Raw genomic sequence first — 72,089 nt, 5'->3', positions numbered from 1 at the left:
CTCTTTCCAGGATATTGGATATGACAAATATTCCTCAAACTGTGTCCTAGGAAATGTGCCCATGTCCGCAAGGATGTAAGCACGTGCGAATAATTTGAGTTTAGCATCCAACTCAGTCAAGCACTCTGTGACACTTCTATGTTCAATGAGGGCTTGCTCAGTTGCTATCTCATGCAAGGTTCTAGGAGTTTCCCTAGGCTTTAGCATAGCTGGGGGCTTTGGCCTAGATGAGCAAGATTGGTCACTGCTAGAATTGCTCTTGTTTTTGAGTTTTTCATGTTTCTCCTGAGGATTTGCTGCTATTGTGTCATGGTTCTCCTCGAATGTGACTGGTGTAGTTTTGTGAACCTATTGTGATAGTGTTGTATCTGCTCTTGATTGGTCAATGTAAGTTCTATTGTCGCTGGATTGAGTGTTGCAAGCAACTGCTGATGGTAATGGTTGCTTCAATTTTTTAGAACACACGGATGTGTCTAAGGTCCCACTACCATTAGGAGAGATCGAAATGGGTTCATTGGTGGATGGACTTGATATTTTATTCCTCGGCTCTTTAGTGCTCTTGGTCTCAATCTTCTTGGTGTCTACAACCATTTGCAACTCCTGTTGTTTTTGTTGTTTTCTCCTCTTTTTCTTAGGCAATTGAGGTGTGCCCTTTATAGATTCTCAGGTCCCTGAACTAGGTCAGTCGTTGATGTGCTTGGTTGGTTGGGTCTCAGCATTCTCTTTCTCTAGTGTGTCCTCATGGGACATAGCTATGGCCTACTAAACAACCTCACTAGGTTGTGAGGGTACAACTACCTCTCTTTGTGGAGAATCTAGATCTTTAGCCAATTCTCTTTCATTTAGCCCCTCATTCGATTGCATTGGTAGTTGCTCTTGGTCGGGCATTTGCTCTACACTCTTGCCCTTACCCATTGGAAAATGCCTCCATTGCTTCTTATCAGAGCGAGTGTTGTGTTTAGAGCTGTTTTTCTCTTGCTTTGAAGGTTCAGGTGACTCTAGTGTAGAACTAAGAGATGAATTAGGATTCCTCTCATGTAGGCTTGGATGAAGCCAACTAAAGAAGTCATGGTTGTATTGATGGGAATCATAGATATCTAGGATTGCAGGGTCTTGAGTGAGGCAGAAGACATATGCGCTAACATCAAGTACCATGCTCCCTACTTCTAGCCTGCTAGCCACATGTAGATCTTCTTCTAGAAGCAATTTATAATACGAGGGATGTTTTTGGATAGTGGGCAGAAAGCTGGACCTCATGGACCATTTCTTACACTCTTAATGAGGTCGAGGAAACATACATGGGATCATGTATAATTGTCCAAAGAGCTTTCCTTTGCTCAGTGATTGTCATTAGTTGGTGGCCAATTTTGGCTTCCAAACTTTGATTGGAGTACCATTTCTTCACAAAGTTGCCTTGTCCTTTCCCTTTTCATTTGATTGCTTCGAGATTTTCCTTGTTTATCTCACATTGAGCAATATAGAGTGAGGGTATCAAGTGCAATTCTCTAGCCATGACCTTTGGGGTGTCCTTTATGACTTCCTCAGCACAACTACATAGTTAGAGAAAACATGTTGTTGCTCCTCCCAAGTCAGGGGTTTGACTATGAGCTTTGTGTATTCTAGTGTTGGCCTTCCAATGTCCACATGGACGTATGCACATGTGATGACTATCAGCTTGTGATCAAGCTTCATCATGCAGTTCATCTCTGGTTCACTGGTCAGATGTGCCATCTCCTTGGCCAAATCTTGGAGAGATTTCTCCTCAAGCCTAGGATTTAGGTGCTTTGGAAGTGCTGGAGGTGTCAAGGATGTTGGTTTCAACACCTCTTCCACGAGTGAATTGCTAAGGACACATTTTGCAAGGGGTGTCATCTCACGACAAAAGGCTGTGATTATTGTGATTCCTAATTGGAAGTAGTAGCAACTAGTTCAATGGACTGGCTACTATTGGTAGACTATGATGTCAAGTCCTTATGTAGATCAAAAGTGGTGTGCCTTTTTTTGCCCTTTGCACATTCACTTGTACAGATCGAGCATCAGTTGAGCTAGTCAAGGTGGATTGCACCGGCATATCCTTAGGCTGAGAACTAAGGGTGGTGTCATGTCCCACATCTTGGACATTTGGAAGCTCAAATGGAGATAGAGATTGGGATTGAGCAGCTGCACTTGTTAATGACTATTGTTGTGCTTCCTGTGTCTGTTTAGGGAAAGAGGGTGCATTACATGAACTAAATGGTGATATAAATGAATGAAATAGTTAATAAAGTAATGTAGTTGAAAGAAAACATATCAAAATCCTTACTTGAGTAATGATGGCCAATGTATGTGTTATAAGTTATAAACTTAGCTAGACTTGTATATAGTATGTGAGAACTATTTCAGGATGTATTTTATGTATGGTTAATAATATCCCTATGAATCCTAGCCATCTATCTTTTCTTGAATTTGGAATCTTACTCTCAAGGTGCTCACTGTAAGAACATTAAAGTACCCCTTACGTTTTAATCAATAGAACAATAATTGATCTTAAAATTTGGTGTGATATTATCTTGAAATGTTAAAATGCTTATATTGATAGATAATCGAGTGATTGATATCTATATACACCTTAAGTATAGGACTATCTAGCCAATCTTTCTATATATACCACAAAACTTATAAACATTGAGGTAAATTTACCCTATTTCTTTTACATGAATGGTCCTAAAAATTTGATGCCACATGTTACTACTTCATTCAAGAAGGATGCAACCTATAATATTCAAGGTAGTGCATTCCTATTGTTGAACATGATGTATGCTACCTATCTATTTGACAATCTTGAAAATTTGATGTCATTTGATACTATTTCTTCATTTAAGAACCATGTGACCTATAATATTTAGGATAGTGTGTTCCAATAGTTGAACATGATGTATGCTACTTGTCTATCTCACAATGCTAAAAATATGATGCCATTTGATTTAGGAAAGTTGTGACTTGTAACATTCAGGATAGGGTGATCTTGTAGTTGATTATGATGTATTTATTATGTATTAGTGAAAGTCATGAAGATTACATGCCATCTATGGTTATTCTTTCATTCAAGAAACTTGTGATCTGCAATATTTAGGATAGTGGGGTTTTGTGGTCAATTATGATGTATGCTTCATGTATTTGTGGAAGTCCTAAAAATTATGTGTAGTCTAGGATTATTCCTTCATTCAAGAGGTTGCATGCTATAATATGAAGATTTCAAGCAAATTACTATTTTCAAATGGACTATATATCCTAGGAGAATCAATCTTAAAATGAAGCAAACATCCCAAAAGGATTTATGACTTACCCCATTGCAGTAAGTATGTTAGATTCAATTTGTAATTGAAATCCCAAACAAAACCCAAGGGGAAGAGTAACCCAAGGTTTTTCATTGATTTCCTTCTAGGGTAAACCAACTTTTGAATAAATGCTAAATGAGATTTTTGATTATGCATGCCATGATTTGTAGATGCATCAAGAAAGAATTAATGGTGATTGTAAGCTAGGATTTTGATTGAATCTAATCGAAAGTAGGTTAAAATTGAAGCAAGCATCCTAAAAGGATTTATGATTTACCCCATAGCAGTAAGTATGTTAGATTCAATTTGTGATTGAAATCCCAAACAAAACCCAAGGGGAAGAGTAACCCAAGGTTTTTCAAAGATTTCTTTCCAGGGTAAATCAACTTTTGAATAAATGCTAAATGAGATTTTTGATTATGCATGCCATGATTTGTAGATGCATCAAGAAAGAACTAATGGTGATTGTAAGCTAGGATTTTGATTGAATCTAATAAGAATTAGGTTAAATAAAAGGAAGGATGCACTTGTAAAATATTACACGGCGCAGCGAACAGAATCTGAGAAAGAGATAGAGAGTACACAACAGATAAGAGGAGAATCAGTAAAATTCTTTAACTCCAAACAACTGATACAAAGATGGCTCTGTCCACCCGTGCGCTTCCACTGTGTGAAGCTTAGATGGCGATCTAGACAGAAGATAGGTGAAGAGCTTAAGGCTAGCTGGAACAACAACTCTGACTGGGTGAAAGATCAGTGTAAGATGGCTGCGAAGGGGTTTAGCTTTTATAGCCCGTGAAGGTCGTTAGGTCGGCCTGCTGACCGACCTACCATATGAGCCTCCACTAGTCGGCCAGGGAATATTCCAGGGAATATTCCCTTTACCATCGGGCCGGGGGCGCTGCCCCCGGACCCCCGCCAGGGGGGCCGCTGGCCCCCCTGGGACCCCCCAGCCAGGGGCCGCTTCCGCGGCCCCCGGACCCCACAATAGGGGCCCCTTTTAACTCCCTTACCACGCAACTCAATGCAATGTGCCTCGAGTTGCTACCAGCTTAACCACTCCGTCTAACCCAAAGATTAGACCCACAACAGTCACCTTTTTGCCATCCGGTCACATAGACCTCATCTGATATACAAGTCAGGACTCAACCAATGTCCGGGCTCACATTTGGCTTCTCCTCATAATGGGGGCCTTACAACTTTGAGCACCATGGATCATTGGTAGTACCTAATCAGGGTGGGGCATTGATCATATCTAACACCCCCCCTCAATGTCCACCCATAGGTGAACTATCTCCTCGGCCCAATGCCGAGTCTCTGAAGATGAACTTGAAGCAGATCCTTCGTAAGTGCTTTGGTGAAGATATCTGCTCCATTCTCCTCTGTTGGACAGTAGACCAATTCCACTATCCCATCCTCCATCAAATCACGCACATAGTGATACTGGATCTCTATATGTTTGGTGCGTGCATGAAACACTGGATTTTTGGCAATGGCGATGCAACTCTGATTGTCACATCTCAGCACAGTTGGTTCTTCATCCTGCACTCCCATATGCCATAGAATCCTTCTCAACCATACGGCCTCACATGCAGCAAAACAAGCTGCCTTGTACTCTGCTTCGGTAGAAGACAATGCCACTGTTGGTTGCTTCTTACTAATCCAAGAGAAAATTCCTGAACCCAAAGAGAAACAATAACCAGAAACTGACTTCCTGGAATCAATGTCTCCTGCCCAATCTGAGTCACAGTTCCCCACAAGAGAAGTTCCGAAACTGTATGTGATACCATAGTCAAGAGTTTTCTTCAAGTATCTGAGCACCCGCATCCCAGCCTTCCAATGACTCTCATGAGGTTTGTTTGAGAACCTGCTCAAAACACCAACAGCAAAACTGATATCTGGTCTGGTGTTACACAAGTAGATTAGACTGCCGACCAACCTCCTATACCTCCCAATGTCTGCTAGTGCTGATGTATCCTCAACGGATAACTTTACATTCACCTCCATAGGTGTAGCTATCTCCTTGCACTCGGTCATGCCAAATGCCTTCAAGATCTCCCATGCATACTTCTTCTGAGAGATGAAGATCTTTCCTGGCTCTTGCCAGACTTCAATCCCCAAACAATAGTGCAGCAAGCCCAAGTCTGTCATTTCAAACTCAAAACTCAAAGCCTTTCGAGTTTGGTTGATCATATCTTCATAGTCACCTGTAATAAGAAGGTCGTCCACATATAGGACAATCACTACAGACTTTTTACCATCCCTGTAAACATACAAGTTAGCATCTGAGGCACATCTTTTGAAGTTTAGGTTTAAAAAGAACCTATCTATCCGCTGGTACCATGCTCTGGGGGCTTGTTTCAGCCCATACAATGCCTTCTTCAGTTTACACACTTTGTTCTCAGAATGGGGGGCCTCAAACCCTGGTGGCTGAGCCACGTACACCTCCTCCTTGAGGTCACCATTTAAGAACGCTGACTTAACATCCATTTGGTACACTGGCCACTTCTTGTGGGCAGCCACTGCAAGTACCGTGCGAATAGTGGTCATTCTGGCAGTTGGGGCAAATGACTCTTGAAAATCAAACCCTTCAACTTGTGAAAATCCTTGGGCAACCAGTCTAGCTTTGTACTTTTCTAAGGTACCATCAGCCTTGTACTTTACCTTCCAGATCCACTTGGTGCCAATAATCTTCCGCTTTGCTGGCCGATCCACTAGCTCCCAAGTGTCATTCTTCATTATGCTGTCATACTCCGCCTGCATAGCAGCCTTCCATGATGGATCTGCAAGTGCTTCTTCTAAGTCAGTTGGCTCCTTTACTTCTCTCATAATCTCAACCATCAAGGCCATGTTGACTATGTGAGCAGAAGCCCTCCTTTGCTCCTCTATTCTCTGAGACCTCCTTGGTCCGTCTGCCTTCTCCTCAACAGATGCAGGCATAGGATTATTGTGGTCATAGAGCTGCTTCACCCAGCGCGGCAATGGCTTTTCCGGTGGGGTGATGTCAGGTTGGTGAACTTTTTCCTCATCATCTGAAGATGATGCTTCCTCCTCCTTAAGGATAGGGATAGCTCTCGGGACAGGTTCATAGTGGACTACTTCTTCGCTTGATGATAAAGTGGAAGACCTTGCCTTCTCCTCCTCCACTGTATGCGGCTCCTCCTTGAACACCACATCACGGCTCGCGATGATCTTCTTTGCCTCTTGGTCATATAACTTGTAAGCCTTCTGCTCATCACTATAACCCAAGAAGATACATTTTCTGCTTTTTGGTTGTAACTTGTTTCTCTTCTCATCTGGAACATGTGCATAACATTCACATCCAAAAATTCTGAAATGTGAAACAGATGGTTTCTTACCAGTGTAAGCCTCATGAGGTGTTTTTCCCTTGAGAGCCTTTGTGTAGCTCCGATTTAGAATGTAGACTGCAGTATTAACAGCTTCAGCCCAAAAATGGTTAGGCAATCCCTTGCCCTTTAGCATGCATCTTGCCATCTCCACAATGGTACGATTCCTGCGTTCCACAACACCATTCTGCTGAGGTGTGTGAGGCGTCGTCAATTGACGCTTGATCCCTTTGCTCTTGCAAAAGCCTTCAAACTCCTTTGAGTTGAACTCACCACCACCATCTGTTCTAAATTTCTTCACACTTTTCCCTGTTTCATTCTCAACAAGTATTAGCCATTCTTTAAACTTACCAAAAGCTTGAGCCTTATCACGAAGGAAGTACACCCACATCTTCCTACTGTAGTCATCGACAATCAACATAAAATAAGAAGATCCCCCCAAGGCCTGTGTAGGCATCTTACCACACAAGTCAGCATGCACCAACTCTAGAGGAGCATGTGCTCTATTCTTGCTTTCTTGTGGAAATGCCTTTCTCTGTTGCTTGCCCATCATACAAGCTTCACATGGTTCCTTCAATTCAGTTATTGTAGGTAGGTGAGCAACCATACCTTGCTTTTGCATCTCCTTCAATACTGCAAATCCGATGTGTCCAAACCTTTCATGCCAAAGCTTACTTGTGCCCACTCCAGCGGTGGCTGTAAGAGCACTTAGCTCATACAGGTTGTTCCTTCTTTCTCCTTTTCCAACAATTGTGCCAGCACTATCAATAATTTCTGCACCTGTCTTCTTGAACCTCACTTCATGACCAAGATCAGTTATGGCAGCAACTGATAAGAGATTTCTCCTGATTTCGGGAACATACAACACATTTGAAAGCTTTTTGACTTCACCATTTGCAGCAACAAAAGAAATAGTACCTGTGCCCGCAGCAGGGCATTTAGCATCATTTCCAACCGTCACAGTGATGGATTCTTGTAGAGGCTGCATAGAACTGTATAGACCTTTCTTGTTGGTCATGTGACGGGAGGCCCCACTATCCAACACCCAAGAGTCAGTGGTAGATTCTTCTTGCGCCGAGGAGCACACTTCCTCAATGGTCGCCATGAATAATTCCAACTCTGCTTCAGCCGTATTGGCTGTCTCTTTCCCTTTAGTTTTAAGGGTACCATTCTCTTCATCTGCCTTCTTGACACGACAATCTGCAATCGCATGTCCTTTCTTCTTACAGTAGAAGCACTCTCCTTGAAACTTCTTCTTGCCGCCCTTTTTCTTTTTGTCACCATCATTTTTGGTGGAGGAAACACCTTTGCCTTTTGCATTGGCAGAGAATGCAGCATCTCCATTGTTGCTTCCTTCTCGGGCTTTCAGCCTCAACTCCTCCTCCATTAATAATGCACAAAACTCCTCAAAAGTCAAAGCTTGAGGTCTCACCTGAGTATTAAGGGCAGTTACTAGTCCATCAAACTTTTGTGGACAAATCCGAAGACACCTCCGAGCTAGCTCTTCGCTAGTCTTTTGTATCCCAGCGCCAGCCATCTGGTCGCGCAGATTCTTAATCCGAGTGATGAATGCTTCAACCGTCTCTCCTTCAGCAAACTTCTCCGCTGCTAGTTGATTCTCCAAGTTTTGAATCCTTGTTTGGTTTCGTGTTTCATATTGACTCCTTAGTACATTCCAAGCCTCTGACGCTTTGGTTGTATGCTGAATCAGAGTCAAAACACTGTCAGAACAGCTTGTAACTAAGGCACACAATGCATCTGCATTCCTTCGTTTCCAAGCTCGTAGAAGATCTGCATTCGGAGGAATCATCACACTAGGATTTGATGGGTCGGGGGTAGGCTGTGGTTCTGCGTCAGTCCCCAGCACAGTCTCCAGAAGCTCATAAGAATCAAGGATAGTAGTAATTTTGAACTTCCACAAGGTGTAGTTTGTACCATCTAACTTGCCTTCGCTGAAGGTTGGTGGACGAATCCTCAGTGTTTGAATAGCCGGTACAGCAGCACCACCTCCTGCACCGCTTCCTGATGCGCCAGAACTGCTTCCCGGAGTCGACATCGTTTCTCTTTGCTGTTGAAGCCTTTGCCTCTTGCACTCTCTCCGATCTCTAGAGCCCCCTGGGCTCTGATACCATGTAAAATATTACACGGTGCAGCGAACAGAATCTGAGAAAGAGATAGAGAGTACACAACAGATAAGAGGAGAATCAGTAAAATTCTTTAACTCCAAACAACTGATACAAAGATGGCTCTGTCCACCCGTGCGCTTCCACTGTGTGAAGCTTAGATGGCGATCTAGACAGAAGATAGGTGAAGAGCTTAAGGCTAGCTGGAACAACAACTCTGACTGGGTGAAAGATCAGTGTAAGATGGCTGCGAAGGGGTTTAGCTTTTATAGCCCGTGAAGGTCGTTAGGTCGGCCTGCTGACCGACCTACCATATGAGCCTCCACTAGTCGGCCAGGGAATATTCCAGGGAATATTCCCTTTACCATCGGGCCGGGGGCGCTGCCCCCGGACCCCCGCCAGGGGGGCCGCTGGCCCCCCTGGGACCCCCCAGCCAGGGGCCGCTTCCGCGGCCCCCGGACCCCACAATAGGGGCCCCTTTTAACTCCCTTACCACGCAACTCAATGCAATGTGCCTCGAGTTGCTACCAGCTTAACCACTCCGTCTAACCCAAAGATTAGACCCACAACAGTCACCTTTTTGCCATCCGGTCACATAGACCTCATCTGATATACAAGTCAGGACTCAACCAATGTCCGGGCTCACATTTGGCTTCTCCTCATAATGGGGGCCTTACAACTTTGAGCACCATGGATCATTGGTAGTACCTAATCAGGGTGGGGCATTGATCATATCTAACAGCACTAGGTTGGAAACACTGCTTTGAGAAGCTCGGACTGGCCTCATTGAGAGAGGTCACTCCATGGGAAACTAGCTAGGTAGGAGGAGCTAAGGGTGCCATGGGGGATTTGGCTAGTAAAGCCCTTATCACCTAGGAACTGCCTAACCCCTACATGACCCAAAATGGTCATTCTAGGACCTTGATACTAGTTGACAGGGCAGAACATTGGAGGATGCCAAAACCTTTGGGTTGATTATACTTCCATATGAGTGAAAGGGAACCTTTGGTTGATGATCCTTCCATATAGGTGGAAGGAAACCTTCAGGTTGATGATACTTTCATATGGGCATAAGATAACCTTAAGTTGATGGTACTTCCATATGGGCAGAAAGGAACCTTTGGGTTGATATTACTTCCATATGGACAGAAGGAAAATTGTAATAATATACCTTTGGGTTGATATTACTTCCATATGGACAGAAGGAAAATTGTAATAATATACCTTTAAAGTAATAAAAGGACTATTTACCAATGGTTTTTTTATCTTATTTTTGTGTTGTTCCCTAAGTTATGTGAACAAATCCTTTGCTATAAAAGACTAATTAAGGAAATTGATTTTAAGTGTCAAATATAACTATGGTAGGTAATTAGGTAACCATAAATGCCCATAAGTGAAGTGGGAGGGCGTGACTCCCAATGGGACCCTGGGTGACCCCGATAAGTTGGAAGATTCTTTTAATAATTATGCTAATTTGGAGGTTATATTGACCCAAATAGAAATTGAATAAGAACCTTGACTTCGTGTCGTTTTAAGGGACTAGAGTGAGACTATGCCTTATGGATAGAGGGGTCGACATGTTGTATTCCCTCTCATTTCTGACATGCTCTCTAAACCAAGTGCGACATGAGTTTGCTTCAATTTGGAAGATCTTGTGCCAAACATATACTTGAAGACTCGTGCTAGGGAGACTCTATGTGACCCCCAGTTTGATTTAGGAGCCCAAATTTAGGCCGATACTAATGGGTTGTGCTAGAACACTTCCATCATGATGTGGACTCAAGAGAACTTAAGTTATCAATCCCATGTCATTCCAAGGAGTTCTATGTGCATCACTTAGGATTGACTCTTAATGGACCACAAAAATCGTGCTCTAACAGGTGACTGATTATATATTCATTTATATAGAAAGTACATGTGATATATATGGTTTATATATAGTGAATCCCTCAAGAGTGCGACTAGGCTAGAGCACGTGTATTATATACTATGCACTCTGCATTGTGCACTAATGGATACACTAGTGCATGGTGCAATGTGCTAGGTGAATGGTTAGGTGTGTTGCAATAGTGGAGTGCATTGCAATAGCGGCCTTGCACCCTATAGTGCACTAATTTGGTTATTGTGTATGTGTGTTAAGGTGCACTAGTATACTAGGTTAGTGCACACATGCACATAGGTACATAAAGATGGAGTGCATTATGGTGTCTAGTGCATAGGATATGTGCATTAGAATGAGATACTTATGCATGGTGTTCTAAGTGCTAGGGACAATTGATACTTCCGACATCTCTCAAACACAAGTCAAAGTTTTTAAAGGTGTTTCCCAAGTAGAATGGATACACATGTCATCATTGAATACCTCAAGCCACTTCTGAAGCATGTCCTTAAGCATAGTACATATGAGCCTTTGGAAAGTTGTAAGTGCATTAGTTAGCCCAAACGGCATGACAATGCATGTAAAGGCCCCCCACTTAGCGGCAAAAGTAGTTTTGTGTTTGTCATCTGGGTGGACTTATACCTGATTGTACCTTGAAAATCCATCTAAGAAGTTGTAAGCATCCTTCCTTTTACAACTCACTCAATCATATGATCTATATAGGGCAAATGAAAATGGTCTCTCAAGATTGCAGCATTCAGTTCCTTATAATTATTTCATACTCAAATTTTTCCATACTTTTAATGATACCCAATTGGTATGCTCAATTTCATAGATGAATCCTGATTTTTGCAATTTCTCAATCTCTTCCCTATGTGTAACGGATGCCCAAGCAAGGACCATCATTGGTTCCATGAAGTTGTAGAAGATTCTAGAACATATTTGCATCATTGCTTATGTCATCACACATATGTATGCATGTCATGCCATGTGTCGATGTGCATATCATGCCATGGGGCATCCTCTTATGTCGACATGTGTCCCCCTCAAGCTCCCTAGGCGCTATAGTATAAAAAGGGGTCATATGCTACAAGCCCTTTAGTCTTGCCAACACCAGTTATGGGGCTCCTAGGAGGTAAGTCTTCCAATTCTTGTCTTGTTCTAATCTTGTCTTGTAATCAAGCCACACTCTTGTGAGCATTCTCTTGTAATCAAGTTCCAATTCAATTTCTCTTTCAAATTCTTCTCTTATAAGCTTTGAGAGAAATCTTCTCACTCTGGAAGAGCACTTGTTGTGCCCATAACAATTTAGCAAGACTGTCTTACCATAATCTTGCCTAGTTGTGATGGAGTTTGTGATGGAAGGTATTATTCTTTTGGAGAAATTTGATTGCACAAGGTCAAAATTTAGAGGTTTCCTCTAGTAGGTATGATTGTCTATATGTATGTAACTAGATCGTTATCCAAGTGTTGCTTCTTGGATTGGCCTTGTATGAACTCTTCTCCCAGGTACAGTTCTCTCATTGCAATATAATTTTGAGGCCTTTGTATAAAAGTTTTCTACCACATTTGGAGAAGTAGACATCATAAGAGTAGCTGAAACAAATATTAGAAATATATCCCAAGGGTCAAGGCCTGCCTTGGTATATGCATCAAAATTTCAACAACTCATATGCAATTTATTAGTCAATTCCATTAGGGATTGAAAGATGATGTTAAATATCTTTTAATCACTAAGCCAAAGGTGCGTACACTTAGTAAATTTATCTCTCAAGAAATTGAATGTGACAACTACCTATTTGAGAGAAGACAAGAAAGGAGCTCCCTTGAATTCAAGTAGGATGAATACTTTTGACAACCCAAACTAGCCAAGAAGACCAAGTACATGAGGTAGAGCCCATGCAAATTGATATGAATGGATTATGTATGCATTGTGTCCAGTCAAGACATATAGTAAAATATTATCCTAACAAAGGAAGGATGAGAAATCATGGTGTCACTACTCCATCACTATTGGAAAATATCTACATTCAGCCTCAATAGAGGCCATATGGCTGGACAAAGCTTTAAGAATCCCAAAAGAAGGTCTCTTCCTATTTGCAGATCCAATCTTTAGCTTTATGTTACCAATAAAGATTCACCTAGAGGAAAGACACATAGATAGTGTTAGACTTTGGAGCCACAACATGCTTCATGGACAAGGAATTTGTGGAGCAACATGGCATGCAAGTTCTAAGGAAAGTAAAGTTGATAGGTGTAGAAGTAATTGATAGTTGACCTTTTCCTTTGGGAGATGTGGATATGTGACTCAACTCATAAAAAGTTACCCTAATGAGTCTTGTATCAGATATAGCATTCAACATCATCCATTTCCCTAATAGTCTCGTTGTTATTAGGATACCCTAGCTAGAACTACATGACCTTGACATCAGTTGTAGGTCTAGAAAGGTTAAACCAAGGCCACAAAACCAAGCCTGGTATGAAATAATAAAAGGAAAAATTATTAACCAATAAAAATTGGGAAAAAGGTGTTCATGCATCAAGGAAAGAAGAACCCATCCTTTTTTATTTATGCAATTCCAATAGAGAAGCCAAAGGACAAAATGTTGGACATAATCCTGCCAACCCAATATGCAAAGTTCAAGGATGTGTTTAAAAAGAATAATTTGGATATGCTATCAAAACATTAAACACTAAACATATGATTGTGCAATATATTTACATGAAATATCTCAACCTCCTTTTGATTCCATCTATAAGCTATCTCAAGATGAGTTTGTAGAGCTTAGGAAATATATTGATGAGAATCTTGCCAAGTGATTCATACATCATTGGAGATATCTAGCAAGTGCTCCAATTCTATTCATTAAAAAAAAAGATGGATCCCTCTATATGTGTGTGAATTATAGAGGGCTCAATAAGATTACTATCAAGAATCCCTAACCTCATCCCTTGATCCCAAAACTCCTTGAACGATTTGGGAAAGCCAAAGTCTTCGCCAAGATAGATCTTTGTGGTGCTTACAATCTTGTTAAGATAAAGGAAGGTGATGAATGGAATATGGGTTTTTGCACAAGATGTGAGCATTTTGAATATGTTATTGTGCCATTTGGCCTCATGAATGCTTTGGCAATATATGATGAATGATATCTTTTGAGAATACTTGGATGAATTTATTGTGATATATTTGGATGACACCTTGATGTTTTCTAATAACCAAGAGCATGAGCATCACGTCGAAATAGTCTTAAATAAATTGTGGAAAGTAGGCTTATATGCGAAGTTGGAAAAGTATTATTTCCATTAAACTAAAGTTGAGTTTTTGGGGTCTACCATTTTGAGAAGGGAATTTCTATGGACATTAAGAAGGTACAAACTATTCTAGAATGAAAGACACATTTATCTATGCAAGATGTTCAATGCTTTTTGGGATTTATTAAATTTTATCAAATCTTTATGAAGAATTAGACTGATATTGCTACCCCTCTAATCAATCTAACTAGAAAGTAAAAGTTTGTATGGGATTAGAAGGCCAAATAAGCTTTTCAAAGATTAAAGCAAGCCTTCACCTCAACACCCATTCTCATCCATGTAGATCCATTGAAGCCTGCAGTCATCTCCTTTCATATCAACAAAGTTAACCTTAAATAATACTTCTATGATTATGGCTAGCTAATCAGTTAGCATTCCCAATAATTAAAATTTAAATCTATCATCTCTATAGTCAGGTTGAAGTGCATTAGTTTAATGGCAAGATTACCACAGGGTAGCAGTATGATGTGCTCTTGTGTCTACAATGCCTTGACACATGGTGTCTCTAAGGGTTTCCATGGGAAGCACTGTATGTTGCTCAACTCCTTCCCAGAATGTGTTGACCCCTAAAGCACTTAATGTAAAAGGTACACTAAGGAGAGATTTTGAAATAAGGTGAGATTGGTGCCTTCTTCCCACACTTTTAATCCTTGCAAGATCATTAGACTACCTTTATGTAAGGTTCAAGTGGAATGGCAACTTGGGTTGATGCAAGTGTTGCAATTTTGTAAAGTTCAATATTCTCATAAATGCATTGCAATCGACTTGTATTAGGAACAAGAGAAACCTCCTATTCCATAGATTGTGGACCAATTGGTGGTTGGCTTAGTTTTGTGATCTCATTTGATTGTTGTGTCCCTTCTTCTACAATTGATACATTCAGTATGTGAGACAAACTAGGGAGCATGTTGGCATATTCTTTGTGCAACTTCTACAATTGATACATTCAATATGTGAGACAAACTAGGGAGCATGTTGGCATATTCTTTGTGCAACTAATCTTACATTTCTTTTACCCATTCCTTGACTTTGTCAATGGCATCTATCTATTTTTCTAGGTTAGGATAGGTGTGGTCCTTGGTAATAGTCTCTTTTGTAGCTTGCAATGCTATCGTGGTACTTTCTATGCTAGAGATTAGATTATTTTGTGGAATTGAGGAGACACCTTTGCTCTTAAGTTTGAGATTAGCTCTCTTTCTCCTCTTCTTGGCACTATTCTTGCCAATAATTAATCCATTCATTATCATAGGGCCTTCAGTGTTGACTCTCCCTACTTTGTTTCATGCACAAGTGTTAGCATACATTGGAATAGGGGTACTACCTTTGTCATTAATCATCTCCACTACAAATAGGCTTAAGGGTATTGAAGGCACAATGGCCTTGCTATTGCTTGCCTTGCTTTGTGACAACTCATAATATATATACATGCTTCCACATTTCACACAACATTGGTCCATTTCATTTCCCTTAACTTGCTCTAACTTTTGTGGGCATCTCAAGGATACATGTCTTGGTAGACTACAAGTCCAACAAGCAATATGATCCCTAGTGGATGGCACTTCTTGCCCCTAGACTCATCCTACTATCATGATCAAAACACATATGTAATCCATGATGATTGGGTGCCCTTCTTCATCATAGGAGACAAAATAGGTCATATATTCATCCCTTTCAACTGGTTCTTCAATGAAATGGACAAGGGCATTGCTAGGAGGGTGTGTGATGATGGGCAATTTTGGTATTCTTGAAGGATTGATTTCTGCTCTTTGCACAACTACTTGGTGTTTTGGAGGGGTTGACAATGATACTTCTTAGCCAAGTGGAGTTTGTCTAGGATAATTAGCACCTCGATTATAGTGATGATAGGAAAAACTAGGACCAAGGAGCCTTTGTGAGGCTCTACAATATACAACTTCATGACCAAAATGTTTAGAATTTGTAAAAATATGCAGGATCTAGAGCATGGTAGATGTTGAAGCTATGGAGGCTGAAAGAGGAAGAAGAGACTCATGAAGACATTGACCCTAACAAAGACAAATTGTCACACAAGTGAATTAGGTTCCAAGATTGAGACTTGGACTCATAAACACAATCTTGTATATTGACAGTGACAAGATACTTTACTAGAAAGAAAAGAGTATTGTCATTGCATTAGAAAAAGAGTGCAAGTACAATGCTTTATAGGAATTGAGTGGTGGCACTTTCTCCTACTGTGCATATGGGATTCTGGTCTTGAGCCCTCACTGCTCCTTACAAAGGGACTGAAGTAGGTGTGATTGCAAACATCTCAACACCCCTCATCAATCACAACCAGAAGTACAAAGAGTGTAGAAACTTTAGTGAAAGCAACACCTGGAAAGTGTGGGCACACCATAAACATGGCAAAATACCATAAACATGGAAAAAAAATCTAAGTGTGGGTATCACAAACATGATGATCATCCAGAGGTTGTAACAAGGGCCTCACAAAGTGTACAAAGGCTTTAGTACAAGGCTTATTTGAGGATTTTATAAGTTTATGTTTGAAGCATTAGGGATAGGAAATACAAAGCTAAAAAATTATATCTGAATAGAAGGGCTGATGAGGTTTGTCCTTCTCCTAGTGGTCTTCTTCTTCGTCTTCTTCTTCTTCTTCTTCTTCTTCCTTTGCTCCATTTTCTTCTTCTTCTTTGACTGCAACTAGATAGGCATTTTGAGACCTCTTTCTGGCATGGTAGAACTTCTCGATGTGTTTGGTCCTTTTGCATAAGTAACATAAGAGCTAATCCCTCTTGCCTTTGTACCTATTCTCTAGAGGTGCTTGGTTCTTTCTTAGTTTTTAGGTTCTTTTCCTCCTCTAACAGTGATGCTTGGATATCAACAAGTTCAAGATTTGGCATGTTGATTAAAGTTGTTGATACATTATTATAATCACGAAGGAAAACTCTTAAGTAGATCGCTGATGCAAACATCTTCTTCCATTTTAATGTTGATTCCTACAAGTTGGGTTAGAAGTCCTTTCATGTAATTTAGATGTGTGGCAAGTGATGTGCTGGACTTTGTTTCGAGCCTAAAAAAATCAATCAACAGACCATACTTTGATGATTTAGACTATGCACCAAACAATGTGTCAAGTCTCTTCCATGTATCTTGTGAAGTCTCACAATTATCCACATGGTGGATATAGCTGTCGTCTAGCTCCGATTTGATAATGGCATGAGCCTTATCATCATTCTTTTGCCAAGTGATAGCAAGGTCCGCATCATGAGGCTTCTTTTCTTTTCTAGTGGTAATGGCCCAGAGGCCCTTCTTCATCAAGATGAGTTTGATGCGGGTCTACCAGGTATGAAACTTGACTCCTTTGAAGTGAGCAGTTGGAAAGTCTTTGCCCATGTTAGATGACTGGAGCAGCAGAAAATAACTCCATAATTCTCAAATTTTATCAGTGGAAGAGCAGGTTATAGTGTGTCAGACACAAGTAATGACGGTGTGAAAACACACTATGTACAGACTATGTTCGAGTTTATGTCAAACTAAAATCTTAGTTCGGGGTCATTGACCTTCCATCAATGAATCCAGGTTCTTCTCCTCCTTGATTTGATGCTGGGACAGTAGATTGGAGTGGCAATGGGTTGTTCCAGGTGGAAAAAGAGAGAAAATGATGAGATTTTTGAGCTTCAGGTAAAAAGGCCAGTTCTAAGATGATACAGACAAGCATCAGTAGCAGCGGGGGAACACTTCTCCAGAAGGAAGCTCGATAATATTTAGCATGTGGAGTGAGATATAAGAGCTTCAAGTTGACAAGGTGTAGTTGGCTATGGCTGCCATGGAAGATTAAGTGAAGGTAGAGTTGAGAGTTGAAGTCATGAACTCAAGTTGAGCTGTGAAACGATAAAGAAGGACTAATAGAGGTTGTGCCATGCCCGATTGGGCTCTAATACCATGTAAAAATATGCAAGATCTAGAGCATGGCAGATGCTGAAGCTATGGAGGTTGAAAGAGGAAGAACAGACTCATGAAGACATTGACCCTGACAAAGACAAATTGTCACACAAATGAATCAGGTTCCAAGATTGAGACTTGGACTCATAAACACAATCTTGTGTATTGACAGTGACAAGATACTTTACTGGAAAGAAAAGAGTACTATCATTGCATTAGAAAAAGAGTGCAAGTACAATGCTTTATAGGAATTGAGTGGTGGCACTTTCTCCTACTGTGCATATGGGATTCTGGTCTTGAGCCCTCACTGCTCCTTACAAAGGGACTGAAGTAGGTGTGATTGCAAATATCTCAACAAAAATTGTGCAGATTGAAAGATAAAGCCTGAGTAGAAGCACATAAGTAGAAGAAAGAGCAAAATAAGAGCTATGGAAGATGGAGCAAGAGAGCAAGAGAGAGACAGACATTGTATATGTGAACTCCAATAGTCACAATGTATGATCGACCTTCCCATATTCAATAGTCACTAAAAGAATAAAGTGACATTGATGGCATCCACTTGTAGCATATAGGCATGTGGATATAGTGTATAATGAGTAAATATGGATGGCTGGGTATAGTCGCATTTATCCCTAACAATCTCCAACTTAAAAAAATGTGCCTTAGTGTGAGGAGTGAAATGAAAAAGAGAAAAATAAGAGTACAATAAGATGAGGAAAGACGTCACCTTAACTTATGCCCATCATCTTCCTAAGGAAGGTAAATATTTTGTTGAGAGACTCTTAGTGAGTAGATTTGCAAGATTCTCATCAATCAAAATCTTTATAAGCTCAATAGGCTTGTCCTCTACCATCTCTATGATGAAGTGATAGTGCACCTCAATGTGCTTAGTCTTTGCATGGAAGACTAGATCATGTGCCGATCGAATGGCACTCATCAAATTTGAATGTAGTGTAGGATTCTTTGTCATACCAAGATCTATGAGTAGATTACCTAACCATAGGGCCTCCTTGTAAGCCTTAGTGGCTGCAATGTTGTTATACATTTGTAAGTCCAAGATAGAATGGAAAAGCTCAAGGGGTTGAAAATGGAAGACAACCCAAGGTGAGAAAAATGCCAAAAAGTCTCAATGTAAAAGGAAGCACATAATAATAAGTGCACCAAATATTCTAGCAAGGAAAGCATTGGTCACATTGTAATTCACTTTGTAAAAGAGCAACAATCTCTCTTCTATGAAATTTGTAAATGTAAACATGTATGGGTGAAGGAACCCAAAAAATAGAAAGGAATAAGGAAAGAGGATCTATGATAAAATGATCAGTCATGTAAAAAGAGATGGGCGCCCAAAGAGGAGGAGGGCATGTACAAAAGGTAAAAAGTGAATGAAGAAGATCATTATTGTGTGTGGCCAAAACTAGCTTTCTTCTTCTCTTGTTCTTCTTGTTCTTGCTTGCTTGAGCTTGTGCTTGAGAGAGGAATGTGAGGGAGTGAGTGTGTAAGGGTAAGGGACTGTGGTGGAGAAGCTCTCCATCTTCTCCTCTCTTCTTCTTCATTTCTTCTCTTCTCTTGTCTTAAGCGCAGCAATGGAGTATGTAGCTTGGAGCTTGAGGATCGAGCTTGATTAAGCTTGCACCTTAAATCATGAAGCTACTAGAGTGCTTGAGGGAGGAGCCAACTCAATCGAGCATGGAGGTAAGCTCAGTACACTTGTAGGTGTGAGAGAGTGTATAGCTATGTGAGAGGTAGCCATTGCACTTGGCTTAAAAGTCTTGAAATAATAAGCAGTCCATGGGTCTTGGTGGTTGAGCGAGAAGCTCCCACATTTTGATTCTGTTGTTAGGACCAATGGATTCAAGCTTTGAGTGCTTGTGTGCTTCAAATTGAGCAACAAAGTAGGAGTTCAACTCCAAAATGACACTTGGTTTTTTAGATAGGAAGCAAGGGAGTTAGAGGCTATTTGATCTCTTTTTTAGATTAGTTTAGGCTTAAAAGCTTTTTCTACATTGGTTAGAGTAGGAGTTGTGCATTTTCTATCAGATTTGGGACACTAAGATTTGGAAAATAAGAAAAAATAAGGAAAAGATAACTCTCTTGATAACAAGAAACAGGGAAATAGGGGAAGAAGAGAATTAGATTTTTCATGTCTAGGAAGGAAAACAAAAGATAATGGGAGAAAGAGAGAACATAAAAGGTGAAATAAGGGGGAGAGAGAGCTCATTTTCATTCAAGGAGATTGAGAGAGAGCTAATGAGTGAGAGACAGGGAGTGATAGGTCCACATGCTATTGCACCAATGATCCTTATCCTCAATGCTTCTTATTCTTCCAGGTATGTTCTAAATCATGGTTGTTGATTGTTGTATTGATCTAGACTCCTAGATGAATCAAATAGTGGCATAAAATCATTGAATAGAGCGTTTTTGCCATTCAATAGGTTTTTGGGCAGCACCGCTTGGACAATGATCGTAGGCCTCAGACGACCGAGTCGTTTGGACGACCATATCTGGGCTTTGAATGGCCACTCAAATGCTTCAGCGGGTGCCCCCCCTCATCCAAGTCAAATTATGACTACTTGGATGTTCGAACCCAGAACTCAGACAGTTGAGTTTGGGACTTAGACTAGTTGTCTAGAAGCCTATATGACTGGATTTTTAATCCTTCAGGGGCTTGTTAGGTTTGTTCCCAATATAATAATAGCTAGGATAGAACCCATAAATGAGACCATAGGGCTGTTTGCACTTAGAGAAAGGAGGAACCTCAACCTAGTAGTCCGTGGTGGGGGACTGAAGGATCCGACCTTTGGCCACTAAGTGATTTGAGATCCAAGCTGTCTCATGAGGTTGGACACTGACATAGACCACATGCCATCATTAACCATAGCAAACCCATTTTCAACTAATCTAGAGTAATCAAAACCCCTTCTAAAAGCATCAAGAGAAGAAAACTAATTGTCATAGTTGACTCCATCAAAGGTTCACACTCAACAATGTAGGCATGTAAGCACGTGTGAAAGTTGGAAGCCTAATTTTGCACAGTGCACATTGAGATGCACTGCTGGTGTATAAGTGTTGCACATTTGTAAATTGTTGGATTAATAAGAAACACACTAAGGAGAACTAACCTAAAAATGAACCCATCAATAGGAGTACAACCCTAGAATTGCACAAGGAAACTAGAAAACCAAGAACAAAAACATAGAGGGGACCGAATCATCACATTACTGAGAGAAGGAAAGGCTTGCCAAGATTAGGGAATATGTCTCTAGCTAGCTTAGTTAACCTCATAGATGCACTAGTGGGTTAGGAGGCAACTAGTATGGTAGGCATCAGCTCGGATGAGAATAGTCTGGACCTCAACTTTGACCTTAGAATAGCTAAGTACCTTGATGACATTCAACAACTTGTCACACAATATGAACAACAGACAAGGATAGTGCACCATGGAAGACCAATGGGAAAATGTCATAGATGACTTGCAAAAAGAGAGGAGACTACAGTGATGGCATTGTAGCACATTGCAAGTTGTTATAGCTAGGAGAAACAGGCTCAAAAAATGCATCATGAGAGAGAGCTCAAGGAGATTCATAGGATTGTAGCCATATCATGCAAGAATAGAACGGGAGGCGATGCTGATAGGGAGAGAGTCCTAGAAGCCGATCTTACAATAAGTGAGATACTCACCAAAATATTGCTAGATAATGCTAAGCAAAGTGGAGCGGCCCTGGCGACATCATTGCTGGCCGGGCGGGGAGTTACCCCAAATGCCATGAGCCAAATGAAAATACCCATAGTTGCAAAGAAACTTGATAAATACTACGCAAAGAATAATCCCTACATCTTTATCAAGCAGTTTGAGTAGGTATGTGAGGCTAATAACCTCACAAACCCCGCTTAGTGAGCACATGCATCCAATCTTTGCTTGAAAAGGGACGACGCCGGACTTGGTTTACCAATATATACAACATTGAACATAATAACTTTACCTAGTTGAAGGATCTCTTCATGAAGAGATTCTCAGAGGTAGGATAGTTCGATAACCTCATTGTTAAGCTTATGAATGTTAGCTAGAAAGACAAAGAGGACATATGAGACTACATTAACCATGTGAAAAGTCTCTATAAGAGGATACCTACACTTGAGCAACCCAACATCAAAGCTATCTCTACCATATTCATTAATGGGATCCACAATGAAGAACTCTATAAGGCCCTTGCAAGCAACTTGAATATGCAAAGGGACGTGCTTATGAGAGTCTTTGAGAAAGCTATATGGGTAGATGACTTTCTTAGGGAGTGAAGCTCTCAGACTGCTCAACAAAGTAGCAATTCAATTAGGAACATTGAGAGAGCTACAGCAACTAGTGAATGAGCAATCTCAACAAAGTAGCAATTCACATAGAAACATTGAGAGAGCTACAACAACCAATGAACAAGCAATCTCTAGTGAATAGGAAAAAGGGAAGAGTGTTGACTAGACCCCAACTATAACCGACCTAAAAGCGGAGTTGGCTAGACTACAAGAAGAGTCAATATGAAGACTAGTATGATTCTACATGTAGTGTGTGCCTGTGGAGGGAATTTCCTACCCTCTAAATGCCCTGATCCCAAATCAAGGCCTTGTGCCAATTGTGGAAGATTTGGGCATGATGCCATGCATTTTCAGTTACCAAGATGGTTGCTTTACCAATAGCCTTACACTTAGCCATACTATCTAGGAGTTAGATAACCATATTTCGGAAGGGGAGCCCCTTTGGCCCTCCCTGCACCCAATGATTCAAAACCACCTGCCCCCTGAGGATAGATATCAACCCTACACGAATCCCTAGACCTCCAGCACAAATTGTGACCCACCTACCAAGAGAAGCTCCAGTGAACTTTGTAGAGGAACCACTAGAGAAGTTGCCACTCTCTGCTTTCCATAAGATCCTTGAGAGGCTTCAAGTTGGCAACTGAGTTACCTGCAAGTTGTCTTGACAAGTACTCAAGGATTCTATGAAGTTCAAGTTTGTTTGCTGGGGCATGACAAGTGATTGATGTTGGTTGGTCCATGGGGTTTCCAGCCATCATGCACAAGTGTACTATGGGCAGGTTAGAAGTGATGGCACTCTTAGGGTTGCTAGTAGAGTCTACTTCTTGCATGTATTCATCCTCATCATCTGAGAATGGGAGATCAATGGTTATTAATATGTGTATCCAATCCCCCTCATCCTCAAGCCAAGGAATGTACCTTGTTAGAGGCCCATAATAGCTTCTAGTTTTTGAGTCACCCTCGACAAGGTAGATATGGCATCTAAGTCCATTGGTAAGGTTTTTCAAGTGTCCATCTCTATTGAGACTACTTTTGATCTATTGCCAAAGAATATCAGGCCATTACCCAAGTCCTCTATTACTCTGGTGTTTCTCATCCAAGGCCTACCTAGCATGATATCATAATCAACTCCCTTCATGACTATGAATTTCACTAAGAATTGGATTCCGATATCTTTAGTGGCCAGTTCACAGGACTTCGAAGGGTCTAACCTTCATCCCATTTGCTAGAGTGACATTGAACCTTGCAGTCTCCACTAGTGGGTTTCCCCTACTTGCAGGAGTGAGTGACTAAGTACACTAACTACTGCTCTTGTGTCCACTATCTCCTTCCGTAAAGTGTCTCCTAAGGCAATGATAGGCAAGAATATGTGCATCTCAGTGCCCTCCCAAAAGGCATTTACTTATGGGGACTTAGACATGGGATTCAACATTAGGCTTGGTATGTGTGTCATGGCATCATGGTTAAGAAAATCTTGTGGCTTATGGTCATTACTGTGTTCTACCCATCACTTCAATTATTGCCAAAGTACGAAGTTTTGTCTAAGCAATTCTCCCAATGACAATGTCACAAGATTTGTTATGAGTGCGGCTAGCAAGTTGCCATCCCTATTTTCCTCCTCAACTTCGTGGGATCCTTTCCAATGTTCTTGAACATTTTTTGTATTCTTGGCCCTCTCATTCTACCCATGCAATTGTCCATGTGGTGCCATGGTCTCTCCTTCCCTCAGATATGTGGGAGAGACTGGTGGGCTCATGGTCGAGAGTTCATTAATCTCTTCCTCAACTATAGGTTCAATATCTTGAAGGTGAGCATCCACATCTTTTATCCACTCCTTGACCTTATCTTCAAACTCCACTTGCTGGTTGGGGTCAGGCTACTCTCACCCAACAACCTTAGCGCTTCCCTTCTCTCTCATCTTGGGAGAGTGGATATTTCTACTTTAGCATCCATGACCTATTTTCCCTTGGTGAATGTGGTCTCACTCTTGGTCTTGAGTGTTATTTTTTCCTAGGTTCTCTTTTTCCTCCGTTGTCGACTCTTCTTTCCTATGCAGGATGCATCCAGGTTGCTAGGCCTAGGTAGTGAGGTATCAGCTTGCTTTGTTTGAGATAGTGTCATGACATTTAGGGGAAAAGGTGTAGCAGCATTATTGTGTGACTTGACACAAAAAATTTTGAGTGGTAGATGATACGATTGCCAAGCTAATGGAGGGCTTTTGCCTAGGGCAATCGGCAAACACATGTTTGACTCTGCATTCATGCCACCTCAACTCATCCTTCTATTTATTTACTTGCTCATTTTTAGAACAACGAGATAGATATGCCCTGAATCGCCACATGTCCAACATGTTACGGGTTCCTAGATCTGAGCTCCTCCTATGTCTCTACCTCTTTCTCTACCTAAGTCCAGGAAGCAGAAAAAAGGTTATAGGATAGTGATGTTAGTAGAGGAAAAATAGAAAGAGCAAGAAAGTGAACCTATCAAAAGAACCAGGGTTAACGAGGTCAACTTGATAGGGGAGGAGGACAAGCCTTGACCTATGTACATAGTGGACAACCTAACTAAGGAGGAGGAGCATGATCACATAAATCTCCTAAGGGAATTTGACTGTGTTTGCATGGTCCTTAGATGAGCTGAAGAAAATAGATCTGAGTATTGTGACAACAACATCCCCATGATCCCTGATGCAGCACAAGTCAAGCAATGACAATATGCAATAAATCCTAAGCCTATACACATCGTAAAGGAGGAGATTCATAATTTATTAAAGGTCAGATTCATTAATGAGATAGAGCATATGGACAGGGTGTCACCCATAGTCATAGTCATGAAAAAGAATGGGAAGATACGAGTATGTGTAAACTATAAGAAGGTTAACGTGGCCACAAAGGGAGAAAATTACTTGCCACCATTACACAAAGCACATACTAGAGAGGGTGGCAAGAAAATAAGCCTACGGATTTCTGGATGGCCTCTCAGGCTATAACCAAGTGCAAGTCCATTTGGATGACATGCAAAAGATGACATTCCCACCCGAATGGGGGGTATTTGCCTACATAGTCAAGAAATTTGGACTGACTAATGCCCTCGCTACCTTCCAACAGCTCATGTGTACCATTTTCAAGGACATGCTTAGGCATCGATTGGAAGTATTTGTTGATGACCTATGCATCCACACCAACTAGGAAGAGCACTTGTAAAAGCTATGAATAGTCTTTGAATAGTATCGACAATACAGTCTCTTGATGAACTCCTTAAAATGCCAATTTTGGATGAAGCATGGGTGCATCTTAGGGCACATTGTATCAAGGAATGGGATTGCCACTAACTTTTCCATTTGATACAATGGGATTACCACTAACTTTTCCAAAGTCAAGGTGATTATAGATCTTCCCCCTCCGACGACCAACTTTAGGGGAGTTCAATGTTTCTTAGGCCACACAAGATACTACCAGTTTGCACTAAACTATGTGTTTGATTTCTAGGCCCTTGTACAAGCTATTAATAGTCTTCAAGTGGACCAGAGAATGTCAATGGGCCTATGAAAGACTTATGTAGGCTCTAACTTCAGCTCCTATCTTGAGAATGTTGAGATATCGAGCTCCACTCGTGATATACCAGGGTGACCGTTGTGCATTTATGTCACCGACTTGTTAGTTGCAGATGCGGTTGGTACACCACTGATGAATAATAGCTAGATGACAGCTATCCGTATCTACTCTAGTTCATGGTTCAATTAGTATGCCACCTTAGTTAGTTGAGTTTGGTTTGAGACCCATATATAGGGTTCTTCTATTTCTTTGTATGAGAGTTCTTTTTGGCTTACACAACTAAGAAAAGGAAAACTGTTTTTTAGCCTCCATCTTTGTGTGTATTCCCCCATTGTGCAAGCAAGAAAGCTACAAGTGAGACTCCTTCCTTCTCTCCCACAATCTTGACATGGTATCAGAGCCTTGTTCGTGGTAAGGAGCTCAAGAAAGCAAACCAAGTTCGCGGTGTTCTAGTAAGAGGATCAGTGTTGCTTTCATTTTTCTCTTTTGGGAGCAAGTCTCTGCAGCAGGTAGCACAGCCGAAAAGTGCAAGACTGCATTGTCTCAGATTGAGACGCCCTTCGCAGTGTAGCAAGAGGGCAGTATATGATGTGGGAGAGGGCTTTATCCCTTGGTTGCTTTGTTTTTTTGATTTGAGGCCATTTCAGGGCCTGTTTTGGAGGCGGAAGTTTTCCGCACACACTCAGGAAACGGCCCTATTTTTGCTGTGCGACCACTGTTCTACAGGTCGGTGAAAAGTTACCACAGAAATTGCATCGTATGCTTGTGTGCAAAGACATTGGGAGTTACACAATCATCCTTGTTGCCTGTTGATGCAAAATCATCACTAGGAAGTGACTGTGTGGTCAAATACCACTTTCGTCAGTTTTGCAGATTTGCCCTTGTGAGGCTGAAGCTGTGGTTTTTTGCAGTGACAAAATTTTTTTGCAGTGTTCTGTAATGGCGTCTGACTCTCTATCACAGATTGTCATTGAAAAGCTTGACAAGAACAACTTCCAAGCATGGAAGTTTAGGATGACAAATTTCCTTATGGGAAAAGGATATTGGGAATTTGTTGCAGGAAATGAAGAAGAACCAGTTCTTCCTGATGTTCCTAATCAACAGCAAATGCAGGCATTTAAAGGATGGCATGAGAGAGCCAGAAAAGTGATGTACTGGCTATCTATCAGTATTTCAGACTCTATGATTGTGCATATTCAGGATGCAAGTACGCCAAAGGAGGCATGGGATACTTTGTCAAAAATGTATAGCACAAATATGCAAGCGAGGAAAATGAAGCTCAAGCAAGAGTTGCACAATGTGCAAAGAGAAAGTATGAGCATCAATGACTACCACATGAAGGTGAAGAAGATTGCAGATGCACTTGCTTCCATTGGGTCGACAGTGTAAGATGATGATTTAGTTTCTGTGACCTTGAATGGTCTAAGAAAGGATTATGCACATTTCCGAACATCCATTTCCGTCCATGAAAGATTTTCTAATTTTGAGGAGTTGATTGCTCTTCTAATTTCTGAGGAGCAGAGAAATGGTGGTGCATCTTCTTCAGGAGGAACTTCAAAAGAAACTGTCTTCTACTCAAATGCTGGAAAAGGTAGAGGCAGAGGTAGACGAGGCCGATCTAGAGGCCGTGGTAGAAATCAGAATATGTAGCAAACTCAAGAAAACCAGTCCTATGGAGGAGGACGTGGTAACTCTAGAGGCAGGGGGAGCCAAAGAGGTCGTGGTGGATGGCAAAGAGGCCAAAATGCAAACGGTAATGTTGAATGCTATTACTGTGGTAAAATGGGTCATATGGCTAAAGACTGCTATAAAAAGCAGAATGACATCATGAATGGAAAATTGCAACAAGGGAATTATGCATCTTCTAGTAGACAGGGTGATGACAGAAATGAGCATTTGTTTATGGTGCAGCACATGAACAATTCTATGACAAGTGTAGAAGAAAGCAACAAAGTGTAGTATGTTGACTCAGGTGCATCAAACCACATGACAGGTCATACAAAATGGATGCAAGATGCAATGAAAATGGAAAAACTAGGATTTGTGGAGACTGGTGATGATACTGCACATCATATTGTGTAGATTGAAAAAATTCATTTGTCTATGCAGGATGGGAAAAAGAAATACATGTCAGATGTATTTCATGTCCCGAATATCACCAATAATCTGGTTTCTGTTGGTCAAATGGTTGAGCAGGGCTTGCAGGTCAGATTTAATCCCCATGGATGCTTTGTTGAGGATATGAAAAATAAAGGTCGCTTGATAGCAAAAGGAAAGAAGAAGGACAGAATGTTTACGTTGGATGCAGACATGCCTGAATTGAGTGCAGCAATGTTTGCACATGGGACCGGTGTAGTTGCAGATATTGATATCTGGCATAAACGCATTGGTCATGTTAATGTACATCGACTTAAATCAATGTAGGCCCAAAATATTGTTGCAGGATTGCCTAAATTCAAGGTTGCAGAAATGCATAAGGTATGTGAAGCCTGTCAATTTGGAAAACAGGTAAGCAAACCATTTCCTGGACATGTTCAAGAGAGTAAGAAGCCATTGGAATTAATCCACTCTGATGTGTGGACTACTAAAGCTACATCTATTGGAGGCTGTCATTATTTTGTCACTTTTATTGATGACTATAGCAGAAAAATGTGGGTATATTTTATGAAAAAGAAAAGTGAAGTGTTTGGGCATTTCAAAACTCTTAAAGCTATGGTTGAAAAAGAAATAGGCATGCAAATAAAATGCCTAAGGTCAGATGGAGAGGGAGAGTACCTCTCAAATGAGTTTGCAAGGTTCCTGCAAGAGCATGGCATAAAGCAGCAATATTCATGCAGTCATACCCCACAACAAAATGGAATTGCAGAAAGGAAAAATAGGCATATTAGAGAGGTATCTCGCGCCATGCTCAACGAAAAAGACCTGCCAGATTTTTACTGGGCTGAAGCAGTTGCTACAGCAGTCTACATAATGAACAGGACTCCCACTGCAGTAATACATGGCATGAATCCAGAGGAGAGGTATACTGGTAAGAAACCAGATATTTCTCATTTGAAAATTTTTTGTTGCATTGCCTATGTTCATGTGCCATATGAGTTGAGATCCAAGTTGGATCCAAAAGCTGAGAAGTGCATCTTTATTGGTTACTCTCTGCAGAGCAGAAAGGGTATAGATGCTATAACCCCTCTAGTCGTAAGTTTACAGTGAGCAGAGATGTTATTTTTTATGAGATGAGTAGCTGGTATAAACCAGTAAATGTGATTGATGATGTAGATGCACAAAATGGTAATGTTGCACAGAATTCACAGCAGCAGTTCACAAGATATTAGTGGACCTGGAGGGTCCTCTAGCATTGGTTTACATTCTTCGCCATGGACAGGCAGATTGAGATCAGGAGAATCTCCTCAAAGCAATCCAGATAGTGGTATGCAGGTATCACGAAAAGGAAAAGAGAAGGTAGATCAGCCCATGTTTAATGTGAATGCAGGTCACTCTTATGTGGATGGTGAATCCAGTGGCTCAGAACAGAGCATTGATGATGAGTTGGGTATTCCTTCTATTGTTACACCTGGAGTAAGGAAGACCAAGGATGTTTTGAGAGCACCTAGAAGTGAGCCTACTTTGCGTAGGTCTACCAGAGCTAGGTATCATGTGGATAGGCTGAAATATGATGGATTTACAGCCATTCACTATGCCTATATAGTCAAAGTGATACAGGAATCAGAACCCACTTCTTTTGAGCAAGCCATGGGAAAAGAAAAATGGGAGAAAGCCATGGATGAAGAAATGGATGCCTTGGAAGCAAATGCTACATGGGAGTTGGTACCTTTGCCTAAAAATAAGAATGCAATTGGTTGTAAGTGGGTTTATAAGGTGAAGCACAATGCAGATGGTTCTGTGAACAGATACAAGGCAAGATTAGTAGTCAAGGGGTATGCACAAACATATGGCATTGATTATGAAGAAACATTTAGTCTGGTTGCAAGGATGGCAACCGTAAGAGCAGTCATTGCTATGGCTGCATCAAAGGGATGGTCTTTACATCAGATGGATGTAAATAATGCCTTCTTGCATGGTGATTTGCAAGAAGAGGTCTATATGGAGCAGCCACCAGGTTATGTACATAATGTTCATCTTGAGTTTGTTTGCATGTTGAAGAAAGCCTTATATGGATTGAAACAAGCACCTAGAGTATGGTCTGATAAGATAGGACAGTATCTTGTCACTATTGGCTTTCAAATTTCCAAGGCAGATTTCTCACTTTATGTGAGAAAAACAGAGAAAGGTATTATGCTGCTTGTCATTTATGTTGATGATTTGATTATCATAGGTGATAGTGATGAAGATATCCTTCATGTGAAAATGCTATTGAAGCAGAAGTTTGAGATGAAGGATTTGGGAGAGCTGTGTTATTTCTTGGGCATTGAGGTGATAAGATCACTGAGTGGGATATGGCTCTTGCAGAGGTAGTATGGATTGGACATGCTGTCCAAATATGGGATGACAGGCTGTAAGCCTATTTCAGTTCCTTTGGAGCAGAATGTGAAGCTGACCGTAGATGCAGGTGAGCTTCTGGAAGACCCTACTATGTACAGGCACATAGTAGGAAGTTTGATTTATATGACTATTACCAGGCCAGATTTGAGCTATGATGTTGGATTGGTAAGTCAGTTTATGCAGGCTCCAAGGAAACCGCATTTGGATGCAGCTAGACGCATACTTAGGTATGTGAAGTCCACATTGCAGTATGGACTATTTTATGAGACTGGGGTTCAGATACAGTTGCATGGATACACTGATGTTGATTAGGCTGGTAGTATTTTTGATAGACGATCTACCAGTGGATATGTGTTCTCTTTTGGGAGTGCTGCAGTCACTTGGAGCAGCAAGAAACAACCTACAGTTGCCTTGTCGAGCAAAGAGGCTGAGTATAGGGGTGCAGCAATGGCTGCATGTGAGGTAGCTTGGTTGCATAAGATACTTTATTATATGCATCAGTCTCTACAGATGGGCCAATTGTCATTTATTGTGACAACATGAGCAGTATACACTTGGCAAATAACCTAGTCTATCATGCTAGAACAAAGCACATTGAGGTGCATTATCACTATGTGCGGGAGAGGGTTTTACTAGGTCTTATTGATCTAGTTTATGTCAGCACAGAGAATCAGGTAGCTGACATATTCACGAAGGCATTGGGTGCAGAGAAGCTGCGCAAGTTCAGAGATCTGCTTGGTGTGCAGGAATTGAGATTGAGCTCGAGGGGGAGTGTTGAGATATCGAGCTCCACTCATGATATACCAGGGTGACCGTTGTGCATTTATGTCACCGACTTGTTAGTTGCAAATGAGGTTGGTACACCGCTTATGAATAATACCTAGATGACAGCTATCCGTATCTACTCTAGTTTGTGGTTCAGTTAGTATGCCACCTTAGTTAGTTGAGTTTGGTTTGAGACCCATATATAGGGTTCTTCTATTTCTTTGTATGAGAGTTCTTTTTGGCTTACACAACTAAGAAGAGGAAAACTGTTTTTCAGCCTCCACCTTTGTGTGTATTCCCCCATTGTGCAAGCAAGAAAGCTACAAGTGAGACTCCTTCCTTCTCTCCCACAATCTTGACAGAGAACCCTAGATCGGTCCATTACCTCCACGTTCACATTGATGCATCAAAATATGCCATGGGAGTAGTGTTGTGCCAACTTGGTGAACATAACCTAGACTATCCAGTGAGTTTTGCTAGTAGATAGTTCACTGAAACAGAAATGAACTACTTCACAATGGAGAGAGAAGGGTTAGCCATGGTGTTTGACATAAAGAAGTTCAAACACTATCTTCTAGAGTGACACCCTTCACCTTCTTTGTGGATTGTCAAGCATTGCTTTATCTTGTGAATAAACCTTGTGCAACAGGATACATTGCTCGATGGTTACTTTTGCTCTTGGAATTTGACTCTCTGTGGTCATACATAAGGGCAAACAACATTATATGGTAGATCATATGTCCTCCATACCCATAGGAGAGGCTGCTAGATGGGAAATCAATGATGACAACCTACTAGATGCACACATTTTTAAAATGTCCAATGAACGGGAATTGTTTAGAGCAAATCTCACACCACATATTGGGCACATGGCATAGTCTACATACTTGAGAATGGGCTACTAGAATGACAAATAGATAAAGCTAGATTAAAAAGACTAATCTTGAAGATCCAACCTTATTAATTGATTGTAGGTCAATTGTATTGTGTAGGATAGGATGGACTTTTAAGAAGATGTGTCTACAAACACAAAATGTATGATGTACTCAAAGAACTAGGTGACAAAATAGCTGGAGGGCACTTCAATGGGAGACACTACCACACACAAGGTGCTCTAGTCCCAATTATAGTGGCCAATGCTATTCCACGATGTAGCTAAGTTTGTAAAGCATTGTGATGAGTGCCAATGGACTAAAGTCCCTACTCATAAGGACAAAATGGATTTGACCCTAGTGATCATGTGCCAACCATTCGAGAAGTGGGGAATTGATTTCATTAGCCCGATTCATCCTGCAGCTCAATGCTCCCAAGCTAAATACATTATTGTTGCCACAGACTATCTCACCAAGTGGGAAAAAGCATAAGCAACTCGCAAAAATAATGCAAGGACCATGACCAAGTTTCTTTGGGAGCAAGTAATCTCACGGTTAGGTTGCCCCATAGAGTTGGTTAGTGACCAAGGCACACACTTCATCAACAAAGTGATCGCTTCCTTGCTATCCATCTTCTTAATAATCATCCGCAAGATAATGATTAAGCCGAATCTACAAAACAAGATCTTGGTGGGTATTATAATAAAAGTCGTCTTTGCTTCGCACAGTGATTAGGACAACAAGCTTATGGCAGCTTTATGGGCATATAAATTTGACCTACAAAATAGCTATAGGACATGCTCCATTCAGGTTGATGTATGGAACTAAAGCTATTATGTGAGTGGAATTCTTTTTTCCCAGCTTGAGAGAATAGCAAACCAAGAGTGATGGAAGGGCCAAGAAAAATGGACAAATTAGTTATTGGAGCTGGAATGCCTATCTGAGTACCGTCTCATTGCAACTCATCATCTAATCTATGAAAAGGCATGCTGCAAGAGTTGCTTTGAAAAATATGTCAAGTGACGAGACTTTGGGTAAGGAGATTTAGTATTGCTATGCTCTGTCAAAGGACACAAGCAGAAAATGAATTTTAGGGGATTGGGACCCTTCAAGGTTCACAATGTCAATAGAACGGGGAATGTGGAACTTGAAACCCTAGAAGGACAAGATATAGGTTTCTTCAATGGAAGTTGTATCACATCCACTTCATGAACCTCCAATGATAGAATCATTGTTGATTGTGAGGGTTGCAACCATCATAGAACTCCAAGATGTAGATGAGCAAGCAGTCGCACTAGCCTATCTATGGATCACCATAACCTCCCAAAAGGTATACACCCTTGATGCACTAATTAATGAGGGAGCCAATGCCAATATCTTATCGCATGAACACTAAACCAACTCCAATTGCAACCTACTAATGCAAAACTAAGCCCATTTGGGGGGCAATCCACTCCACCCTTGGGGAAATGAAAACTAATGGTTTCTATCAAGGAGGCTGAGAGTCTACCTGTCATTTTCTATGTGCTACCCAACAAGCAAACTGTTGGCAAGGAATCACTACTAGGACAAGCATTCAAAAAAAAAGTTCATTGTAATGTAGACTACGACTTGCAATGCATCCACCTTTCCATCGGGAACATTAGAATTGTAACAGCTTTCAACAAGGGCATTGCACTTGCTCCAAAGCATGTAGTGCCACCGGTTGCTAAAGTTAAGGTCCATCCTAGGGAAGGGGATAGTACATCCCAATGTGCTCCCATGGTACCTTCCCAACCGCATCAAGGAACCATGGTCCACCAACCACTCAAGTGGGTCCCTAAGCATAGACCACATGTTCACAAATGTCAATCATTGGGAATGCATAGTTTCCATGTCTCATGCTCTAGGCCTAAACAGTGGAGTTGGAGCTCCTATAGTGCACATGTGACTAAGTAGCTATGGGTTCCAAAAAGCCATGTTGCAAGCCCAAGGATACTATGAGGGTAAAACCTTATTGTGTTTGCCTAAACTCGTGAATGCTAAGTCTAATCCTCAATCTCAAGCCCTGAAAATCTTCAACAATATCAACCAAAATAGGGACAAAGAAGAACTAAAAGGGAGGGTGATCAAACCTTGAATACTCAAATAGTCTTTCAACCCAAAGTTCAACCAAGAGTCTATGAGCAACCAAGCAAGCCCTTGCCTAAGGACTCTAAGATGATCACCACTGTGCAAAACCCAACAAAAAGCACCAATTGAATTGCAAACCTCACAATCCAAGCCTACCACACCCTGCATCAACTTGTCATGTTCTAAAGCCAAGCCACCAGCACACCTTAAGCCACCACAGCCATATTGATCCATTCTTGAAATGGCATCCAATATGGCCACAGACACAAGGGATGTCTTGGCTACATGCGTCTGATGACTAGATTCAACTTTCACATAGTTTGCTAGAAGTTATGAATGTTTAGACCTAGGCCTACTTGACAAACCCATAACAACCAAGATACGTTCCTTGCTGAGGTCTTGGGAAGAATATAAATATATTTTTATTAAGACTTCCACCAATGCAAACGAGATGATTGGCAATGAAATTTTGTAAGAAAGGGCTATAAGTCTATGCTTGATCACATCCTATCAAAAAAATAAAATTTCCATACCACTATAGGAGCTTTTTGAACTCCAATGACTCGTTGAATCTGAGTTCAATTTCTTATGCAAGTGGTATAATTTTCATCTTTCATGGGCTCAGAGGGTTACCAAATCATGACCAATGGGGAGAAATGATGTGCCATCAAGACTTTTGAGTATAACTCGATCTATGTGGCCCCCACCTCATTTAGACTATTGGCCATAACTAGGAATTCACCATTAGAAGACAATATCATGCTTCATCTATACTTGATAAGATTTTAACAAAGGAAAAACTCCACATTGCAAGTCGGCTCAACTCAGGTGACCTCTTGACTGATATATTGACTTACATCATGCAAGTAGGCATTTTCCCATAGGATATGGACTATTATATGACACTTGAGTATAACCCCAAGTTTTACGACTGATTCTTGAGAAAGTGAGGCACACCACAGGCGCAAAAATACCCATACACCTTGATTACCACAATCCTAGGAAGGATTTTCATCCTTTCTAGGCGAAAGGGGAGTAATGGATGAAAACTCAAAATAGAATTTTTTCTGCCCTCTAAAGAAAACTAATTGTGGGATATTGTGTGGCGATAAGAACCTAAATGGCAGGACAATAGGATAAAGAAAACATCATCCCCTTCTCAGAGGAGGAACATATAAGATATGGATTAGCTTGAAAGGGAAGTGGAACCCAGGAGGAAGAAGCTTGGCAGTGAGAGCTATGGCAGATGGAGAGCAAGAGCGAAGAGATAGAGAGACTCAAAAGTGGAAACTCCAACAACCACAATGTGTGGCTGGGCCTTCCTTTATTCAAACTGTCATTAAAAGAATAAAGAATAAGTGACTGTGACCGGGCGCCTGCCACCTACAGTGTGTAGTGGCGGTATTGTCAGTGTAGTAATACACAGGCGGCTAGACGGAGGCGCCTTTACCCCCAACAACCTCCCACTTAAAGGCGAATCTGCCCCAGTGAGAGAGAGAAAAAAGAAAAGATAGTACAACATGTACACATGTACAACAGGATGAGGAAAAAGACATCATCTCATCCAATGCCCATCAATCTCCTGAGGAAGGCAAAGCGCTCAGTAGTGAGGCTCTTCATGAGCAAGTCTGCAGGATTCTGTTCAGTCGGAATCTTGACAAGGTCAAAAGACCTGTCCTCAACAACCTCACAAATGAAGTGATACCTCACCTCAATATGTTTTGTCTTCGCATGGAAGACCGGATTCTTGGCCAATTGAATGGCACTCATAGAATCCGAATGCAGTGTAGGCATAGCATCCGTCATACCAAGGTCTGCAATCAAATAGCCTCCTTGCAAGCCTCTATGGCTACAATATACTCGGCCTCTGTAGTAGAAAGGGCCATACACTTATGCGCCCAGGACATCCAAGAGATAGCCCCTCTAGCATAAGTGAACACATAGCCAGAAGTGCACTTCCTACTATCTGCATGTCCTGCATAATTAGAGTCAGTGTACCCCACGATTCCTATATCTTGGCTACCATAACAAATACACATATCTGCTATGCCCTTCAGGTACCTCATGATACCCTTCACGGCATTCCAATGTTTCTTGCCAAGTGTAGCCATATAACGTGTCACAACCCCAACTACAAAAGCAATATCTGGACAGGTGGCTATCATGGCACATGTAAGACTGCCCATGATTGATGCATAGGGAATCTTGGCCATCTCGGCCCTCTGCTCATTTGTGTGTGGACAATTGTGGACAATCGTCCTATGAAACCTTTACATGAGAAGGTAATGGATAGCCAATAGGCTTAACATCCTGCATGCAGAAGTGCTCAAGGACTTTATGAATGTACTCCCTCTGTGACAGATAGAGTAGTCCCTAAAATCGATCGCGCATAATGCGCATACCAAGTATATGAGAGGCCTGACCCAGATCTTTCATCTCAAAGCTCTTCTTGAGCTGAGCCTTAAGAGCATCTAGCTCCTCATGAGCTATCCTTGCTAAAAGCATGTCATCCACATAGAGTACCAAAATCAGTAAATAATCGTCACGGACATTCTTCGTGTACAAGCATGGATCCATAGCATTGCGGCTATAGCCCTATGACTGCATGAATGCATCAAACTTATGGTACCATTCCCCATGTGCCTACTTCAAGCCATATAGACTCTTCTTTAGCTTGCACACTAGGTGTTCCCTACTAGGGTCTGCAAAGCCCTTAGGCTGCTCCATGTAAATCTCATCATGCAAGTCCCCATGTAAAAAAGCCATCTTGACATCCATCTGATACAAGTCCAGGTCAAGCTGTGCAACCAAGGCCAAGAGTAAGTGTAGGGTGGTCATCTTGACCACAGGAGAAAAGACTTCATCAAAGTCAACACCATGCTCTTGGTTAAAACCCTTAGCAACCAATCGAGCCGTGTATGCCAGCTTGGGGTGTCCAGGGGTACTTTTCAGCTTGTACACCCACTTGCATAGCAAAGCCTTCTTACCTTGAGGCAAGGAAACCAAATCCCAACTTTGATTCTTGTGCAATGAGTCAAGCTCAGACTACATAGCCCTCTCCCAAGAGTGACAATCACCCCTGTCCATAGCCTCATCATAAGTGAGAGGCTCTTCTACATCTGTGACCAGTGCATAATCCATAGAGGGTGCAAAACAGTCACGAGGTCGTCTATCTCTTGTAGAATGCCTCAATCCAGGCTTTGCTGCCTGACCAACATCCTGTCTAACATCAGCATGTCTATTATCTCGGCCATGAGCATCAGGTGATGCTGCACGCTGTCTAGCTAGCCGTGGAGCGGGCTGAATGGAAGTAGGTGGCTCCTCCTGAAAGATAACTCTACGTACCTCAATCACTTTCTCAGGCTGCATATGCATTTTGTCCTCATGAAAGATGACATTATGGCTGCAGATCACTTTCCACGCCTGTGGATCCCATAGATGGTAACCCATCTCTCTTGCATCTCCATAGCCAATGAAAATGCATTTGACACTATTAGGATCTAGCTTATTGCGTTTGTCTTTGGGCACATGGTAGAATGGCTCACATCCAAAGACACACAAATGATCATAAGAGGGGGGCTTGCCTGCCCATATGTCCTCTGCAACCTGAAAGTCAATGCCACTACTAGGCGACCTGTTAATGAGATGCACTGCAGTAGACTGCCTCAGCCCAAAAGTGCTACGGTAAGCCAGCTTGGCTAAGCATGCTACGGACCCTTTCCTTAATGGTCCTATTCATGCATTCAGCCATACCATTCTAGGGAGGAGTATAAGGGGCGGTCAACTGACACTTAATGCCCCGATCATCACAAAACTGCTCAAAAGCACATGATACATACTCATCCCCATTATCTAACCGTAGGCATTTGAGCCTTTTTCCAGACTAGTTCTCTGCCAATGCAAGCCAATGCTGAAATGTGCCTACGACATCGGATTTTCTCTTTATGGTATAAACCCAAAGCTTACATGAGTAATCATCTATGAAAGTAACAAAGTACTTTGCCACACCAAGTGACTCATAGGGCATGGGTTCACATACATCTGAGTGCACAAGAGCCAAGGGCTCACCCATGAGTTTCTTACTAGACTTTTTATGCATATTTCTAGTTTGCCAGCCATACAAACAATGATCACAAGAATCAAAATGCGAAGAGTCGAAAGGCGGAAGATACTACAAAGCACAGAGCATTTTCATTCCTTTAAGAGACATATGTCCCAAATGAGCATGCCAAAGGGATACATGGGGAATGGAACCCACAGAAAAAACATGATCCAATGTAGCTCCAAATACAAGTAAGGAATAGAGGCTACCAAACTTAGCACCTCTTGCAAGTACAAGTATACCACGAGTAATCTTCCATGTAGAGTCTCCAAAGGACACAAAATACCCTGCATCATCAAGTTATCCAGCTGACATAAGGCTGTGAGTCAACGTAGGTAAATGGCGTACATCATGCAAAACAAAAGAACTGCCAGAGGGAAATTGCAGCCTAACATCTCCAATGCCCACAATGTCAAGAGACCTGTCATCACCAAGACGCACAGAACTAGACATGGTACGATAGGTATGAAACCAATCTCTATAGGATGTCACATGAAAGGACGCACCTGAATCCAAGAGCCAGCACTATGCATACATAGCATGTATCTTAGAAGTCTATAAGGCATCGCATGAAGAAGCTGCAAGTATGTAATCATCATCTAAATCAGTGGCCTGCATGACATTGACCTCTTCTATCTTCACACTTGACTTTGCAGGTACAATACTGCGCTCAAAAGACTTTTTCTGCACTTTTTCTTTTCCCTTTTCCTTGTGCTTATCATCATGCATTTTATGGCACTGCGGCCTAATATGTTCTACTTTCCTACAATAATGATAGGTAAGATCAAAATTTTGTCCACGGAACTTACTGTGACCATGTGATTTGGACCTGGACTTCTGAGAGTCCCTGCCCTTATGATCATTATCATGCCTGCTATGTCTACCACCTCTAACGGTCAATGCATGTGAAGAGCGGGAAGCATCATTGTTTCTCCTGTTGATTTCCTTAGTCAATAAAGCACTCTCAACATCTTTGATTTTCAACCCATCAAGCTTGTTCGTGCATATGGCAGTACAGAAGACATCCCATGATTTAGACAAGGTGCCAAGTAGAAACAACGGGTGCAAGTTGTCTTTGAACTCAATACCATGTGATAATAGACTCTTCATGATAGCATGAAACTGACTAAAATGAGATGAAAGGGAGATCCCCTCCTTCACGCGAAGGTCCATTAATTGCTTTAGCCAATACATCTGTGACATTGGACTCTGCTGCGCATAGAGCTCTTGAATCTTGTCCCATAAATCCCATGCACTCTGATTCTCGTCTTCAACAACATTATGATGGACCTCTTCTGAGAGTGACAAAATAATGGTAAACTTGCATAGCTCATCAACTTCCATCCAAACATCATCATCCATATCTTCAGGTTTAACACCCTTGAAACGCAAGGGTTTAATCTGCAACTTCTGCACCAAAACCTGCCATATTTGGGACTTCCAATACCCATAGTTGGTACCATCCAACTTGGCAATGTTAAAGAGAGTTGTATCTTTCAGATGACTAGCCATACTCTCCCAAATCAAAGCAAAAAAGTAAAATTGCAGGTTGCTGTAATTAGCAAAAAATGCACTAAAACCACTGCTAAAACTAGCTGAAAGGGTGGATTTCACCAAGAGAAGCACATGTCCACCAAATATGACCAAGATAACATCAAATAGTAAGCATTACCCTCATAGAAGTGCTCAAAATCTACAGATTTTAGCTTGATGTAACAAATGACAGCAGTATGTAAAACTGTCCCAAAATGAAGCAATCACAGATACATATGTCACTGCAAGTGCCAGGTAGCAAGATACATCCAATAGTGAGTTTTCGGGGGCAAGAAGTACCAAGTACTGTCAAACCAATCACCTGTCAAGCAAGAAACATCTCATAGGTCTAGAAGTCATGCATGTAATGGGTTTCGGGGTAAGAGAAGAGACCAAGCACAAGCACAACTGCTCAATACCCAAGATGCATACAAAACTGACAAACGTGTGATACAGATAGGTGCTTGCCCCAATAGGCATATCAAATCAGCCCACTATAGACAAACTGCAGACATAAAGCTCTCAAGAGAGCAAATGCATGTAACTGTCCCACAAGCTCAAGCTCATCTATAAATAAAACTCTGTGCACATCTAAATATACCAAGAGGCTCCCACTAGAAGTGAAGTTAGATGCAAAGAGAGAAAGAAATGCTCTAATACATCAAATACATAGCATTAGACATGCCAAATCCTAGTAGGGTACATCCGGAGCATAAATCCCAAGCTATCTCAGACCCGTAAAGCATAAGCTTAAAAGTATTCAAAGAGCATGTAACTGACAAACAAATGTAATGCCCAGTAGATCCAAAATGCTTAGATATATCTGAAGATGAATCTCCAAGTAACTCTCAAGCATGGGCAAACCAAGTGGCATCCATATCTGACAAAAGCATAAATGCAAGAAGCCTAAATATCAAGCAGTGACAATTGGCATAAACCGGTCCAAAGCATGCCAATTGAAGCCAAATGCCAGTGAAGGATGACCAAGTCAGAGCCTAATCCAAGCTCAAAAGCATTCCAGAACCAAGAAGAGGCATTTGACAACCTCCAAATACATTGGTATGATCATTCAAACCTCCAGTAAGCACCCCGTATCCATGAACCAATGCATACACCAAGTAAATAAGCTTCAGCCCACTGTATTACAACAAGCACTTTACTGTTAAATGAAGCTCAAACGATGGTCAAATCTGCTCCAAATCAGTCCCAAAGCATAGACTTAGTATCCCATAATATCCGGGCATCATCGGGCATCAATAGGCATCAAACGGGCAATGCGAAGAAGCATCAAATAGTAAATGTCAAGTGCTACCCTATTTTGACAGTCCTGGGACTATGTATATAGCAAGGGCTAAAGGGGGAAGCACTCGAATCAATCATCTGGAGTCAAGCACTAATGTTGGGGGGTCAAGCAATGCTTGGGAAGGTTGCCAAGAGTGCCGGGAAGCCGAGGAGGAGCAGGGAAATATCGGGAGTAGGTCAGCCCAACCCCCTAAAAATGCACCAAAAATTGTGTTGGCTATTCTTGGGGTCTGAGGGGTCTTCAACAGCCCTTGGGGGCACTTGGCAATGTCGAGGGGGCTCCAATGCAGCACGGGAAGAAGCCGATGAAGGTCTGGAAGCTCAGGGAGGAGGCGGGAGATCAAGACATACTTGCAAATGAAGGTGCCATGGCTGCCATTGAAGCTTGGGTTGAAGCTCTTCAAATCTAGGCTGAAGAGAATTCTGGGCAAGCTCTAATGCCTTTGCTCTGATACTAGTTGAAAGGGAAGTGGAACCCAGGAGGAAGAAGATTGGCGGTGAGAGCAATGGTAGATGGAGAGCAAGAGCCAAGAGAGAGAGACTCAAAAGTGGGAATTCCAACAACCACAATGTGTGACCGGGCCTTTCTTTATTCAAACTGTCACTAAAAGAATAAAGAATAAGTGATTGTGAATGGCACCCACCACCTGCAGTGTACAGGTGTGTATTGTCAATATAGTAATACACGGGTGGCTAGGCGGAGGCGCCTTTACCCCCTACATAGCCATGGAGATCTAGGCATTCAACTAATTAACATAACACAATATCCACAATCTAGGAGTGGTAACATCTGAAGGGGTAGTGGCACATATGATAGAGCAATGTAACCTTGGCAAGTATTTGGAAAATGTGGGACAAGACACTAACCACAATAAATGTATAGAATTCATGAGGACTTTTGATGTCTAAAGGAATAGTGGCATGACAACTATAAGGTAAGGCAAAACCTTTAGAAGGGTGCAAGTTTCCCTTGATCTAAATATTGTGGAGAAGGAACTGGGGTTAGCATAGAAGCTAGAGAATAGGCCAAAGAGGGATGTGTACGGAATGCTAGGGATGGACAAAAGAAAGGTCTACACCAATGATGGAATCAGTCTAGCTAATATTCTGAACCTCACCATTCAAATGCAAGTTAAAATGATCCACACGCTTTTTTCAAGCCAGATATACAATGCCCTTATGGATAGAATTGGCATACTATTGCTAGAAATCCTTGCAGCCAATGCCTTGGAAAAGGTGAATTGAAACGCCTACATTGGGAAGAGAATACAAGCATCAACAAAGATACTAGCCACAACACCAAGGGTGGGAGAAGGAGAGCCCCCGGCTACTACCATAGTAGAGTTCAAGAGGAAAAAACCTACCTCAAAGGCTTCGACCATAGACTTTTGAGGAGTGTTAACTGCCATTATCCAGAAGCTCTAGGGAAGGCAGAAAGAGAAGTGGTAAAGGAGACCTCGGAGCCATCACGAATCCGTGAGGAGTACCCAAACAAGCCCGACCATCTTGCTTTCAAGAGGAGAGTAAGGGAAAGAAGAAATCCAAAAAGAGTAGCAGGACAACATGGAAAGAATTGTTAAGGAAAGGAGAATGACCAACCATCTCAACTACAAGGAGCCTTGAGCGAAAGGACATTCATGAGCAGTAAGGCTCATAGTTTTCAAGCCAAGGGGGGAGAAAAAAGATCACTCTCAAAATGCCCATATGAAGGAATCTCTCCATCATCGAGGAAAATAGACAGCTACAAAGGGTGGAGGAGGAGTTAAAGAGGCTAGAAGAAGAGTGCAGAAAGAGGCAAGAAGAGGAGGAAGAATGACTGAGACAACATGAGGAAGAGGAGATTGCCTAGCAATTTGGAGATCTGTGGAACAACCATCCCGATATCAAGAATTGGCAATGATAAGCCCATCAAGAGAGGATGTGCCAAGCACAAATGCAACATGTTAAGAAAAGCGAGACCAAGACCACTAGTAGAAGGCAAGGCTAAAGCTTGTCGGTTACAACCAACCTCACTAATCTTGGCCATACCAACAATCACCCCAACACTAGGTACTGTGGAAGGGGTTGTCAATGAAAGAAATATCATGGCTTGGGTACAATACCTAGTTAACAAAGTGCAAGAAATTGTTCTTGCACCCAGCAAAGTAGCCCCTCTTGTAGGAACAAAGACTCCATGAGTGGTAGAGTTGATGCAGAGTCATGCAAAGGGCCAAAGGTACCCCACTTAGAAGTGTCAACCACTTTGGTGCCTTCGACCATGCACCACAATGAAGATATCGAAAAAGAAAATATGACCTTCATAGACTATAGGATGGAGCAATCAAGAGTGATGCTTATCATAAATAAGGAAGTGATTGCACTAAAAGAGGCCTTGAAGGCAAGAGAGGGTCTAAAATATTTGTATGATGAAGAGAGAGAGAACTACATCTCCCTAGAAAATATGTATGCCTTCAACTCCCAAGAAAATAAACATCTTGAGCTGGAGATAAAGGAGTTGAAGAGACAAAGAGAAGAGACTAGGAAAGAGTTGCAGACGATAAGGAACCAATAAGATTAGGAGAACACAGAAATTGATGGAGCTTCACAACTAGCTACAATTAGCACTTCGTGAACAAGCCATATTGAAAGAGCAGGGTGGAACAAAAAAACAAAGAGCAACAAAAAATGCATTCACTATGGCAGGAGTAAGAGTAGGTGATTGCCACCCTAGCTCGATGCCAAAACCAAGGGTTAGAGCAGATGAAGGAAAAAGTAGAAGAATGGGCAACTAGGAACGAAGATCAAATAAAAAACTTAGCCTATAAGCTTTCCCATTCTGAGAGTGAGCACCTCCTAGTGGAAAGAAAAGTTGTGGCTACTATTGAGATAGGAATGTTGGAGCAACAACATGCATTCTTAAGCATAGTATTGAATGTCACACATAAGAGAGATTGGAGCAACTAAGAAGAAATCTAGAACTAATGAGCAGGGCCTTGCAACATGGATTCCATGACATGGCACCCAAGCCTAGCACTAGCTTGGGAGTAGAGGAGCAATGCGCTCACCTAATCTCAGCTAATTCAACCACACAGGAACTCACCTTGCTAGGGCTTAGGGAGCCAGACAACAAATGTAGCCATTGCAACAGGAGTCACTAGAGCTGGTCTAGGAAGAAGGGGCTGATTTCGAAGCAAATCATCAAGAGAGAGAACAACTGTAGGAACCAACCTCCCTTATGCAGCCACATGTGCAACTAAAAGAGCAAGGGGAGGAACTTGGGCCACCTGAATAAATGGTGGAGATAAGACACAAGCACAGATCGTAGGTGGAACATTCTTGTAAGAAGCTTCAAGCTAAGATTTTGCAAGTTTTACAAATGGCCATTCCTCAAAGTGAGGAGTGTGATCCCATCAACTGGGGCTAGAAACTTGCAGTGTGGGAGTAATGAGAGAACTGCTACCACCCCTTTGAGTTCTCCTTCACTTCTCCTCGCACATTGGATAGAGTATTATCTCGTAGGATGGTGGATGACATCATCAAGATTTTAGCAAGGCTAAGAAGAAGATGGCTAGAGGAACAGAGGAGACACCCCACAAGGTGGTAGCAAGAACCTCCAAACTATTGGGCATTAGGGCAAAAAAGTTTCAAAATAGCACTCGTAAGAAAATGATTAAGTTGCTAATTATAATATGTTTAGAAGAGAAAAATCCTCCAAATTTGGCTGCCTAAATGTGATTAATGAGAGAATGTATGATTCATTTAAGAGGTCGGGTATTAAATATCATCAATCTTTAATGGACGTTCAGTGTCACCTTTTCAGTCTTATTCTCTTGGAAATTGCAAAATCTTGTATTTTTGAATTTTCACACCAAAAGACGCTACTCGTTTGTTCCTCAACGTTCATTTTCTGCACTTCTCTTTCTTGTGGTTCTATTTCCTTCTCTGTGATATTGTTGCCCCGTTTAGGGTTCCCTACCAAAATGTTTACCAGTACCTCTTTTAGCAATACAAGCGCAACCCCACCACACAAGTATAAACTTACTATTCGGTTAGATCCTATCTATTCATCTTGGAGGATTATACACCATCGAGCATTATTGGACAAGGATGAAGCTAACAGGTTGTGATTACAAGGAAAGAAGCATGTAGACTTATGCATGGATGAAAATATTTATCCTTGGGACCCTTTTACATGTAAACATCCTCCTTCTTACAATATTCACAACTTCATAAGGCATGTTGGAGATGGTTGTGATGGGATGCTTGGCTATTGCATGATGTTATATTCTACACCTTTTACATTTAGAGAACAAATGCACGAAATGAAGGAAGCATTAACATTGGCACCAAAAACTATTTTTGAGCTAACGGACAAGGTTGATAATCAAGAAAATTCTAATCAGTCATTGCAAGAAAAATTATTGCGCTTGAAAGAAACTCCAATAGGATTTAGACAGAGAAAAAGACCACTTAAAAATACAATGGACTTGTGTAGTCGGGTGAAGAAAAGGAGACTAAATCTTGCAAAGAGATGTGTCTCTAATATTTCAGGTATTAATATTCGATAGAATGATGAGAGGATTAAGCTGATTAAAGAAACCATGACAAAGAAGGACATTATAAGGATTCTTAAATCACCTGAAAATGTAGACTTAAGAAGCCAAACTCTGAAAGAGTTAGTGAAAGATTTAAAAGAAACAATTAAACCAAATGAAATAGTGGAGACATGTGACAGTATAGGTATCAGTCATAGAGGTTATCGTGCTCTCTCTAAATTTTGGTTTACAAATCTTAAATTTCATAGAATAAGTGCATTTGGTTTGCCTCAGTCTCCTGTAGTTTCAATTGCTAGGACAACTATGAATTGTAGGATTCCAGATGTTTTTGGAGAGTATATCCATATAGAAGGATCTCTGCCCTATGAAAAACATGAAACAAAGGCCTTTTTTGAATACAATACATTTAATAATATTTGGATTGATCTTAAAAGAGTTCAGATTGCAATGGTCCATATGTATAAATTTACTGTCCAAGAATGTGGTGGTATTTTGAGGTTCGCACTAAAATTGGATGAAGCACAGATTCAAAAGGAACAAAAGATAGAAAGAGTCAGCACCTATATCATGAACAGGGCATTGGATTACAATACTGGTAGGGGGCAATAACAACAGTTTAAGATACAATTTGAGATGGAGCTTTAGTGGATTGGTGCGGCTCAAGTACCAAGTGAAAGTCATGAAATCTTGAAATGGTTATTCTCTCATACATGTATTCCTGATATTATAAAGTCTCAAAGTGAAGGTGAAATGTTGATAGTCAATGGTGTTGGTAGTTTTAATGTTGAATGGCATATGAAAGCTACCTTAAAAAGTATCAAATGTATGCTTGGATTAAGTAATGGGGCCAATGCAAAATATCCTTGTATTTATTGTATGGAGAGTTTGGGATCCAAAGAATGGAGTACTTTGCGGCCAGCAAGAAGAGCCCCGACTCGGAACTCTATAGGTTTGAGCAAGTTTAAAAATGTGGATGGCTTGTGGGATCCTATTCTCTCAATCTCTAAGGAACGTTCATATTTATACATTACATGCAGAGATTAGAATAATTGATAAGTTGCTTAGATTGCATCTTGACTATGCATATTCAATAAAACCAGTATCTTTGTCAGATGATTGCATTGATAAATATGAGGCTTTACTGTCACAAATGGGTTTTCATGGAGGTCAAGTTCACTTGAGAAAGGTTCCAATAGCCTCAGGGAAAACAAGAGAGGTCTTAGCAAATGTCTCTATGGGGGGTGCAAAAGCTAGACGATTTCTAAGAAATCATACTGGTAAACAAATGAATGCATTGTGGGAGTATTGGAGAGAGTTGTGTGCAATCACAACAAATGTGGCTAGCACACCACGAATTGCATTCCTATGAATGGAGGTTTGGAGACACCTTGACATATTTTTAAAAATGCTCAAGGAAAAAAAGATAGCATCTAACTATTCGAAAGAGTACAAACGTTCAATTGTGAATCTTGTCAAGCAAGTAAGGAAGCTTGGGGAGAAAATGATATTACTTTCTACTTAGTAAGATAGACATAAATTTGAACCTTTCTGCTTTGAAAACAAGGTTTAATTATTTAAATTGATTATTGCTTGTTGGGTTGTCATAGCATATTCTTCTTATTCAATGGCCTTATTTTGTGGAAGACCAAGGGCCCCCCAGCAACTTACAGTAGCCAAGGTATGGAGAAATCTCACTACCAAGCACGTATGTGTTTCTTTCGGAGCACCAGACATGGAGGAGGAGCAACAAAAACCAATGCCCTTCAGGAGTTATTCAATCGGTTTTTTTGAACACAACTTCAAAGATCGAGAACACAATAAATGCTGTGGAATCTAAAATACCGATACTATTTTCAAAATATTATATACATGGCTAGCTTTTAAGAGCCTTTACATCCTCATCCTCCTCATACATTTTCCCTCTATAACGTAAAAACTTTCTTCTCTTGTATCCATCTATGGATTTTCTATCTATTTTGCTTGCTGCTAAAACATAAGATGAGTATGCCAGGAAGTATCCAGCCCTGGAGGCAGAGAAGCTGGGACCATAACCAAATATTCGAATGGCTGCTATCTTGTCCAAAAACATAACTTTGTGCACATTATACTGCAAACCTGAGTATCCAAGAATCCTTGTAAGTGCTTTAACATAGACAATTGGCCATGAGGCCTCCTCTGAGAAAGTGCTATACAAAACCAACAGAATATTGGGATCAATCTTTGATATATAATGCCCAAGTGCAACATCCTTTAGGGAACTACCACCAACTCTTGATCCTTTGGCTCTTCACAAGAAATTATCCTCATCTGAAATCTCCAACTGTAAAAGCAACAGGAAGAATGAAAAAAATGAAAATATGTATGTGGTTCCACAAAAACAAAAGAATGCATTACCATTTGATTTTCATCACTCTCAAGTTTTCATGGATTCCATAAGCTAATTGATGTCTCCTTGACATCCTTGAGCTCCTTTACATATTCTGACTCCTCCCTTCCGAAATTGGAGATTCCAAGCTTCTCTTGAAATTGGTCACAGCAGTCTATAACACTCTCTCAGCATCTTTAACCTTGCTTAAACATAGGGAAAAAGCATTTGATGCATCTATAAACTTATCATCAAACATTTAAGTATCTAATTTAATTAAGTCCTCCTTGGACTCATTTTCAACATCCACTATGCCTTTTGCATCTACAGATGCCTCTGCCAATAACTGTCAAGCAATAATCTTCTCTCAAATTGAAAAGAATTTGGAGATCAAACAATAATATGTACTCCTTGTCCTTAATTGGGAAAGTAGGCAAAGATGGAATGATAAGGCTTGAAGGAGTGTCAGATGGCTCATCAACCTCTATAGTCCTCTCTTCAATTACTATCTTTGCTTTGAATTCAGCAACATCTAGGTCCTTTGCAACTAATGCTTCCATCTGGGTGTCTAGTTTTTCCTCAACATCAACTTCATCTACAATCTCCTTAAGAAGGCAACAACTAGATAATTTTGAGGTTTCTTTATGCTTTTCATCAAATCTTAGAGGATATTTCACAAGGGAAAATATAATGAATGCAGTAGACTTAAGCATAAGCTTGCATTTTTTTGTGTAAACAACATAACTCAGGTGCATAAAATCTATCAAGAGAATGATAACCACATTTCTTGGTAAACAAGGACTTCTCAATGCTTGACCTTCCAACAGGGGTGTGAACATACTCCTTGGAATCCAACTGAACAACACGATATGACAACTCTTCAAACTTTGTAAATTCTTCCTTGATAAAGTCATTTGAGAAATTAAGAACTTGATCAAGGTCCCACCCTGGATTGAAAATCTCCCTAGCTATTGGATAGAAAGAAATGTCAATATTATTTTCTCTGAGAAAATCCAAAAGCTTCTCAGAGGCTGTGACATCTATAATTTGAGACAGCCCTAGGATCCTCACATGAGACTTTGAAAACTTTCCCTTCTTTGGATCCTTCCTTGAACCTTCAGGTGTCACAAACATATGAGATGCTATTGAAACATCTGAGAGGCAACTAACTCCTTTGTCATTGTGGGCTCAAGGACTCTTTTCCTCTTCATAGATGTGGAGACAGACATGTGTGACATCTCTATACCAGACATCTTCTTCAGATTCAATAGCTTTAGACTGCGTTCCTATACAACACAAATATCAAGGTATAAGCCTTTTGAAGTGGTGCACTCGCTCCGTGTTGGAGGAGTTACAAATACAACACGATTAGGAGCCTTTTGGAATCTTCAAACCCCACCATCATGCCATTTCTGCGAGAGTAGGAGTGCTGGGTGAGTTAGGAATACGATGCGATAGGAAGAAAATCAAAAGCTTTATATTTATCTTCTCGCACTGTGTTGGAAGAGCTAGGAATACGACGAGTTAGGAATATGACACAATAGGATTATGCCTGCGATGGGGACGACCTTGAAGGAGGGTTTGTCAGAGTATGGACAAAGGGGGCGACATGGAGGTTGAAGGCAGAGTATGGACGCAGGGGTTGATGCAGGGATGATGGAGGGGGTGTTGGTGATGAACAAGGAGACGGGGGGGTGATGCAAGGGTTGATGAAGGGGGTGACAGAGGTGGTGATGCCAGGGGTGACGGAGGGGGTGTTGGTGATGAATAAGGAGACAGAGGGGGTGATGTAGGGGGTGACGGAGTGGGTGATGCAGGGGGTGACAAAGATGGTGTTAGAGACATTAGACACACGAGGAAATGGGGAAGAAAAGTGAGCAAAAAGATTTGGGTGGCCTTAAATAGGTGCCAGGGGGGAACAAGGAACGTTCCAAAAACCCTAATCAAATGGCCAATGAGAACATGACACATGGACATCAGCACCCGCGAGTATATAAGAACTTCTCAGTTGGTGCAAACGCGATTTCACACCTTACATCACGACTGTTGTTCGTCTAATAGTTCTGACGTATTCGATCAACAAAGGTGACATATGTCTAACGCTAATTACGTCGAAAGCTACTAAGTTGTTTGAAAAAATGTGATATAATAATTCAACAACTAAGGCAAGAACCTTCATCGTGTTGTATTGGAGCTGTGGAGGTGTTGAGTTGTCCAAAACAATGTGGTAGCATAAATCAGAACTTTTGCAATAACCTGCATTGCATCGTATCAGAGCTATAGAGGTTCTTCTTGTCTTCTCGCACTGCACTGTGACCGAGGAACTCGTGCATTTGCGTTGCATTGGAATCCGCCAATACGAAGTGATTAGGGCAAAGGAGGAATTCAATTTCGCTCTATCGTGTTGTATTATCTAGCCTTTATTGCAAAGCGAGGAGGAGGAATTAAAGGCTTCCATCTAGTCTATGTTATGGCACGATGGGAGTCAGTTGTCTTCGTGTTTAGCTTCCTTATCGCACCGTATGGGTTTCAATGGCCAGGACAAAACAAACTGCAAGGAAGGTCTTGGTGAAGAAATCTTATGAAGAAGGTCCTGATCTAACTATTGAGGAGACAGTTGAAGAAATTGTTGTCCTTGTTACACCAGCTAGTAAAGTTTGTTTAGGTGAATCCTTAGAGAACAAGTTCTGTGGTGAGTTTGAGCCCTCAGCTTCTGCTCACTCTCGGGTTCCCAAGGAAGCCCCTGTGAGGAAAAAGAGAAAGTCAAGATGGTTTTACATGCATACGTGTTTTGCAGAGATCAGGAAAGCTCAAAAGTGAACTAGTCACCTCATTCCTAAGGCTGCATTTTTTTAATTGGTCAAGGAGATATCTGATAGGTTGTCCTCTATTGCTTCTGTGGATGACCTCAACAAGAAATGGGAGTTATCTACCCTACTATGCTTGCAAGAGGCAGTAGAGGATTTTTTAATAGATTTGATGAATGATGCTTATATTGCATCTACCCATGGACATCGAATTACATTAATGAATAAAGAATTTAGTATGGTTAGCAGACTTAGATATAGGTTTGACAAAGTTTTGAAGCCTCTTCCATCAACTGATCAAAAGGCATTTGAAATCCTCAATGTTCCACCCAAGAGAAAGCAAAAAGAGCCACTAGCACCCAAGATTGAAGAGGTTACCCATTTGTATTCTACAAGGGTTGCAAGTGAGTAGGAGGTTGTCTTGGAGGAGAAAATGAAAGAGGTAATAGAAAATGAGGATCTGATCTGGCAGAGAAAGATTTTGTCTCTTGGCCAAGTGAACTATGAGAGGATGGGAAAAGTGTACGGCCAAATGGTCGTGAATGTTTCTGTTAGTCCTGAGAAAGAAGACTACCTCAGCATTTCTCTAGAGGATAAGATCCTATTTGAGAAAAAGGATACTCAACTAACAAATTTAATAGTTTATTGTTGTTTGAGGTAAGGTCTTTTTCTTCTCTTTATTTATAATGAATTTTTCCAAAGATCCTTATATTGCACTCATTCTCTTATTCATTCTTTACTTTGTATACATGGCATATGTTGCTTCTCTTAGCATTGATATTACTAAGGGTATATTTGTTATTGATCCACTTCTCTCTGTGGATTTGTTTTCAAAATCTGATTCAAATATTGCAAGGTTTTTTTAGGACTTCGATAATGTCACAAACCATTATATATTTTTTCCATATATTGAAAGGTACTTTCTTCAACGTTCTATCTCTTGATGATTTGTCTTTAAGGTTGTTTATCACTTGTGTTTCGGTTTGCAGAGGACATTGGAGCCTAATCTATATCGACATTCCTGCAAGAGAGGTCATTTTTATGAATTCTCTTTCAGGAATCCATGGCCAATCAAAGATGTATTGTCAATAAACACTCTTTATTTTATCTTTTATTGGATAAAATTTATAGTATTCGCTAATAAGTTAATATGTGCAGTGCTGGTAGACTTGTTATTACCCATTTGGACACTAGCTTTTAAAGCATTGTTGATCCTCAGAGACCTTTCAAGCTTTCACTTCAAGAGGTCCCATTGCAAAATGACGTACATAGTTGTGGCTGGAGAGTGGTTTCAAATACTTCAAGGATAATAGATTCAAAGTTACTAAATGTAGAGGGGGTGAATGTAAGTTTCCTATGCTTTATCCTTTTTATAGTGAAAGTCTCTTGCTACTTCAAATAACTTGTGTGCTTTGTTATAGTGCAGAGACTACCCTGAGTCATACATGTGGTGGATACGGGAGAGGTGTATTGAGCTAGTTTTAGATAGGGCAATTACATCGGTGGACCCAGATTTCCCTCTCCCAGCTAAAAATTTCAAAGGACTGGCAATAACGAAGGGCAAAGGCAAGAAAATGGCAACCACCAAGAAAAAGAAGTCTCCAAGGTCCAAACAAAAGGGGCCCAAAACGAAGGGCATGCCTAAGCTTTCTCCGTTGAAATTTAGTCCATCCCCTCTAAAGAACAAGGAGAAAAGAGTGCCTGAGGTAATTAAGTTCTTTGAGTGACCAAGGAAAACACCTACCAAGAGGAAACTAGTGATGACGAATGAAAGTATGGAAGACGAAGCAATTCCAAAGAAAGAGAGAAATCTTAAGGATGGAGAAGCTATAGATCAAGGAGAAGCTAAAGGATAGCCCAAGGATGGAGAAGCCAAAGATCAAAGAGAAGCTAAAGAATAGCTTTATAATTACCAGTTTGTCTATTTGTACTGAAGTAACAGTCTCCTTGTGTATACATCTATAGTGCAATATTCTAACCCAAAATGTAATGATATGTCATTTTGATCTTACCCATGAAAGATGATTTTTTGTTCATAGAATCATATAGAATTATAAAGCTTGTACCAAGTCTTTCCTATTAAATTGTACTGCAATTTTTTAACTCATGATATAATGAAATCATTTTGGTCCACAAACCATGATTTGTTATTCACAAAATCACTGTAAAGCTTATACCAATATTTTTTAAAATAGTACTTATCAATGTGTATAATTCCATGTTTCTGGTAGCAATATTTGTGAGCAAAAGAAAGATTCAAAATTATTTATACATGCATATTTATGGTTTGAAACTCACAACACTAGGAGGCAAACAACTCATACATGATACATTGCTCTCAGCTCTTTTTCCAATTACAGCACCATTTACCTTCAAGAGTAACATTCTCTAGAAACTCCAAGGTGTCTCTTAGATCCTTAAGACTCCACTTTGAAGTAATGTTCACCTCCTTTACTTCTTGTGCAATAACTTGCACTGTAAGTTTCAATGTCTTACAATCAATGTCTGAATCTAAACGAACCCAAGCACCCAATCTAAGTTTGTATCTTCTGTAATAAAAACCTATGATAAGAGATTGTCGAGATATATTATAGGATAAACCCAATGATTGAGGGCACACATTGCACCTTATAAAGTCACCTTTGTGGTCAGATTCCTTGACTTTCCAACATAGACCTAAAATTTTATCCAAATCTTCCTCTGAAAAATTTGTGTTTAGCCATGAAACCTTCGTCCATTGTAAACATGTTGTTTTAAAGAAAGCTACAAAAACATGCAAGGGTAAAAGCCACGATAAGTATACTCTTCTCGAGATCCTTCTAGAAGTCATAGCCTTTTAAAAATATTGAGCAATTCTTGAGTTTAAAAATCTCCATTGTTGCTTCATATCCAAAGATAAGAGGCTTGGTAATAACTGCAGATCTTCAAGGTATCCATACACACCTGCTCTTGAAGAAATCATATATTGTGCATAATACACAAAATTCCACTTTCATGAAAAAAACTCGTGGTCTGATCAGCATAGATAATGTCTGGAAATTCTTTATGAATGGCATGGAATGTTCCACTAAGGCTCTCCACAGGTTGCCACTCGAAACTTGTTGATGGAAAGATATCTACAACCAACAATCCATTATTTAGCATATTCTTCAAACAAAACCATATACTCACGTAAACCTCACAACTCAAACTTATAGTGTGCTTGCTGGGAAAAACATTCCCGTGGAGCCAAGTGCATATCTCTAGCCATGTAAACATGTTGCACCAAAGAAAACCAGCCTTGAGGCGTGGTTTTAAAGGCAAAGATGTGTCCCTTCCAATAATATTTGATATCCCCCTTTTTTTTTCACTCTATGAGAGCCCCTACAAGACGGTAGTATTGTAACCCAATCATTTATGGTAAATGTTTTGGGCTCCCATTCTCCATTTACCCTCTTGCTATACATGGTGCAAGAGTTTATGAAATGAGAATGACGCCTTGTGGAGGCCATGTAAAAGACAACGAGTATGCAGACAATGTGTAGAGAAAGAAACCTAAAAAAAGGGGTCAAGGAGACAAATTAAAAATACTACGAGCACCAAGAACTTTGAAAATTATCCCGATTTTCAAAATGGTCTTAATTAACTTAACTTTTTCATGTCTTCGTCGAAGGTTTTGACAGCTTTTATTAGTTAATAGGGGCCATTGGGATTACAAAAACTTGTTAGGGTTTGAAGATTTTGGCTAAATAGCAGGGGAGAACCACAAAATGAACTCTACTATCTCAAAAGCAGAGGAGACAAGAATACCATATTTTTGTCCGCGTGGCAAAATCTCTTTGGCCCTTTTCTTAATCCACAGATTAATAAAAATGTCATTTTTAACGTTTTTTGGCCCTAATGGAAGATAAGGCGGTGGAGGTACCTCAGAGGGTAGAGGGATATAAGGCACAACCTAAGTGGCACAAGAAAATCATCTAAGACTCTAGCTTAGAGACCTGGAACTCGATTTGCAGTACCCTACCCCATGAATGGGCTAATCTTGTCTGGATGCCCTACCCAAGAAGGTTTGGAGTTTATTTTGACTGAGAGATACATGGTAGATACAACTTTCCTCTCATCTACAATGTAAATGCCTCAATCCTTGAAGAGAGATTGATTTTCACCAAAAGGGACCTTCGGCCATCTATAGCAAGTTTCCTCAATGATTTCTCCTCATGCCTCGACCCCACTTTCATCACCACATATAACTACCTTTGTCTACTGCGAATACTACTAAAACAAAAACTTACTTTAGGGGAAGAGCAGTTGCCACCCCTCTTTTTCGATCTCAATCCTAGGATAGATAACTGTGCAATGGTGTGCCTCATGATGGGAGCCACTCTCTTGCCAGCATTTTTTATGAACCTCTTAGAAGATATGAGTGGCAGTAGATTCACTAGGTGTAACCACTAGTTTTTGTCATCTACTCCACTCAATGCAAGAACCAACTTAAAGGGCTATCTGCAAAGTAGGGCATCCCTCAGTAAAAGCCCTCAAGCCGCCACACAACCTGGCCCCTACTTATCAAATAGGAGGCCTCTTAGCATGCTCTCTTATTAAATTATTATTTTTTCATTTTAAAAAACATTAAAAAAAGAAAAAAAAAGAGAAAAGAAAATATGAGAAAAAAAGGACAAGAAGAAAAGAAGTAGAAAGAAAAGAAACATTGCAAGGAAATTGGTCCATCTATACTCTTCAAGCGTCACAAGCACTGCACCTAAGGACCACCCTAGCCCTTCTCTTACGTCATACACTTAGGGCACCTTAAGGGTAGGACACACCTAGGGAGCTTCCGCTCACCTACAGTTAGACCTATCTCCCTAAATCATGGCCACAACACCTCCCTTTATATATGAACTGGGTCCTCAAGTATGGGACAACACCGCGGGCTTGTGCCTAAGGTTTGACCCAACTCCCACTTCCACTGGCATAGACACCATGCACTGCACAGTGAGGTAGGCACCACCCTAGGTAGTGCACTTCCTTTTCCTTTCAAGTATATGGAAATCCATGATTAACCACCAACATCAAAGGCCCCCATCATCCACTCAATCCATCCTTGGCCTCCAAACCTCTCATCCATTTTGGTGAGTTTCTTCTCAATCACCAACCTCCCCAAAACTCCATCATAAACCCACATGGAAAACCTTCAACCACCCAAGCCCTTACCAATAAGTGCCATGGGACTGGCACTCGGCTAAGAGGGGGGTAATGTTACAAATGTACTTAGCCTCGATAGTAGATAAGGCTATGCATTTCTGCAACCTGAACATCCAAGACATACCATCTCCGCATACATAAAGACATACTTAGAGGGGACTTCCTATTGTTTACGTCCTGTAAAATCTAAGTCATTGTAGCCCATGACTCTTGTACCTTGTCTACCATAGAAAATGCACATATCTATTGTGCCTTTCACATATCTCATGATACCCTTCATGGCATCCTAATCTTTCCTGCTAAGTGTAACCATATAACATGCTATAACTCCCATTGCAAATGCTATGTCAAGATGGGTGGCTATCATGTTATACATCAAAATATCCATTGCAGATGCATAAAAAACCTTGGCCATCTTGGCCCTCTCATCAACTGATGGTAGAAAATTGGCCTGACTAACTTTTACATGAGAGGGTTAAGGATAGCCAATAGGCTTACCATCCTGCATATGAAACCGCTCTAGTACTTTGTGCATGTACTTCTTCTAGGACAAGTAGAGAAGTCCCATAGAGCAATTACATTTAATGTGCATACCAAGTATGTGTGAGGCCTATTCCATGTCCTTCAAGATCTTCCTAAGCTGAGTCTTTAGAGGATCCAACTTAGCATGAGTACTCCTAGGTATAAGCATATCATCGATATCTAGCACCAAGATAATAACGTTACCATCATGGGCCTTCTTCATGTATAAACATGGATCCATACCCGGGTAGTTCACTATATGTATACCCTCTATATCACGTGCGTTCAAGGCCTATTTATAAATATCCTTATCTGTGAATTTTTTCTTAATAAAACATAACCCTTTTCTATTCAATCTATAAGTAACCCCTTTATATGGGACACTTCTGTATGTAAAAAATGCGTAAAAATGACATTTTAAAAATCCCTTATGTTAAACTCACATGATACATACATATATTTATGACTCATCTCCTCGGGGATTCATATCACTGTAGGAGTACCCGTGAGAATGCTTGAAAGCATCAAACTATGGTACCACACCCTAGGTGCTTGCTTAAGCCCATAAAGACTTTTCTTCAATTTGCACACTAGATGTATTTTTACCTTTCTCCGCAAATCCCTTTGGTTGTTGTATATAATTCTTGTCATGCAAGTCCTCATATAAAAAATTCATCTTAAAACTCTTTGCAACTAATCTAGCCTTATATGCTAGCTTAGGGTAACCAAGGGTACTCCAACTTATACACCCACTTGCATGGCAATGCTTATTTTCCATGAGGTAAGGAAACTAAGTGTCATGTATGGTTCTTCTACAAGTAATGAAACTCATACTACATATCCCTCTCCCAAGAATGAGAATCACCTTTGCACATAACCTCCTTATAGGTAAGTGGCCCATTAGATTTTGTCACCATGTCATAACCCACAGAGGGTTCATAACTATCAAAATGATGTGAATCTATATTAGAGCATGTCAAAGCTAGTTGTGGAACCTGTATGACATGTCCTCTCTATCAAATAGTATGGTGGGCCACTATATCATCAACTACATGTTGTCTAACTATTTGTACTATAATAGGAGGCTCGTCCTAAACGATCACCCCTGTGTACCTCAACTGTCTCCTCAAGTTGATTATGCATCATGTTTGTGGATAACCTTTTCAGCCCGCAGATCCCAAATGGGATAGCCCACCTCACATGCATCCCTATATCCAAAAAGGATGCATTTGATAGATTTCACATCCAACTTATTGTACTTATCTTTGGGAATATGGCAGAAAGTCTCACATCCAAAGATCCTCAAATGAGCATATGATCTAGGTTTTCCAAACCATATCTCTTTTGTAATCCAATAGCCAAGAGTAGTGTATGGGGATCTATCAAGAAGATGCATGGTAGTAGAAATTGCCTCATCCCAAATGTATTATGGTAAGCCCACCTGATTGAGCATACTACAAATTTTTTCCTGAGTAGTCTTGTTCATGAACTTTGCAATACCATTCAAAGATGGGGTGTATGGGGTAGTCAACTGACACTTAATAATCTACTCAATGCAAAACTACACAAATGCCTTAGAGAATTATTCACCCCTATTGTCAGACCTTAGGTATTTTAGCCTATACTGAGATTGTTTCTCAACAAGAGCATTGAAATGTAGCCAGAACTTTCAATTTTTGCTTAATAGGATAAGCCGAGACCTTATGAAAATTATCATCAATAAATTTCACAAAGTACTTCATGCCACTTGATGTTTGAGAGGACATGTGACCATATACATTGAAATTTACAAGAGCCAAAGGGTCACCCATATGCATAAAACCAGACTTCTTATGCGAGTTGAGTCTGCCTACCATAAAGATAATGATCACATGAATCAAAATGTGAGTAAACAAGAGGTGGAAGATATTGTAAACAAGTAAGTGCTTTCATTCCTTTCAAGACATGTGGCAAAAGCAATGGTGCCATAAAGATACATATGGTAAATCAATCATAGCCAACAATACAATATCAATAGACCTAAATACAAACAAAGGATAGAGGCTGCCAAGTACATGATGTGACATTATCTAAATCGATCATAGCCAACAAAATAGGGTCAACAGACCTAAATACAAACAAAGGATAGAGGCTACCAAGTACATGATGGGACATTATGCAAAACAAGAGAGTTATGTGAAGCAAAATGCAATCTAACATCCCCAATGCCAATGATATCTAATTTAGTATCATTTCCTAGTCTTACAAACCTTGTAATGCTATGATAGGTATAAAACCAATCCTAATATGGGGTAACACAAAAGAAACCCTCGAATCAAGTAGTCAACACTAAGGGTAAGTAGACGAAGCATCCATCAATTAAGTAGCATCAAGAGAGGAAGTAGCTAAGATATAGTCATTATCAGACTCAAGTTGCACTACATTTATCTCTTCAACCTTTACACTGGACTTACTAGGGACAATGCTACAAAATCAAACTTTGCATTATCATGCATATTTCTCTTGCCTTTCTCATTGCATCTATCATTGTAGATTTTATGGCATTATGGCCTAATATGACCATATTGCCCATAATAATGATATGTCAAAGAGGACTTATGTTCATGGGACTTACTGTGAGAATGCCCACGAGATTGGGACTTGCCGAGCGTGAGTCTCTACCATAGTTATTATTGCCATTACCACCATTTTTTCCTCTAATAGTCAATGCATGAGAAGTGTGGGTTGCAATGTTCTTCCTATTTATCTCTTCTGTCAATAAAGCACTCTCTATATCATTACATGTAAAACCATCCTTAGGGGATATAAGCACTCGTAGTAGTACAAAAGGTATCCCATGATTCAAGCAGTATAATAAATAAGAACAAAGACTTGATATTATCTTTGAATTGAACATCCTACAATACAAGTCAGCTAAAAATTGAATGAAACCCATCCAAATGAGTAAACATAGCCATACCCTTCTTTATGTGAAGGTCCACAAGCTTCTCTAGTTATTAGTACAATTGAGATGCAAGACTTTTCTTCTCACAAATCTTTTTCCATAATGCATAAGCACCACCCTCAGTGTGTCAATGGCATTAAAATACACCTGCTTTGATAATGATAAAATAATATGGACTTGCATTATTGGTTATATTGCCATGCAACACCTTTTAATGGATGTCTCCATATATTTTTAGCCTATGTTTTTGTAAATCTAATAGCTACAATATCACTTTGAACTTGTTGTGTATGTATAATGGTTTGTAGCTCTCTTTGGTCCATAATAGTTTTACTTTGGGTCCATTGGGTTAATTAATATTTATTTATTCTTCACTATTTATAACCTCACACAGTTATTGACCTATTTGGGTTGAAACTTTAGGCACTCCTTATATACATACTAACAATAATACATTAAGAAAAATATTATTAACAAGATAATCTAACTGTGGAAGCTAAAATGTCTATCTTTGATATAATCTATAATGATTTTGAACATACAAGTGTTAACCCTTGTTACTTTTAAGGTAAAGGGTCTCTCTTAACCCTAATGTTTGTCACAATATTCTTTACTCTCTTCTCATATAAGGTACTAAACCCTTACAATTGTTAAATGATGCGGATCTAGGACATGACACAAGCTATGGTGGATCAAAGATGAAGACCAAGTTCATAATGACATGGACAAGTAGAGACAAACTATTACACAGGTGAATTAGGTTCCAAGATAGATTAGCTTGGACTCATAAACACAATATTGTGTAGAATTGACAATGATAAGACACTTAACTAAAAGTACAAAGCATCATGATATTGTATTCATTTCATAGTCAAGTACAATGCTTTATAGACTTTGAGTTGTTCCACTCTCCTCACTGTGCATATGGGATTCAGGACAGCTCCTCTTGGAGCATACATCATTTGTCTATTTCTCAACACCCCCCCTCAAATGATGAGTCTCTACACTTGCTGGCTTTTGCCCCCCCTACATGATAACATGGCCCGGAAGACTAGCTCATAGGCAGCCTAGTCAAGTTAAAGCTTGAGACTTTACATCTTTGGCAAGGGTTTTTACAAATCAAATCCACTAAGGGAAATATAGAGATCCACTACGGGAACAAATTCCTTAAAACAATCTGTCAGAGTTGTTGATGGTAGCGGAAGTATCTTTTTCTTCTTCTTCATTCATGAATTGACTTTGATGGTGGTCATTCTGCATCTGCTGTGCTCTTTTCTTGTGGAAGCATTCACTAACAATATGGCCAGTTTTACCACAATAATGACATGTCATCCGACTTCTGTTTGTCAGTGTTGAATCCTCGACCTCTTCCTTTGGGTCGTCCAGTAGCTCCTCTAGTGTATAAGAGGTTTTCCCTTGAGTTGGTTTCTTTTACATCTTTGCTTTTAAATTTGCTTTCTTCATCAAGCAATGAGTGCTCAATATCTTTGAGTGAGAAACTCGGAACATTACTTAGAGTGGACACAAGGTTCTCATATGGATCCTTGTTTACACTTGCAAGCAGTATGGCTATTGCTTCGTCTTCATCAATATTCTTTTTAAGAGTTGCAAGCTGGGTTTTTAAACTCTTAAACTTATTAATGTGTATGGTCATAGAAGCATTGTCTTTCATATCTAGTTTATAAAACTGCATGAGGAGTTTTACCTTTGAGTTCTTTGCTTGGGTACCAAACATTCTATCAAGTTCCTCCCAGGCGGTTCTAGCATTTCTAATGCCAGATATATGATGTAGCACATCATCACTTAGTCCCCATGCAATGATGTCTAGTGCCTTATTATTCATCTTCTTCCATTCTTTGGATTTGAACTAGTCTTCTTCAACGAACCCGTCTTTATCATCTTCCTTCTTGTTATCTGCATCATCTTCAAATAGGTCCCATAAGTCCTTTCGCATTAGGTGATACATGGTCTTTTCCTTCCAGGCATGAAATCCTTCACCGTTGAATTTAGCTATTTGCTCAATCTCTGCCATGTTGCTAAACTTCAGTTAACCAGCAAAAGATTGTATTTTAATCTGTCAAGAGACACAATAAAATCAGTGTCAAATTGACACTAGTTGAGTGTTAATGGATACTAGTCAGTACTTGATCTGCTTTCTCTCAGGAACTTCGTGGATGGCTTTTGAGCTTCCTTGGACACTTCCAGACTAGTAATGAACTTCAAAGAGTATTCATCAGTTATTAAAATCACTGTTGATGATGGTAATGAGAAAAGGAACAAGGTTGCCAAGCTTTTCAAATTTCTGGATTTCAGACAACCGACTGTTCTTTCAGTTCGTGCAGCTCAACGAGTTGACCATTTCCCAAGATATTGCATGGGGAGTAGGCTTGCATAGTGAGCTTCAAAAGCCCTATGCTCACAGGGTCGATCGCAAACTATACAATTGGCGACAACAGTACAACCGTGGACAGGTGCAGACAAGACAGCGTGTTTCGATTTCTGTAATGCAGGAGCTGGGAAGCAATAATTTCGTTGATTGAGGTGCTAGGATGAAGCGTCTTGAGTAAGGGAAGATACCTCCAGAAGGAATCACTTGAAGATATGGCCCGTAGAGAGAGATCCAAGAGTTCCAAGGTGGGTAGGTGCAGTCTGGCTATGGCTGCCACAAGGTCCAACTGAGATTTGAAGTTGAAACTGGAGATATGAGCTAAATGTGAGCTGGTTAGAGATCACCAGAGGTGAAAGGAGACTAGAGATTCAGAGTATGAGCTATGTCATGCCCAAGTGGGCTCTGATACCATGTTAAATGATGCGGATCTAGGACATGACACAAGCTATGGTGGATCAAAGATGAAGACCAAGTTCATAATGACATGGACAAGTAGAGACAAACTATTACACAGGTGAATTAGGTTCCAAGATAGATTAGCTTGGACTCAAACACAATCTTGTGTCGAATTGACAATGACAAGACACTTCACTGAAAGTACAAAGCATCATGATATTGTATTCATTTCATAGTCAAGTACAATGCTTTATAGACTTTGAGTTGTTCCACTCTCCTCACTGTGCATATGGGATTCAGGACAGCTCCTCTTGGAGCATACATCATTTGTCTATTTCTCAACAACAATTAGTATTGGGTAATATAGATAATTATGATATTTAATCTTACTATCTTCTAAGCTCTAAGCCCTATATAGGCCCTATAATTAAATGATGTGTGGTGCAAAAAGTCCATGCATGCATGATAATTCAAGTTAACTTTTATTACAAGTTATTGTTTTTGTAGCACCTATACGTGTGTACATGTGAGCGGCATGGTTTGTTTTTAATTTTAAAAATTATATGGGTTATGGTGCAACATGCTCGTGCAATGGTAGGTGTTCATTTTAAAAAATTAACAATCTATTTCTTTTTAATTAAATGTTATAAGTGCTTTTTTGTGTTGTGGTGCAACCGTGGTTTGAGTTTATTACAATTAATGGTGTGTTACAATGCATGTGGAGGAGGCAAAAGAAATTAGCCTAGAGTGATGTGGGACATGTGCAAGGTCTAATGGTACTACACAAGATGAAGGAAATACAACTCCAAGGATCCACAACTCTAAGAAATTTGCAATTAAAAGGAACAAATGGACTACTAACAAGTAGTTGACCTCCTGTTAGAAAAAAAAATCTAACAAACTTCCAAGAAAAAACGAAAGAACAAAGTTGTGGTTTGTTTTCTTTTTGTTTATTTTTTCTTTTAAGGGTCTATGTGTGTAATGTGGGGGGAAGGGTGATTACGAGGAATTGGATTGTGTGTATTTGTATCATTGTTTTTCTTTGAAATTTGGGTGGAAAGGAAGTGGGATGACATGAGCATGGTTAATTTTGTGGTGTGTGTTTTTTTATTTTTTTAAATAACAAGTAAATTATGCCAATAAGAGTGTATATGCATATGTTTATTGGTTTGTTGTGTTTTTTTCATTTAAAAAATCAAGTAATTTTCATTTATTATTATTATTATTTATTTCTTTTTTTGTTTATATATATATATATATATATATATATATATATATATATATATATATATCGCATTCATGGGTATGTGAATGGGTTTAGGTTTTTATGTGTGTTTTGCATGTGTGTGTGCATTTTTTGACATTTTAATTATTTATTTTTTTAAATTATTTGTTAGCTTGATGGTTCTCTTTTTTGTGTTGTTTTGTTTTTTATTGTGAATTTATTGGGAAAAGGGGTGTTTGCCAAGCTGAAAGCATGTGAACACCTACTTTGTGGTACATCAAGTCCACATGCATGCACCACGCATGAAGAGTACTCAAGAAACCATAAGAATCAATAGCAACAGAAGCCACACGTGGACTACAACCAAGCAAGAATCCAAAGTAGGCACTTGACTCATGATGCATGAATAGCGGCAAGGAAAGAAAGATCTTGATTAACACAACAAGATGGCATGTGACTAGGGGGTTGCAAGGCAAGTACAAGGGATGGGGGTTGTTGCTACATTGTTCTTTTTGCAAGGGAAAGGGGGCTCATGATGAGGGGGGCGGGTTGTTGTTGTGTTTGTTTTCTTATCTTGTTCATGTGCCAGGAAAGGCAGTCTATAGGGAAATGCTATTGTGTATTGAGGGTTTTTTTTTTTTGGGGGGGGGGGGGGGGGGGGGATTAGGTTTAGATGGGGAGTTGGTGAGGATAGGAATGATGAGACATTAGGGGATAGTGGAGAAGGAGTGGAGGGGGCAAGGGGGTCGTGGCAGTGGCAATGGCGGTGGGGCAGCAACGGAAAGTGAAGAAGGAGTAGAGGGAGGAGCACAAGGATGTTGCAAGGAAGATGGCAGCGGTGATGGGAGGGCAGTAGTCAATAAGGCCTAGGGGGTTACAAACTCGACATCATATACCACCTAGCATGAGCAATGGTATTGACAAGGCCCGAGCAGTGCGAACAACAAAGTCACAAGGACACCAAGGTGATGGGCCACATCACCATCACCAGAGTAGGAGAGGGAGACGAAGGATAGGGGAGGCAGAGTAGCCATCAGAGGAAAGGGGAGAAGAAGAAGAAGAAGAAGAAGAAGAAGAAGAAGAAGAAGAAGAAGAAGAAGAAGAAGAAGAAGAAGAAGAAGAAGAAGAAGAAGAAGAAGAAGAAGAAGAAGAAGAAGAAAGAGGAGGAAGACGAAGAAGAAGAGGCAAGAGAAGAATGAGGAGGAAGTTGCAATCTTTGTGGGATCCCACATCGAAGAAGAAGAGGCAAGACAAGAAGAAGGAGGAAGTTGCAATCTTTGTGGGATCCCACATATCAGAATGTATCAAGTGGCTTCTTGCACACATGCTTTTCATGTGGAAATGAATGCCTCAACTACTTTCCAAATTGGCATGTTGCACATATTTTATGCATGCCATCACCTCTAAGATTTGGCAAATCATCCACAATCTATTTTGACTACGTATTTTTTAGACACCACATTTACATAACCAGTACACTTATGCAAAATTTCAATGTCAAACACAACACCTAAGCCTTGTGCAAGCATAGCAGCATCCATTTCAAGAAAACCTACATCAAGAATAAATAATTTGCCAGCATTCTTATCTTTTGCAATGAATCTACAAGCATTTCTAGGATCCTCTACATAACAACCACCAAATGTGAATCGAACCTGCAATCCGTATTCCACCATTTGACCAACAAGAACCAAGTTCTTAGTTATATTTGGTACATGCAATACATTAGCAAGTACTTTGTTTTACCATCCTATATACTCAAGGGAACATTTCCAATGTGTGTAAGGGGATGGGCTATATCATCCCCCTATCATGCCACATAACCTAGAGACTCTTGACTAATCTCTTTGTATCACTCTTCACGAGAAGTTATGTGGTTAGAGACACATGAGTCTACATACCATGCATCATTCTTGGATGAACCATTAGCAATCATAATATTCATAAAATGATGTATGACAAAGATCTACTCACTTCTATCATCATAATTTTTACTAATGGAAGCATAATTACCTTGCTACTTTTTTTCATTTCTAATTTTAGCCTTCTTCTTAAAACAATTATTAGAAATCGTCATTTCTCACTGTAGTGCCAATATTCTCTATTATCACTAAAATTCTATTGTTGTGGTTAAAACTTGCAACTTTCCCTCTTTGGCTCCCCCTTCCTTGAGATTGTCCTTCCCTATTTTGCTATGTGTCATAATTTTAACCACAATCACCACCTTGGTCTCAACCCCACAAGCTCTACCTTGCTAGTAGAGAAAAACACCTTATTCAAACTTGCTCTTACTTTGAGAAGATGAGGAGTCCAAACCAAGGTTCTTCTTCTCAAGTATCAGCATAGAAAGCTTTTATACTCAGCTCTGAATCCATATAAACATGCTCAGACAACATCATCATAATCATCAATTGCTACACTAATAAATCCAAGAGCTTTCAATACTATTGATCTTTGATGCCTAGTCATTAATGGACAGGATCTCTCTTTTAACTTTGAGTTGTAGCTTTTCAGCCTTTGTGTTTATCTCAAATGACCTTGTCAAATTCTTCCATGTAATAGTATGGGTTAAAGATTCCTAAAAATAGTGTATCATACTATCTATGATACTCATAGATAGCCAATATATCACTTTACTCTGTGTCTGATCCCAATCCTTCTTAGCCTTTATCTATTCTACAATAGCATTTAATTTAGGAATTTTAGGTGCCGCTGCCATGTCTCCTTGAATGCAGTTCCTAACACCTTTTCCTTTCAAGAAATTTGTCATCTTGAACTTCCACACAAGATAATTATCATTATTAAGGTTCTCATTAACAATCTGGTTAAAATTGTTAGACATTTTGATAAGGCAAGCAACCTTGTAAAACTTGCAATCTACAACAAAGTTGATACTAGGAACAACACTACCAAAAACACACGGTCATTTTCACTGACAGCACAACAGTAACTCCAATCGTCAATCTATATGCATATCCTCTATGTTTGCAACCTAGCAAACATCTCAACCTTATATATTCGAGATATATAACCTCTGCATCTATAAAGGGCAAACACATCTAAATCTATAGTATACCTAGAAACTGCTTTGACTAACTTATAGGTCTAAAACGAAGGTCGAAACGACCTCAGATGGAAAGAATTGCTATGACAAGGCCCTACAGGACTTACCTACATTATGCATACTACTCTTCGAGCTCATTAAGTTCCATTGCAAATGAAGACTACATCCTTGCCAGCCTCAAGAGCCTCCTATGGTGGCTATATTTCAAGGCCAATTGAACAAGATGGAAGAGCTTCTTACCCATTACTTACTTGCTTTCATGCTATGTTGCCTTCACCTCATCCTTTAATTGAACTCCATGTTGTTGTATGATTTCTCTAATACCATGTAAATAGATAAGAGGAGAGAGGGGTGAAGCAATCAAGAGCACGCGGTATACATAATGAAGACTTGAGCACACAAAGTAGGGCTAAATTCTTCTTCTTCTTCTTTCTTCTTCTTCTACATAACATGATAAAAGACTAATATGAAAGTACTAGAACATATGTATATGCAATCACACTGAGTGTGAATCCACTAAGGATAGATGAGGTCGCATAATAAATGTGCCATAACCAAGAGTAGACTATGTGGATCTATTCAAGCTATATAATTACTAGCATATCCTCCATGTCAGTCACCTAACATGCCAATGAGTAAAGTACTGTCATATCACCAAGATGTGTAGTGGATGCTAGCTCATGTGAAACTTGATATCTCAACATGGTCCTAAGAGTCCCCCTCCCCAAAGTAGCCATACTATCATTTTTTCTCTATTATTATTATTGTTAAGCTACCTTATTTACCTAATATAACTATTTTAATTAGCATGACTAAACTACCTAACTTACTCACATAACTAAGTTAGTGAGTCCTTGGCTAATCGACTAGCTAATATGAATTTTAAAATTTTAATGAATTTATTCATTTTGTGTGTGTGTGTGTGTGTGTGTGTGTGTGTGTGTGTGTGTGTGTGTGTGTGTGTGTGTGTGTGTGTGTGTGTGTGTGTGTGTGTGTGTGTGTGTGTGTGTGTGTGTGTGTGTGTGTGTGTGTGTGTGTGTGTGTGTGTGTGTGTGTGTGTGTGTGTGTGTGTGTGTGTGTGTGTGTGTGTGTGTGTGTGTGTGTGTGTGTGTGTGTGTGTGTGTGTGTGTGAATTAATATGGCTAGCATAACTAACTTAATAATGCAACTAGGTTGATGAATCCCTGGCTAACTAACTAACTAATATGACTTTTAAAATTTTTATTTGTTTATTCCTTTCATGTGTGTGTGTGTGTGTGTGTGCGCGCGCGCGTGCTTGTCTTTTGTATACATACATATACATATACAATATATACATATTTGTATTTGTATATATACATATACATAGAGATTACTTAAATACTTTTCTTTTTCCAAGACATAGATGTATGTGTTACTAGAAGATGTTTATGGATGCATTGAATATTGACTATCCATGCTTCAAAGACATTTGCATGTATTAAAAAAGAAGATAATGAGAATGAGTTGAATAGCTATTATAATGCACTCAATGAGTTGAAGCTTAAACAAGCTAATGAGTTGAATAGCTATCATAATGCACTCAATGATCTCGACGAGCTCTACTCAACGTTTCCTATTCTTCACTTCATCACCTAGATATCTATTTGATTGAGTCATGAAAAGAGAGATGTGAAATTACTACTAACTTTCAACTACTTAACTATATTGACTAGGCAGATTAGACACTTGATTTGGGGGAGCCATAACTTTTGGTACATAAATCCAATTTGGGTGATAAGTAGTCTAGATCTTTGTCCTCCATCAAAAAAGCTAGCATTTGCTTGCTTGCAAGAATTTCCTTCGAGGATCATAGAGCCAACAACCTCTACTTACCTCACATTAGCCAAGAAATATGCATTTCTTGAATTTTTTTAATGCTTTATCTTGATCTTCTCAAGGAATAGAAGTTTGACCCAACAACAAGAAACCTAGGGCCTAAACCCATGACATAGATGCATGCACTTGTGAAGTGGATGTTCTATGTTGATATAGCAACTCGAGGCACAATGCATCGAGTTGATAGATGTGGGAGTTATCAGGGACCCCTATTTTGGGGTCAAGGTCGCAAAAGTAGGCCTTGATTAGGGGGGTCTTATGGGGTCCAATAGCCCCCCAATGAGGGTCCAAGGTGCAACAACCCCAACCTGACAGTAAAATGAATATTCCTAAAAATATTCCTTGGCTGACTAGGGAAGGTTCATAATATAGTTGGACATGCTGACCAAGATATCTTCCCACGCCATAAAAGGAAGACCACTCCCAAGCCATCATTAATCTATCCTGTACCCAATCAAAGTTCTTACAACTAGCCATAAGCCGTTTGCCTATCATTTGTCTAGATCACCATCTAAGCTTCAAAGTGGAAGTTCATGGGTGGAGAAAACCATCTTTATATCACTTTGCATTTGATATACACTCATCTTGCTAAACTAGTTTTTAGCTATAGTCTACTATAGTCATCAATAAAGGTCACAAATTGGCTACATCCATGATTACTTTTGGTCTTTATTATATGCCCATTGTATGAAGATATGAATGAATGAGTAGGTTATCCTTATAGTAGATCATAACTCAAGTAAGGCATGCTTTCTCCTTTTGCATTCATAGCTTGTCCAAGAGAAGATATATAAGCTTGTACAAGTTCTCCTTATCAAATTCTACCTTGTATCCATTCCCCATAATATGTCCAACACTTAGAATATTTTTTGTTGATGGAACATACAAAATGTTCTTCATTTTTGCATTTTTACCATGAAGCTCCCGTAATGTATTGTTACTAAAATTGTGACAACTACTTTGATAGTACAACTATTTACTTTGATGTATGTGTCATGTTATTTGAGCCTTCATATGGATCCATTTGTTGAAAGAACTCCTTATGGCTCATCATGTGGCTACCTACACCACTATCAATCCACCATGAATTCTTGCATGTATCATCTTGGTCATCAGCAAGAGGGCTTTTGTTGGTTGCACTTGCACTCATGAATGCATTAGGTTCACATAAAATTTTATCATGAAAAACACATTTGGAGTTGAATCTTCATTTACTAAGAAGGCATCTCCATGGTCATCAATTTTGGGCATAGTTGCCTTGTCTAGCATCTCTTCTACCTCTTCCATAAGAGTTGCTACCTCTCTTTTTCCCTTTCTTCTTGTGACATTTTGAAGCAAAATGGCCATATAGACCACAATGATGGCATTGTACCTATGATTTATCCTTTTTGTAGTTCCTTGAGGAGTCTTCTTGATTGTTGCTTGCTCCTGAGAAGGATGTAGATCTTTCCCCTCTATGTGAGCCTTTCCCTCTTGCTCTATTAGCCTTGATAAGAGCTCAATTGTGGGATATTGGATGATACTCTTATTGTTTCAAGAGCTCAACTCTACCGTGGCTCAACTACCTCTCACTTAGTTGGCTTGTACTCTAGCTCCAAACTAACAACTCTCTCTTTATTACACACACACATAATGTGCAATGTCACTATTATATGATAATCTATTTTATTTCTATGAAAACAAGATATTTTTTAATCTATTTATTTTGTGGATTTTGGTTTGTCTATTCACTACATAATTGTTCCTTATTGCACATTGTGTATGTGTGTAACGCTAGCCCCATTATGCTTCGTAGATAAATGGTAGGAATTAATGTGTTTTGTATCTCTTGTGAGTAGATTATTAGATGAAGCTAAGCATATGTGATCATTTTTATATTCATCAGCACATTTTGGTATATGGGGGATTGTAATTATTTTAGGTGTTGCTATTGTGCTAATTTATTTATGTGCTTATGTGCAAAATTATTTATTAATATTGTAATCTTTATATTATAGCCCAATGGCAATATAATTATTTTTCCAATATTAGATTTATTACATAGTTCTAGAAATGTATTAGACAAAAGCATGGCATTCATGCAATGAAAGTAAAAAGCCCAAAATTATAATTTTCATGATCTTTGAGCACAAAAAGTTGAGAAGTACAAATAAATACATGAATGACTAGGTGCTCACACATATATGGGGGGAGATTGTACCCATTCTTTTGTAGTTCACTCTTGTCTCAAATTTTGTCTTATTTTATTTTGTTCTCTCATTTCTTGGTTAGTTAAATGCAATTGTATAGTGAAGGGTATAACAATGGCACTTCTTCAAGCCCCATGCAACCCAAATAGCAAGATTGAGGTCATAGGATCAATATTTTCCATGCAATGAGTCCAATGTATACCATGTGAGCACCAACACAAACAAGGAAAAGAAGTGCATCTTTATGGTACAAACACCAACCAACAAAAGGTCTATGAAAATGGGCAACATAAGGTATTTTTGAAAATATAATTGTAAGTGTAACTTTGCTTTTACCTTTTTTATGAAAATGGATATTTGTATAAGGTGTTTGACATAAGCCCTACTTTTCATGCCTTAGTCTCAAGTAAATTTGTCTTACTTAGTCACACAACATTTTGGCAAATACAAGACTAATGCACAAACAACTCCTTTGGTACAAGCCCCTTGTTGTAAGGCCACTAGTACAAACTATTGATGTATATGTATGTCCATAAAAGACTATTGCGTGAGACCTCTCAAATACAAGCCAAAGTATACGTTCCTAGGGAAACACCAAGTACTCACCTAGGTGGGATTTTTGGCATTATATTTCTCTATGTTGTTTTATACATAGTCAACTTGTGTAGAAGGAATTGAGACAGATATTCCCTGAGTTGTCCATTGAGGTGATTTATGATGTAGACACAATGATCTCACCTATGACATAAGCCTATGATGGGTACCTTATTCTACAAGTTTACATATTCTCATACAAATAAAAGTAATATTTTCATTCTCTCTCATCATTTCTATTCTGAGATGACACCGCCTTAGAACCAAGAGCTAATTTAAATCACAAGTGAGTTTTTTCTACATCCTTTCCTTACTGCATGGCAAGGCATTCAATGGTCACATGATCCAATGCACTTTAACTTTGCCACCAAAGAATCTAGCTAGGCCTTGTCCTAAGTGTAATAGAGAGTGGAAAGAGAGAGATATACCTAGTAAGACATCATACATCTAGCATTAGTGATGTCAAATGTAAAAAAGTAAAAGTACATTACCACTCTACTTTTCCACCCACTTGCTATTTGGGGTCTCCTTGGCATATAAACTTGATATATCTTACTACTATGTTATTTTGGTTGTAGGTTCAGGAAACCTCGAACCTCTAGAGGGCTTCTCGAACCTACCCCATTCCCAAACCTCTCCTTTTTAATTAAAACCCCCTTTCTCTCATGTTTAATAACACCCTCTTTATTCCCCCTCCCCTTTTTAATTAAACCCCTCTCTCAGGTATAGGCACACACACACACACACACACTCTCTCTCTCTCTCTCTCTCTCTCTCTCTCTCTCTCTCTCTCTCTCTCTCTCTCTCTCTCTCTCTCTCTCTCTCTCTATTAAATTAAATTAAAGTTTTCATAAATGTCTCTTTCTCCCCTCTTTTAAATCAAAAGTTTATTTCTCTCTTCTCCCCTTCTTTTAGTTAGATTTTTAATTCAAACTTTCCTCCCTTTTATTCTTTTTTCTTCCTCTTTTAATTAAATATTTTTTAAAGTCTTTTTAAAATTTCCTTTCTCTTTTAATTAAACGTTTCTAAAAAGCCATACTTTGAAAAGGAGAGTGGGGAGGGGAGAGAGAGAAGCGAGAG

This window comes from Lygodium microphyllum, chromosome 12 (assembly GCF_053477565.2).
Source record: "Lygodium microphyllum isolate KBCC chromosome 12, Lygodium_microphyllum_v1.1.10, whole genome shotgun sequence".
NCBI classification, from domain to species: domain Eukaryota; kingdom Viridiplantae; phylum Streptophyta; class Polypodiopsida; order Schizaeales; family Lygodiaceae; genus Lygodium; species Lygodium microphyllum.
The sequence above is the reverse complement of the archived record's forward strand: the minus strand, read 5'-3'. Positions refer to the sequence as shown.